We start from the raw sequence: 72,089 nt of genomic DNA, 5'->3' as shown, positions 1-72,089 counted from the left end.
TGCCCTGCCCAGCCCTGCCCTGCCCCCCTGCCCTGCCCTGCCTCCCAGTCTGAAACACTGAACCTGCCCTTGTTTCTGCATGCATCACTCCCCTGCCACAAAGCCAGCAAGCCTACACACAGCTGTCAGTCATTATGCACCGACAGACTGACATACAGACCTACAGAGAGACAGACCTACAGAGAGACAGACCTACAGAGGGACAGCTAACTATAGGAAAACATCGCCCACAGAGCCTAAACTATACTCAGCCCAGTGCCACGTGACAACATCAAAGCAAGAGACACTCGATTCGATGACACCATTTTTTCATATAATTTCTATGTGACGGAGAATGTTTTTTATGTTTGCCTTTGAATCTCTGTGAAACATCACTTGAACCTTCCATTACATTCATTCCTTTGTGATCATTTTAGACCATTTGAGGTCCCTCCTCCTCAGAGGGAGAATTAAACCTTAAATATTGATGCATGTTTGCTGTAGCCGTAGCTAAACAACCAAGATTTCTTTCTACATTTTATGAAAATGAAGAACTTTTGTTTTGAGTTTTGCTTCTATTATGTTGTTTTGTACTAGCCTTGCCCAATGTATGCACAAATGAATGTGCAATTACGTCTCTTTTTTAATTCCACGTCTAATTCCCAATGAGATAAGATAAATTCCTGATTGACTTGTTTGGTCTTGTGTAGCGTTCTCTTTGTTGGTTATGGACGCCCCCATCGGACAACAGTTATCAGCTAACAAGTCTTTCTCCCTTGAGATCGCTGCTGTCTGAAAACAAATGGTGGCAGGTTTTTCATTCTATACTGATGTATCACATTACAACTGTGTACCAAATTGCATCCTACATCCAATCTGGGACACAGCCTTTTCCTCTGCCACCTTTTGTCTACCTGCTGTCAGTGAGGATGGTAAACATTAGCACATGTTGCTTGACTGAGTTTGTTTTTCAACTTAAAAAGGTCACATGTATTTTTATATTAAAATGGAAAATGTCCCTTCCTTTGCTTTTAATGTACAATCTCACATCACGCTGTGCACATTAAACTTTAATATAATCAAATATCTCAGCCTTCTTGTATTGGTTGTTTGTTTGTTTAGTTACGGTTTGAATCAGCCTCTTGTTGAGGAGTGACGATTTGGTGTCATGTGGCTTTGATTTTGCTTTGGAGAATTTGTTGCTATGCTGCCATAATAAACAATTGGAAGATGGTTAATGACCAGCTGTGAACTGGTAAATGCAAATATGGGTCATTCGCATGCTTTTTACTTATTCAGAAAGGCTAACAGGCTAGTATCAAACAGTGTTTGACAATCATAGTAAATACAGTAATGATGCTGTATACTACACAAATATATGTTTTGGAGTTGCATACAACTGCCAAGAATGCTGTTATCGAGGTAATTTCCTTGGTAGATGACTTCAGAGGTCGCCATGTGGGAAAAGTCTGAGCTTACCCGCTAGCAATTCCAAACACACCATTAGACAGCATTCTGGTGATTTGTGACGGACTCCGATCAACCAGGAACCCTCGGGGGGAATGTTGCCTTCTTTAAAGAGGGAGGATGATAATCCTCCATGTTAGTCTTCTGAGCACGTCCTCATCGGAGTTCTGATGTGGAGCTCAATCACATCCAGTGTTGGTACCTCCCAAAAGAACCGACACTGGAAGTGGAGGCCGCAAAATAGTACTTCATCTGCACCAACGCCTGAGTGGTGCTGTGTGGTCTGGGAATGTCCAGCGATCGAAGCCCCTGCCTTCGGTGCACATGTAATGCTGCATTGTGGGTTTGAGTCCGTTCAGGACCAACTCTAGTTGGCCATTTGACAGCCACTGTAGGGGGTCATTACAATCACATAGCCACCATTGGAAACAGGAGCGTCCGATATTAACGATAATGGCAAAGCGTTAACAGAGTACAGTACAGGGGGGACAGTTTCAGTTGCATACATCTTACAGCACCACTGACAGGAACCAGACCGTCAGTTCTATAAACTACACCACGCCAGTAGCTTTGCAGGAACGTAGAGGTGCAGAACTGCTCCTGCCCTCTTCTTGTAACGTGCCATCAATACTCACGGAGGGGTTTAGGAAGAAGAATGGACTGTAAGTCCGGGGGGCCTGGCGAGATTACGGAGGAGCCACAGTATTTGTTGGGAGTACTGTAACACAGAGGCCACACTGTCCACCCTGACTGGGATGTGGTGAACAGCCATTCACTACAGTCTCCGATGCCCGTCACTACAGTGTTGCTCATCACTTCAGTGTTTCAGTGTTGCTCATGGCACAACATCCCCATGGTAACATGACACAGGGGAAACAAACAGTTGAGTGATCCCCCACAATGTCTGAGAAAACATGTCTTTGGATTTGCGATGATAAGATACTTGGGTTTTGAAGTGCCGAAAATCAGCTTTAATTGGAGCGTTCACGGCAGTACAGCCTGTACCCAGACACTTCGAACTGGAAAGACTAGAACCGACAGGCATTTTAATTCAAATCAACATTCCATGATGCCATGACGTGTCCGGTCTGGTGGCTGTAATTCTATGGCAAGAACCTCCGTGGACCTTCCAGGGGATGTGGAACCACTGAGGCACACGTAGTATAAACACTCCCGGCCAGGTTGACTGGACCACGGCCCAGTAACTATAACAGCAGGCTTGACTGGACCATGGCCCATTAACTATAACAGCAGGCACTACGCCGAAGAGACGGGACTGAAACAGAGAGGGAATGCCCGTCAAATAAGAAATACTAATATTTTATTTTCCATTTTATTATATCTTGACCTAATGAATTCAAAACCCTGACGAGTACAACTATAAGGGCTGTAGGGTAAGGAGAAGGCTTTCCTTAGTCCCAGACGCCCAGGCATAGCTGTGTTAACAGTAGTAGGGGAATAAACCTTTATGACTCCAGGGGGATATTTCCATTCAGAGCTTCATAAAGCTTCACACAGCTTTGCATAGAACACAGCTTCACAATTCCTTCACACAGCTTCACACAACCTTAACCCAGTTTCACACATCCTTCACCCAGCTACACACCTCCTTCACCCAGCATCATACATCCTTCACCCAGCTTCACACATCATTCACACATCCTTCACACATCCTTCCCACATCCTTCACCCAGTATCACACATCCTTCACACATCCTTCCCCCAGCTACACACATCCTTCACCCAGCATCACACATCCTTCACCCAGCATCACACATCCTTCACCCAGCTGCACACATCCTTCACCCAGCTACAAACATCCTTCACCCAGCATCACACATCCTTCCCATATATTCACATCCTTCACACATCCTTCCCATAGGTTCGTATCCTTCACACATCCTTCACCCAGCTACACACATACTTCACCCAGCATCATACCTCCTTCACCCAGCTTCACACATCCTTCCCCCAGCTACAAACATCCTTCACCCAGCATCACACATCCTTCCCATAGATTCACATCCTTCAAACACCCTTCCCATAGATTCACATCCTTCACACACCCTTCCCATAGGTTCACATCCATCACACATCCTCCACAAACATTCACACATCCTTCACACAGCTCTCACACAGTTTCACATGGCTAGTGCAAAGTGTTTGTAATTTTGAAGTTGAGAGCTTAACTGGTAGTCCATCTGAATCATCAGCGGATGTACCACTTGTAGGATCACTGCCACCTGCCCTCCACCGCGGCAACATGACTCCATGGCAAGGGAATGAGGGAAAGGTCATTGCTGACCTCTCCCTTCCATTCATCTACCGTTCCCAAAAAGTATCTTTGTTGCGACCAAAACATGCTGCCATGTTCTTTGTAACGACACATTATTGTGTTAAACTATCTACTGACCCTATCTACAAACCATAACCTAAAACTCAATTTTATTCCGAACCTTAAACCTTTCTCAAACACTAACCCTAACACATATTGTAAACTAAACCTTAACAAGCATATTATTTTCTTTAAGGCTGTTTTTATAGAGAATATATGATCGTTGTTGAGAGAATATCTGTTGGTAAACTTGATTAGCCAAATAAATTGTAACCTATAATACTGCAGAATTGACCGTATAATCCTTTTTAAAATAATGACATTCTTCCATTTACCTTTTTTCCCGCTTATACACTGCGACCGAAAGCATACACAGAGTAATCAGATGCTCAAGATAACATCCCAGAACAATGACCCATTTCTGCAGAACCAAGCACAAATTCTACTTGCTTCAACTCAATTTGCAAATCCAGTTCACTCGTGCTGCAAAACACTACATACAACTCTCAATGTGTTAGCACAAATGTCATTGAGAAAACCCCTGTGCCATTTGTGATAATACATGAGTCACCAGACAAAATTCAAAGTGCCAACATATTACAACACACTTCACCTGCACAAACCCAATTAACCAAATTGTTCACTCAGTTCTCCTCTTTCTGTCAAGTATAAAAGAGGGCACACCAGGACTCATGATTGTACAGGGAAAATGGAGCAACAAAGAGCAGAAAGGGGAAGAGGTCGGGGATGGCATTGGACGAGGAAGGATTCAATCTGACCAAGAGGGGGCACCGGGGAAAGAACATCATTGGCCACTGAGTAAGGCTGGGGGTCTCTGGCCAAAGGGAAACATCACCATGTCACACCCAGCCCCCTTACAACACAGCACCACTTCTGGTGTTCCATGATACAGTGTATAACCTTTTTTCCCACCCCCAGAAAGACAACATAGGGCCCCAGGCTCACCAACCACCCCAGATCCAAATGATTCTTCTTCCACAACATTCCCCCTTCTTCAATCTAATTGAGGAATTTGGAATGTGTATGATCAGAAACGTCTTCAGCAAGTGAGTCTTCTACAGGGAATGGATGAGGTCTGAGGTGATATTACTGCAGAGGCATGACAAGGATGGATCCACCATGCTAGATGCTTTTTCCCTTGATGCTTGGCCAGGGAATACTTCAGTTGTGATGTGGATGAAAACATGAGACCAACTCAACATGACAGGCAGGACAATGCATGAGGTTTCAGTGTTTTATTTTTTCTCCATTCTTGTGTTCAGTAGGATACTTCAACTTTTTGTTGCTTGATGATACAAAATGTATGTGTTATATAGAAATACATTTACAATTTCTGGGTAGTCAAGATCAAACTTGAGATCTATTTTGTAAAATAAAGTTATTTTTACTGGCTGTGTTGGTGGATTAATTTTGTGTTCCTACATGAATCTTCCATTTTGATGAGTTAACATTTTCTACACCAAGTGTTTTCTTAATGCTCAGCGTGTGCAACAGACATGATGCCAGTGTGTGTGATTCTGACACGATTATTTGATTTTGAGGGCTGTGTATATTACTGTGTATATTACTGTGTATATTACTGTGTATATTACTGTGTATATTACTGTGTATAATTCTGTGTATATTACTGTGTATATTACTGTGTATATTACTGTGTATATTACTGTGTATATTACTGTGTATATTGTTTGATTTTATTCAAAATTGAATAATCGTGTCAGAATGGTTCTATTCAGGTCAGAATTTCATTTTCCCCTGTGTGTAAGGTTTTGGAGATGTGACTTTTTATAATGGGCATTGTGTTGACAGTTCAGAGGTATTTGTGTATTATTCAGAGAATAGTGTGTGTGCAACTGGAAAAAACTGTAATCAACCCATCCATGTTCTTCGTAATGACACAGTATAATACGGTAACACTTTATTTGGATAGTCAATCTGTAGATGCTTTACAGGGTTAGTCAATCTACTGACTATCAATATCATTGCGATTAACTATCTACTAACCCTAACCTTAAACTGCATCATATCCCAAACCCTAACCTTAAACTGCATCATCATATCCCTAACCCTAACCTTAAACTGCATCATATCCCTAACCCTAACCTTAAACTGCATCATATCCCTAACCCTAACCTTAAACTGTATCATCATATCCCTAACCCTAACCTTAAACTGCATCATATCCCTAACCCTAACCTTAAACTGCATCATATCCCTAACCTTAAACAGCATCATCGTAACACTAACACTAACCTTAAACTGCATTGTATCCCTAACCCTAACCTTAAACTGCATCATCGTAACCCTAACCTTAAACTGCATTGTATCCCTAACCCTAACACTAAACAGCATCATTGTATCCCTAACCTTAACCTTAAACTGCATCATATCCCTACACGTAACTGTAATCTTAACAAGCATTTACTATATGCTTTTTTGAGTGTATGAACAGTTTGTTGAGTGTATGAACATCTGATGGAAATCATTACTATCCAAATAAAGTGTAACCTATAATACTGAAGGATGAATAAATTAATTGCATGGAGAAAAGAGCTTTCTGTTCAACAGTTCATTTAACTAACGGCATTGATGCAAACAGGTAAACTGCTATGAGTTTACACATCAAAGCCTGTTCATTTGTGCTTGAAATTACCAAAATGACATGGCAAAATGCTTAACCCCTTAAGTTTTAAGAACTTTATCAACATTAAAGTCAAGTTGGAACAACATTCTTAGTTAAAATACACAACCATTTACACACTGGGGTTCAATGCACGCTGCAGCAAAATGCGTACTGTTGCTAAAACTGAGAGCTTCAGCATAAATTTGATTATCATCGCAGTGTGACAATGTAGCAGTGCAGTGGCGCCATCTAGTGAGAATAGATTGGCCCTGCATTACACAAAGCACACATTCTACTTGCTTCAACTCAATTTGCAAATCCAGTTCACTCATGCTGCAAAACACTACATACAACTCTCAATGTGTTAGCACAAATGTCATTGAGAAAACCCCTGTGCCATTTGTGATAATACATGAGTCACCAGACAAAATTCAAAGTGCCAACATATTACAACACACTTCACCTGCACAAACCCATTTAACCAAATTGTTCACTTAGTTCTCCCCATTCTGTCAAGTATAAAAGAGGGCACACAAGGACTCATGATTGTACAGGGAAAATGGAGCAACAAAGAGCAGAAAGGGGAAGAGGTTGGGGAAGACCTCTGACCAAGAGAAGGAACCAAGGCTACCAAGTAAGGCTGGAGGTCTCTGGCCAAAGGGGTAGAAACATCATCATGTGTGCTGCCATCAGTCAGCAGGGGTTGTCCATCACCATGTCACGCCCGGCCCCCTTACAACACAGCACCACTTCTGGTGTTCCATGATGAAGTGCGTGACCTTTTTCCCACCCCCAGAAAGACAACATAGGGCCCCAGGCTCACCAACCTCCCCAGATCCAAATGATCCTTCATGCTAGGTGTTTTTTCCCCAATGCTAGTCCAGGGAACACATCAGCTGTGATGTGGATAAAAACACCAACTCAACATGACAGGCAGGACAATGCCTGAGGTTTCAGTGTTTTCTTTTTTCTTCATTATTGTGTACGGTACGATACTTCAACTTTTTGTTGCTTGATGATATAGAATGTATAAGCGTTATTTATACAAGTTTATGTTTTTGGGTGGCCAGGATCAAACTTTATATAAGGTTCATTACTGGCTGTGTGTTGGTGGATTCTTTTTGTGTTTTAATGCTCAGTGAGTGAAACAGATAAGATGTCAGTGTGCAAGAGTTTTTAGTCCAGAATTTCATTTCTCCCTGTGTGTGTAAAGGTTAGGAGATGTAATTTTTGAACAGTTTAGGTATATTGGGGTATTATTCAGCGAATAGTGTGTACTCAATTGGGGAAAATTGTAACAAGCCTCTTTAGCCTGTGGAGGGTGGAGGACACGGGACCATGATTTCCCCCCCCCCCCCAATAATTCGTCAGACAGTCTTCCACTTCACCGCTTGGAACAAGAGAAGGCAGCGGCTTCTGGATCTGGTCTATATATGGTTTCTTCTTTGCATGGTAGACTTTTACAGTTTTTTTCAATTGCTTAAGCACAATTTTGAAAACAGGGCCCAGTTTCTCAAACCCCTTCACACAATTAGCACAACACTACACCAAAGCAGCACAACACCTCAGATCATTTGCAAAATGGATCACTTTTCTCAAAACTATACAATGTCTTCTAAGAACGTTATTTTGTGGTCATGACATAAACCCAACCATCATATGGTCGGATTCTGTTTGAATCGGTCAAACGCTCCTGTGCTCATCCTAAAATACTTTTAGCATTTACACAGAGAAAGTGGAAAAATAAATTCACCAACACCACATGACACCAATTGTGCAGACAAATGAAAATATGTATTTACTTTCATGTACTCAAGTCAGTCAATACTGAACATTTCAACAAAACATTCATAACACAACCAGTTTTCATACAGTATTACTGAACGTACCATTGTACTGTAAGCCTACAGTAATACTGTAACACTAATTACATATCCAGTTCAGTACCGAAAAAATTTATAATAACCTAAACATCTCTCCGCCTAGCTGGATCTGGCCACAGGGCCTCGTCAACATCACAGGCTATATTTTCATTTGCAAGGGAACGTGGGAAGAATCTTTTGGAATGATGAATACACCCTTGGATGCTGTTTCAATTTGATCACATGCTTCCTCCATAGATTGAATGAGGGCCATCTGGACATAGGGCCCGGAGATCATAAACCTTCCACCGCCATGCTGTGAAGAATTCCTCGATGGGGTTTAGGAAGGGGGAGTATGTTGGAAGGTATTGAACTGTAAATGTGGGTGTTGATGGAACCAGTTTTGGACCAGATTAGAACGATGGAAAACTACATTGTCCCAGACAACAATGTATTGCATCTGGTCCCTATGGTTTGCTGCTGTGATAATATTGTGTAATCTGTCTAAAAATGTAAGAATGAGGTCAGTGTTGTAAGGACCCAAGTTGGCATGGCGGTGGAGGACCCCATTCTGTGTAATGGCAGCACAAAGGGTAATGTTACCCCCACATTGCCCGGGGACATTGACAACAGCCCTGGGGCCAATTATGTTTCTTACCCTTCTTGTCACTGTTGTCAGGTTAAATCCAACCTCATCGATGTATAGAAACACATGCGGGACTTCCTCCGCATCCATTTGCAAAACTCTCTGAAATACAGCAAAAGATCACATGGTGCAGATCAATTTATTGTGTAGATCCATGTTACATGTACAGTGACAAGGTTATGTGTGCAGTACACAATACTACAGTCAGTGAACAGGACCTCCCACCACGTATTCACACCACAGGACTTCCACCCTGTTTAAAGTTCTTTAAGTTGTTTCATCAGAACTGGATGTTTTTTAAGGATACTGGCTATTGTTGACAGAGAGACCTGTTGGACATGATTGAAACTTGGGTGATCATTGACAATATGGGCTTGAATTTCTCTAAGTCTGATTGCATTATTGGCCAAAACGAGGTTTATGATTTCTCTCTCTTGCTCCTGTGTGAATCTTACAGTGTTGCACTATTTGCCTGCACGGTCTTTTACAGAGTGGTGAACCCCGCCTTATCTTTACTTTACCTCATCCTCTCTGGGATGCTCTTTTTATACTCAATTATGTTACTGACCTGTTGCATAATTTACCAATTTCTTTTTGATATGTTCCACCAGGATATCTTTTGCATTACACAACTTTTCCAGTCTTTTGTTGCCTCCGTCCCAGCTTTTTTAAAATGTGTTGCTGGCATCAAATTCAAAGTGGGCATATATATTTAAAGAAACAATAACATGTCTCAGTTTCAACATCTGATATGTTTCTTTCTACTATTTTCTATTGAATATAGGGTTTAAATGATTTGCACATCATTGCATTCATTTTAGGAATAAAACTTCACATAGTCATATAACTGAAAGTATTAGGTGTCCTTCCTTCTCCACCAGATGACACATCCAGGTATGAATTAGTCATCCATGTACAACAGAAAGAGGCTAAGGTGACATTCTCGCTCTATACAAATGCTCCTTCAAGGAGGAGCTTAACATGAAGGTAAAGAATTACAGTGAAGATGACAATGAGGGTAAAGACTGTGACGATGGTGAAGATGAGGACGGTGAATATTATGACTGTGGTGAAGAGGATGGTGGAGACGAACATGGTGAATGATCTCCACTAAGTTCTCCTTCTCCACTATAAATCCTTGTTGATATGAGAAATGCATTTTCTGAATTTTCCCAGTCTCCAGGTTGTGTTGCAGATCGAGACGATGCCTGACGATTTCAGCTGCCACTGTGCTGACACCTCCCCCTCCCCCATGTTGTCCCTGTCCTTGTCCATCTGGTCATGCATCCGACCTGGACTAAGTTTAAATAGACTCTGGACTCAGCCCACACGCATTTATTAATTATAACAATTGGACTCTTAATATTTCACCCAGCACAGCCAGAAGAGGACTGGTCACACCTCCGAGCCTGGGTCCTCTCTAGGTTTCTTCCTAAATTTTGGCATTCTTAGGGAGTTTTTCCTAGCCACTGAAATTCAACACTACTGTTGTTTGCTCCTTGGGGTTTGAGGCCAGGTGTTTTGTAAAAGCACTTTGTGACAACTGCTGATGTAAAAAGGGCTTTATAAATACATTTGATTGATTGATTGAATTATGAAAATAATGATGACAATAATTACAAAACATCATGCAGTAAGACACACAGGGTTGGAAACTCATAACAAAGAGGACGTCATCGCCCACCCAGGTGGCACAGTCTAAGGCTCTCTTGTAGCACCAAGCGGACCACCACAGTTTAGATTCGAGCCTCGGCTACGGCCAATATCTAAAAAAAACTGTTTACGAAACGCTATGGGCGCTGCAAATTGGACAGCATCGCCTTGAGTGGCATCATCAGCTGGGATTATCAGGCCTCATTGTCATCTAGCGACCCCCACTGGGTTGCCCAGTAGGCAGCAGAGCTGAGGTCGGCGAGTGAGTGAGCCTGCCCTCGCACGCATTGAGCCCTGTGACTCGGCGGTGGGATGAGCAGTGCGGAAGACAGCAGAGCAGCTTGGCCCGAATGCCTAGGAGGAAGGCACGGCACGATCTTCAACTCTTCATCACTCTCCCCACTCGCCTCCTCCAATGACATCATCCACCCCCTCCAGCCCCAATGTCTATGAACCACGCCCCTCACAGATGTTGCTCCTGCCCTGGATTACACCTGGTTCCTCCTCCCACCGACAGTCATCCTTTCCTCTGGCTGTCTGTCTACAAGCAGTTTTTCTTTTGGCTATGCAATTTGTACTGCCTGCTGGAAAATTCCGAGAACAGGTCAGCCTATTGATCGCTACATATTTAATTGACATCTAAATTTCTGTTTTAATGGTGGGCCCTGAATTGTTAGGGAAAAGCCCAGCCCCCTCTAGGAAAAAGACTGAGACCCCACCCATAACCAAACCATGACCTGGCTTCTCCCAGATGAGTGCTAGAGTGGGCTCTCTGTCTGGGTTACACTCACTTGGTCCTGCTTGGCCCCACTTGGGAACGGTTTGTTTTGTGACCGTTTCCTCTGGTATACAAGCCGACGGGGGTTTTAAAGGGATCTTGAAGACGTCCTGTAAACATTTTAACAAGACCTGAGAGCATCCCTCCAGAGAAGAGCGAAGGAGAGTGTAATAGCGGGGAAGGGAAATGTACAATTCGACATATTGTAGTAAATGTTTTATGTTGACTTGTTTTAATGGAAAACTGTCTCCATTGTTCCCTGGCCTGAAACAAATAGCAGAGAAGGCAATTTCCTTGCATAAATGTCAAGAACTTGGGACCAGTGAATTAAGGCTGATCTAACAACAGAAAAAACTGTCTGCAGTTTTACAGAATCTGGATTTGGTTCATGTTTTTAACATTCCAGTGATGACGCCATTGAGTTTCCTGACTGTTATTACAGATTCTGTGCCATGTGAGCGGCTGACAGGAACAATGAGACTTTATCAGATGACCGCAGCGCACAGCAGGGTATTACTTAGGTGCCACGGTATTACTGAATGCCACTGTTTTCCACACGAATGTGGTTATCTCTCGTTGCAACTCAGATTGGGATCGTTTGATTTCCTACTTCATTACAGGCATGCTTGTAGAATTACAAGGAGAAAGAGTGGATGAGTACATTCACCTGATCCTCATCTTGAAACAATGTACTTTTGCCTCTGACCTCCATTTTGTGACGGGGTTTGCTCATGTCTGAAGTTTAAAAACAACCAACCAAACAGAGTTTCATAACCCGGCCATCCCCTGCTCAGCAGAGTTGTTAATTAAGTTATGCGGTTGAGTGATTGATTGAGACGGAACCACTAGATAAATCACTGTCAGTTACAGTCATTGACTCAAGGAGGTGGCTAGGGATCTCTCACGCACACAACACACAACACACACATACAACACACACACAAAGAATACGTAGACAAGCCGACAGAACCACACAAACACATTAACACACACTCACTCACTACGCCCAGAGTGAACCAGTCATGCTGTAGCAGGGCCAGGGCGATTAATGGGCCAAGCGTCAGTCAGGGTTTACAGTGGCAGGACGGATCATGGATCTCCCTGGTCAGCAGTTAACCCAGGTTTCTATTGAACTGCCAGGTGATGAACACCCTGAATGGACTGACAGAGGACTCTGCGACAGCCGGATTGAGGCGAGGACTTTTACAAATGCTCCTGATCTGTAGCCCCCGATCCCTCTTCCCAGTGGTGATCTACTAGAGGTCAAATCCTCTGTAAAGAGTCACGTGTGAATCCATGGAAACCCAATTCTACCACGGAGCCCAAGAAGACTAAGTGAAGCAATTATCCCTCTCTGTCCCTCTCCAACTATCTATCTTCCTCTGCTCACTTCTTCTCCATGCTTTCCCGTTCTCTTGTCAGACCTCATCACAGTGCCAGCCTGTCATTAATTCCACTCAGTTTGATCTCTCTTTCAGCATTGTTTATACTCGGGTCTTGATTTACAGACCGCAGTGCTGCATAGTCCAAAATCCCTACCAGCAGGTGGCGACGAGCATTATAGAAGATGTCTAGGACAGCCTAATGCCCGAGTTTGGACAGCATTTGGGAGACATTATATCCTACCCATAAAATCAATAGAGCTATACTACTTTGCCGGGAATTGTTGTACATACACAGAACATGTACACACACACACACACACACACATACACGGTGTCAGAAATATCTTAGTTTTTTCCCGCCCGCGGTCTGGTAGTGGATGCTGATCGTTCTTCCGGCACGAGTCATATGGAGGGATTTCCAGAATCCACATTCCAACAGAAAGTGATTACAGAGTGCCAAGACGTGAGGTTGGCCCCTGACTGCCACCCAAATGACCACCGCCCACCTTTTCCTCCTCAGCTGCTGCCACCCCCACTGTCACCACAGGAGCCACCACCAGTCAACACCACCTTCAAACACACACACACACACACACACACACGGTTCACAGAGTGCACACACCCCTGGGTTTCAGCATCAGACATAAAACAGCCTGAGGTATAACAAAGCACAGCAGACAGACATGAGATGCCTCGTAACAAACCATCAACGGGCTGGATAGTCTTACATTAAATAACATGTGACATCATGTCCTGAGCAACATATCTGATACCTTTGTTATTACACTGGCAGTCAATTGAATATGTCATCTCAAATCTAATGTTATTTGACACATGCTTAGATAAACCATAGGTGTGGATTCAGTGAAGGGCCCTTTTCTTAAGAAAATGCAGATTTAGCCTTCGTATGGATATTCAGACTTGTTTAACAGTGTTATGACTTCGGGGTAGAAGCTGTGTGTGCTTGGTTCAGTTGGTTACAGAGCACGAATTGCTTGTCATGCCTGCCATGTGAGAGTACAGTGAACAGTCAATGGCTTGGGTGTCTTGGGAAGCTGTACAATTCACAGAGGATCTGACTCTGAAGCCTCTGAAAGGTAAAAAGGCCCAGATGTTTTTTTCTTAATAACTGTCTGGTTGGAGCTCTCTGCCTGCTCCTCTTCCGCATCAGCGTGTTGCCGACGTTGAGGCAAAGACCGTTTTCCGTGAATCACTCTGCCGGGTCTCAAACGTTCTCCGTTTACAGCATGGCTTGTCATCGCTGGCGATCAAGCAGCTGCTGTAGTCGCCACCAAACATAATGATGGTGAGTGCTCCAGCGTATGGTTCACACTGTATCACTTGCCATTTAGGCAGGTCGCCTTTGCAGGTCACTCGGCCACTTACATAGCCGGGTTTCATCTGCACAGGGTCAACCGTGATCTGTTTGGTGTTTCGAATCGGGCGGGACCGGGTCATGCAAAGTTGAAGTTGCCCATGAAGACACCTGTCAGCGGACCAGCGCCCTGGCTTTATGTCTCGCTGTACTACAAATTTTAACCTGTTTAAACATCGGAATCGCATCCATGTCATCTGGGACATCGAGGTGACATGTTCGTCCGGGACAGCTTGGGCTCTCAAGGCATTGCATCGGTGTCGCTTGACTCAAATCAAGCACATCAGGCATTTAGCTCATCTGGTTAGGCTTGCATTGATAGGCACCTTGTGTTTAGGTATCCCTTTGTAAAAGCTTACCAAGCCCTGCCACATCAACAATAGCCTCAATGCTTGGATGACTACTTAGACCATTAAGTAAAATAATGAACTCTCCCTACATCAATAAAAAGTCACATGTTCCTCCCTGTCATTGTGTAAAGCGAATATACCTGTGAATTCTAACATATGTGTGCTGACTATGTCATCCAAATTGCAATTATCTACAGTACTTTTCCAACTCCCTTTCATTCGAAGTCGAACAAATGGATTATTGTGTTGCCAACTGTGATTCATTGGTGACTCACCCAGTTGGGTTATTGTTGAAAAGTTCAAAATGTACCTCTATTGATGACGGAGTGAATCTGTGGTCTTTCTTGGGAGTAGAAAGTCAGGTGGAATGGTTTTTGCTTCGCGCTCCTGTCTAAAAAGTTGCTTCAATGGCAACTTATGTGCGATGTACACACTGTAGGGACAAAATACTATTCGAAATAATCGAAGGTTTAGCGCTGCAAATGATAAAACCTCCGTTAATTACCTGAGCAAACTCCCGCGCCTTCCGAAATCGCGAAAAGCACACGGTGATAGAGAGGAGGAGCGCTGCGAGAGGGGCCACAAAACGGAGGGGGGCTGAATGCCAGTGTGTGACCTACACATCCCACTCCTGAATCACACAGGTCCGCATCTTGTGGAACAGATTAAGAAACAATCCTTTGGAGAAAAGGCAGCATATTGGAGTTACTTGCGATAAGAAGGCGAAAAGAACGGACTATTCAAAGTTACACGTAGCTTATACGCATCAATTTGTTCTTCAGCAGTCAAAAAGTCGATATACGCGCGGGTCTCTTGTGAAGAATCGAGTTTTGTAGGCTACTATGATTTAAAATAAACCCCCAGATAACTGAGACAGTTGGCAAACTGACAGGTAAGTTCAGTTTTTAGCTATTTCTTATTTTATAGCCTCATTTGTATAATTATGTCTGTTTCTGTTTGCTTTATTGTGAATAACCTTGCACGAGGCATCCTCGGAACGCTAGTCTATGTCCCGATGCGTCGATGAGCATCAGAAAGACATTCAATAACCTACTGAAAAGCCTACTTTCGATGACTGATTAAAATATGATATTGTGGAATTGCATCTTTTGTAAGATAATTATGTCTTAAAAATGTCTGGCTTCTCCAGAATAGCTTCACATAAAGTTCTACGTGTTTCTACCAGTTTTGGTCATGAGTCATTTCCTCACAATATATCCTCAAAGGTTCAGTTTCTCCAAAGCGGTAGGCTGTTTACTTAGGCAAAGTCATTGTTCCTTGCAAAAAAAAAAACCCACCTCTTAGGGAAGAATTGTATCTGCGCGGCACAGGGTAGCAGGTGCGACGAACAACAATACTGAGTCAAGAAAATGTGTTGTCGTTGCTCACTGTTACTCATCATATTAAATAAATCAAAAACAAACTGGTTACGTTGCTAGTATGTGCACCTGCCACTTGGACTTCCACCCATCCTTGCACATTTTTTTGGCATGAGGGGCCCCCATTTCCTCTCAGTCCTTCCTATGACACGGTTTGTTCTGTGTACGCACTGTATTTTTGTGTTACCCCGGACCCAAGTGACATGAAACAGAAAACCAGAACTCTGGGTCCTTTGAAGTTATCTTACTTATTACTTATCTTATAACGAATTTGTGTTTTAGGGAAGTATCTCTCGTACAGGTAAAAGAAGGTTTCAGAAGGATTAGTAAATGACTATTTAAAAGTAGCATCATATCAATAGGAACATAATTTCATAGGCCGTTATGGCATCTTGGATATATTGGCTGTGGAATGTTTTTTTATATGACAATGAATGTGATGAAATAAACAGAAAACTCCAAGTACATAGCTTTAAGTGAAAACCAATAGCAGCCATTCTGACAAACAAGAAGATGGTGAAATACTCTAATCATGGATTTTAGCTTAACCGTGTGTTAAGGGGTTGTTCTTTCTCTTCTGGCTGACCTTCCTGCTGTTTTTCTTGACTTCCCACCACTCGTACAAAATGTGGTAACCACCATCTCTTATTGTCCTGATACGGGTTTTAGCAGGCAAGTCTTGCAAATGACCTGATTAACTATCATGCATGGGGATCTCTCCCCCCCTCTCTCTTTCTGTTCTCCCTGCCTCTCATCTTTGTGCTCCATTTGTCTCTCCCATGTAGCCCGGGTCTCCCTTTCTCCCTCTCCGTGACACTGTAGACAGACCCTAAAAGCGTTCCCCGGTGTATTGCCATGTGAGCGGCCTGCGCCCAACTATTTATAATGTTGCACAGCTCCCAGAGCTCATGCCTTGATTTCATCTAGTTCTATCTACCACTCCCTTGGGCACGTTGTCTAAACTTAGCCGCTGCGGTTGGTTGGCTTCATCCTCCTGCCGGCCGGAGAGAGTTGCTGTGTCCCCGGTGATTCACCCTGCTGGGTCCCACTGTGGCCGGAGTGGAACCGGAGAAAGGGGGGTGCACTGCGCTGCAGTCAGCCCTGAGGCGCGCCTCTTCAATGCCACCTTGTTGTCCCGCGGTCGGCGGAGGCTGTTACTCCAGCTCCCTGTGAGTGTCCCTGCTGACCGGCTCCGACGCAGCGATGACGAGTCACAGAACTGCTGATGTGGTTCATATTGAAGTGGAGCTCCGTAATGTTCGCCGAGTCATATCCTCATTCAGTAACCGTGGTGATTTCGCTAACGTGGTGCTGTAGATGACGGCTTTAGACCACAGCACACGTTCCGTTTGTGCCAAGCCAGCAAGCGCCTGTGTCCCTTGCTTTCTCTTGTTTTGAAATGCTCTTGGTTTTCCGCAAAGGCAAGCTTCCTTTTCTACACGTGGCTCCATCTGTTGGCGCTATGTGTAGAGCCTTTTTACTCTTTCAGCTCAGGGGTCAGAACCAGTGACCTTTCATTTACTGCCCCAACACTCTTGATGACTGGGCTGCCCGGCCACGCTGATTGATTGTGTTTTCTTTGTTATAGGTATGAAGTCACTTCTCCTTGGAGAACATTTCTAATCTTTTGTCGAATGCTCTGCCTGAAAGTCACTGTGAAAAAGCTCATCTGCTGAATGACTGTAACAGATTGTGGTATTTAACTCCTCTTTCTGTGGCTTATTTTACAGTATGAAGAATTTCTGCTTGCTGGACGCCATTCACGTGGCACCTTTACTCTGGTTGACACTCTGTTCCTCGGGAGTCAGGAGTCAGTGTGATGAGCCGGCGGAAAACTCCAAACTCAACCTCTCCGTGACCTATGACCTGCCCAGCTTTGTGGCCGAATCCACCATACAGAACCTGGTGACCTTTGAGGGCACCGTCTACATTGGTGCAGTGAACCGAATCTATGCGCTGTCTGAGAATCTTACCAAGTTGTCGGAATACTGGACTGGGCCGGTGCTTGAGAATGGTATCGGGATGAGTTGTGGCCCCGCGAGATCGGACGGTGCTGCGAAGACCAACAACTACAACATGGCCCTGCTAGTGGAGCGCTACTATGATAAGGAGCTGTTCAGCTGCGGCTCCCTGGACTCTGGCGTCTGCCGTCGCCACCTGCTGGAGGACGGGAATGTGACCAGCGAGGTGAAGTGCATGTCCTCCCTCAAGGCGGACAGTGGAGGACGTCAGGGCTGCCCCGACTGTGTGACCAGCTCCCAGGGGTCCCGTGTGCTCAGCGTGGTGAGCGGGGGCGTGGTGCGGTTCTTCGTGGGGAACTCTGCGGTCCCTGGTGTCGGAACTGGAAGCCCGTCCCGACTGACCTCCAGCCCCCAGGCCTGGCAGCCCAAGCACCACACCATCTCGGTGCGTCAAATGAAGGAGACGCAAGACGGCTTCCGCTTCTTCTCCGACCGGTCCTACATGGACCTGACGCCGGCCCTGCACGGCCGACAGCACCTCCGCTACGTCTACTCCTTCCAGAGCGGCAGCCACGCCTACTTCCTCACTGTGCAGCGCGAGGGCCGCAACTCGCAGGTCTACCACACGCGCATTGTTCGCATGTGCGGCACGGAGCCCGAGCTGCGGCGCTACGTGGAAATGCCCTTCGAGTGCATCCTGACGGAGAGACGGCGCCGACGGCGCTCCGCCAGCATTGAAGTCTTCAACGTCCTCCAGGCCGCCCACGTGGCCAAGGCGGGCCGCGAGCTGAGGCAGGAGATGGGTCTGAAGGATGGGGAGGACGTGCTGTTCGCGGCCTTCGCCCGGTCCAAGCCGGACTCCCCGGAGCCCACGGCCAGCTCGGCCGTCTGCGTCATCTCCCTATCGGACGTCAACAACTTCTTCAAGGATTTCATCCAGAAATGTCAAACCAAGCAGCCCTACCACTTCACCGGCTCCGACGAGAAGCAGTGCTACAACGGGGTAAGCGCTGCCGATTGTAACGCGCCGCACGAGCACCACAGAGTCAGTATGGACGCGTGGAATGTGCCGGACGGCGCTGTGAATTAAGCGGAGGTATCGTTTAAAGGCTGTGTGGTTTTAAATTGTGTTTAGCGGTCTCAGAATTTGATTTAGCTCAGTGGAGTTGAATTGGAGCTGTATTGTGAAGTGTTCGTATGGCAAGGATGAGCTGTTATGGCAGGGAGTTAACTGTCTCCTTCCACCTGACCCATCCTACTGCCTTTGTATCTGCTGCCCTGGTATTTACTTGACTTAGCCTGGTGTCTCCCCTCTCTTCAGCCCTCTGTTCTTCATCCCTCCATCAGCATGATGGGGTCAATCGGTTAAATCATCTAATCAATAGGGACATAAATCTAACTGCTGACGACCCTTCTAGAGTCCCTTGTCAATAGGCTTGTCAATATTTTTTGCCAGCCGCACAAAGAACCCCTTCTTGGACTTCATCAAGACCCGGCTTCAAATGCTACTGGAAATCAATGCTAAAGCAAACACTCAATGTTTTGGGATGATTTCTAGTAGCATTTGAAGCCTTGCGGGTGTGACCTCATCCTGACCTTACCTGCCCAAAGAGACAGACGCGAGCCGAGGCGGTTACTACCACAACACAGCCACTCTCTGAGGATGACATTGTTAAGAGGTATTAACCATTATGTAGAGATAGACAAGAGATGGGAGAGGAGGGGGGCGACAGGGAGGAATGCAGAGAGGCTGGGGGGGGGGGGGGGGAGAAAATGGAATGCGTTTGTGACTCTCAGCGGTCCGTGATGAATGTGTGGTAGAATAACAGGACCTGGCAGCTGCTGGGAGGACGAGGATCCTGTCCCTCAGGCAGTCATAGTACAGGCATCTGATGAGTCTCTGTAACTCCCTGTGTCTCCATTTTTCTTTGCAGCTTTCTTTTTCTCTCCATACATCTTCTCTATCCATCTCTCCCTCTCTGTCTACATCCCTCTCAGTACAACACCCTCTCTCTGTGTCTCCTTCTCTCTGTTTCCATCTCGGCTGTCGCTCCTGTTGCCCGCCTGCGTGGCTGTATCAGTCGGATGTAGCTTTAAGTCAATCAAAAAACAGTCCCACCACGTGTCGTTGAAATTAACACCGGTCTTCAAAGGCTGTTCGTGTATGCAAACAGGTTGGCGAGCATGTGAAAAATCACAGATTATTTTCGCTGATTAATTATAGGACTAGACAGCGAGAGAAGAGAGTGACATCAGATGGCTCAGGACGCTGGGGACTCTATACTTATAACAGTCTAATAACTGAATGACATCGTTTAATAGGTCCACAGTCAGATGTAAATAGGCTACACTTTTATGGCCTGCATCACTCTTCCTGGCAGCTGTTTCGTGCCAGAAACCCCGTTATTATTGTTTTGGGATTAGTGGTGCTCACTCTCTCCTGCTCTCCTTCTCAGTCCTTCTTTCACCGTCTCTGAAAGCTCTGAAACACGCGTCCCACTGACAGGGCGGCAGTAAAACCTTTTACTTCAAATATTTTGGATCCGTGGTTGTATCGGCTTTAGATGGTGTCACTCGGTCAGATCAGTCTAGTCGATTATCAAATGTCATTTGTTGATTTGCGGAAGCCAAAAGAGCTTTTAGCATAATGAGACAAGGTGAATGCTAAGAGTTTTACTGTTTCTGGATGACTTTAACAGTCGATAAAACAAATCCTTTGTGAGTAAAAAAATTAAATAAACAGCTCTCATACTTGAAACCCCCGAAGGCCAGCAGGTGATTTTTAAACTTGGGAAAGGCAGTGAATAACTTTGCGGTAGTGATTATATTCATTCCAACTGATTGAGCGTCCCAGTCATTTACCCAGGTTGTTTTGTAAGCCGGGAGAAGACACGTGATCATATCCTGGTAGTAGCCTCATGGGTTTATGGTTCATATTCAGTGGCATATGGCAAGCAGGGACTCTCTGTTATCACGCTGCAAGATGACCTGACAGGCCAGCCATAAAAAGGTAAAAACTTGTAAACGTACGAAAAGAGGCTTGCTTAACTTTGCTTGCCATCTTTTTTATTGTTTAGTCAACCAAACTGCGGTTCTGAAAAAGACGTGGGACAGGAATTTTAAGGAGGTTTGGAGAAGCAAGCCAATGCAAGGGCATGTTTGATGATTTAAGTGGTGGTTGTCAGGTCCTCCGCCGAGCCTCTTGACTTCTGTGCAACAGGCCTGGTCCCAAACGGCTTCGCGTTCCCTTTACTCTGGACTCAAAAGTAGCGCAGTCACTTGGGAGGAAACCCTGGTGTAGGGAGTTGGATTTGATTAATTATTTAATGATAAGTGTCTCTGTCATCTTGTATGTATGTTACAGGGCTGCAGTAAGTCTGTTTTCACTGGCTGCTTATTGTCTCTCTCACTGCAGGCTGATAGTTGACCTCAGGGGGGGTTCTGGTTATAACTTACCAGAAACATAAATCATCCCGAATGCTAATGGAAGACCAATGACTTGTCCCTTCAAAGGACACATCCATACAAGCTGCAAAGAGTTTCAAAAAGCCTCTTAAAACTATCGATCGGATTAAACAGCAGACCTCCGCTTTACACTGGTATTTGTTTTTATTTAAAAAGCACTACAGATTTTACAGTAATGGAAATGATGAGAGATGGTAAGGGATTCAACTTTCATCAAGAGGCTTTGTGGCCACTCTCATGAGGCAAAAAAGAGAGAAAGAGGACTGGGAGAACGAGAGAGAGATTGGGAGAGAAAGTATAAGGGGGGACACTTAGGTCTAAAAATAACAAACGGCCACATTTAAGGTCAAAATTATTATTAGGTTTCCATTGATCTGTGAAAAACCTCCCGACGCTGATTGCTTTTAAATTGAATCTGAAGCCTGACTGATTGTACGTGTGTAATATAATCCCAAGGGGAGAGCGTTTTGATCGACAGTCCTTTTAATTAGCAGGACTGTTTAAATGAACATGTTTTAATCGTGGCTTTAAGAACCTATTTTTTCTTTATTGATTTTATGTTAATTTGTAAGAAAGAAAACATAATAATTTCTGATTATGAAATGCAACAAGGTCTGTATATACCAACCATGTGACTCATTAATAAATATAGAAGATATAACATTTAACAGACACACACACACACACACACACACACACACTGTGTATATAAACTAAGGAACATATTGGACCAGGGTTTTAAGGAATATACAGTACATGTGAGCTAGGGAATATATTGGACCAGGGTTTTCAGGGAATATACAGTATATGTGAACTAGGGAATATATTGGACCAGGGTTTTCAGGGAATATACAGTATATGTGAACTAGGGAATATATTGGACCAGGGTTTTCAGGGAATATACAGTATATGTGAACTAGGGAATATATTGGACCAGGGTTTTCAGGGAATATACAGTATATGTGAACTAGGGAATATATTGGACCAGGGTTTTCGGGGAATATACAGTACATGTGAACTAGGGAATATATTGGACCAGGGTTTTCAGGGAATATACAGTATATGTGAACTAGGGAATATATTGGACCAGGGTTTTCAGGGAATATACAGTATATGTGAACTAGGGAATATATTGGACCAGGGTTTTCAGGGAATATACAGTATATGTGAACTAGGGAATATATTGGACCAGGGTTTTCAGGGAATATACAGTATATGTGAACTAGGGAATATATTGGACCAGGGTTTTCGGGGAATATACAGTACATGTGAACTAGGGAATATATTGGACCAGGGTTTTCAGGGAATATACAGTATATGTGAACTAGGGAATATATTGGACCAGGGTTTTCGGGGAATATACAGTATATGTGAACTAGGGAATATATTGGACCAGGGTTTTCGGGGAATATACAGTATATGTGAACTAGGGAACAGGATGTCATTGTGGTCCCATTTGGTATAACTCCCCTGAGATGTTCAGGTAATAGGTCAACTGATGGAATGAGAGGCTCTCTGGATGGAGGAGAAATCAACGAAAGAATGAAAATACACGTACGGTCCTGCCCTGTCCTGTCCTGATGAAATCCATGACAATCTCCCAATCTGGGGTTTCTCAGAGGTAGGGTGGGTGCGTGCTTTGAAAGTGAGCGTGAGCTTTGGTAATGGGGACAGAGATTTTGTGGTTGTTTTCCTTAACCTGCATCTGTTTCCCAAATCCCCACACCCACGCACACACATGTACACACATGTACACACACACTCATACGCAGTCACAAGCACACACACGCACCAGCCTCTCTGTTGTGAGAGCTGGATAAGTGATGACCCCAGTGCATCAGAAGGCCCCCACCCCGCTCACTGAGTCCAACCGCGTGTGAGTACCACCCACCACACGTGTGTCACAGGCCGGCCGTGTCCAGACAGGTTACATACGGCAGGAGGTGGAGGTGGAGCAGCTGGAGAGGCTGGTAGGCTGACACAATGGCCACCTGGTACTGACTGACTGCCTTAACTGACTAACTGAACTGAATGACTGGACTGACTGAAAGAACTGACAGAACTGACTTACCTAACCACCTGGCACCCAGACTGACTGACTGACCTGATTGACAGAACTGACTTACCTGACCACCTGGCACCCAGACTGACTGACTGACCTGATTGACAGAACTGACAGAACTGACTTACCTGACCACCTGGCACCCAGACTGACTGACTGACCTGATTGACAGAACTGACAGAACTGACTTACCTGACCACCTGGCACCCAGACTGACTGACTGACCTGATTGACAGAACTGACAGAACTGACTTACCTGACCACCTGGCACCCAGACTGACTGACTGACCTGATTGACAGAACTGACAGAACTGACTTACCTGACCACCTGGCACCCAGACTGACTGACTGACCTGATTGACAGAACTGACTTACCTGACCACCTGGCACCCAGACTGACTGACTGACCTGATTGACAGAACTGACAGAACTGACTTACCTGACCACCTGGCACCCAGACTGACTGACTGACCTGATTGACAGAACTGACAGAACTGACTTACCTGACCACCTGGCACCCAGACTGACTGACTGACCTGATTGACAGAACTGACAGAACTGACTTACCTGACCACCTGGCACCCAGACTGACTGACTGACCTGATTGACAGAACTGACTTACCTGACCACCTGGCACCCAGACTGACTGACTGAACTGATTGAATTTCTTTAACTGACTGAATTAACTCCAACACCTGCATTATGGGGCACAACAGGAATACTTGCAAACAAAAAGGTTGTGCAAACAAAATGTTTTTTTAATCGTGTAGTTATGCCACTGTTCCCTATTGAGTGCTTTAGCCATAGAGAGTAATGGGAGACCTTTCCTTACCTGGCTGTAGGCTTAACTGTTAGATTACAGAGACGAGTGCTGGGTCAATACTTTGAGACACTGTCCTGATTACATAAAATTGTCCTTTTGGTCGATCGATGATGACATTATCAAACTAGACTTTGATTACCAATGAATGAAAACAGATATGGTTAGAATGATGTTTATTTTGTAAATTCTTCAGTGTTGCTCTGCTTGCTCATTTCACATCCGCTAGTATATCCTGGTAATTATCCGCTTTTTTTCCGGTTAATGTCAGTTTATTTTTTGCGTTACGTTAATCATTAGTGCAACGTCCCGATTCCCTGTTCTCCGTGACTTGTTTGGAAAAAACCACATTGCGTGGGGTGGTGCGTGCCTGTGGGCTGTTTGTCAGTTTGTGAGGTTGGTTTTGTATGCACATCTTATCTTCATAAACCAGATAAAGACAGAGCAGTAACTAGTAACTCGCCTGCAACCTGGCAGCCTCCCAGTGGGAGAACACGCTAGAATGACCCACCTATCACACAGTGTTGTTGAATACCTCTCCTCCTTCCTCCCTCCCCTCCCTTCCCCTCTAAATCCTCTCTCCTCTCTCCTTCTCTCCTCTCCTCACCCCTTCTATCTCCTCTCCTCCTCTCTGCTCCTTTACACCGGAAGCCAACTTCCCTTTTCAACATGCCGTTACAAATGACATACATTCTCTTCACAGCCCACATCTTCCGTTTTTTCCTCCGCACAACCAAGTACCTGACGACTTCAGAGGTCTTTGCCAGCAGTTCCCGAGGCTCCACATGACACACTTGGTTTGTGTCTGTTGTGAAGTGAAGGAGATTTGCTGTGTGACTCTGAGCCAAGGCCCCAGGGCTGTTGTTCTAATCAGTCACTTGCCATTCTTCCTCCTCCTCTACGTCTTCTCCTCCACGCGGTGGTTTCCTGCTCCCGTGCTCTGCATTGTGGATACACTTGTCTGTCAGCCGTCCACACCCCCGTTTCTGCATGAGGGACCAAAGTCAATCTCCCCTCCACGGCCACAGGACACCCTCCTGCCCAGTGGCCTCATGTCGACCTCTACCTCACTCCACCAGTGCCCTTTCATTTCCTTACACCCCCTTGAAGCATTGTGTCCCAGGCCGTCTGAGCTGGCTTCATGAAGGGGTTTTAATCACCAAGTCCAGTGGAGCGGTGGAGCGGTTAACTGAACTGTGTTAGACCAGCCGGTCTGCTCCACCTTATATTATACCAGCCGGTCTGCTCCACTTTATATTATACCAGCCGGTCTGCTCCACCTTATATTATACCAGCCGGTCTGCTCCACTTTATATTATACCAGCCGGTCTGCTCCACCTTATATTATACCAGCCGGTCTGCTCCACCTTATATTATACCAGCCGGTCTGCTCCACTTTATATTATACCAGCCGGTCTGCTCCACCTTATATTATACCAGCCGGTCTGCTCCACTTTATATTATACCAGCCGGTCTGCTCCACCTTATATTATACCAGCCGGTCTGCTCCACTTTATATTATACCAGCCGGTCTGCTCCACTTTACATTATACCAGCCGGTCTGCTCCACCTTATATTATACCAGCCGGTCTGCTCCACTTTATATTATACCAGCCGGTCTGCTCCACCTTATATTATACCAGCCGGTCTGCTCCACCTTATATTATACCAGCCGGTCTGCTCCACTTTATATTATACCAGCCGGTCTGCTCCACCTTATATTATACCAGTCGGTCTGCTCCACTTTATATTATACCAGCCGGTCTGCTCCACTTTATATTATACCAGCCGGTCTGCTCCACCTTATATTATACCAGTCGGTCTGCTCCACTTTATATTATACCAGCCGGTCTGCTCCACTTTATATTATACCAGTCGGTCTGCTCCACTTTATATTATACCAGCCGGTCTGCTCCACTTTATATTATACCAGCCGGTCTGCTCCACCTTATATTATACCAGTCGGTCTGCTCCACTTTATATTATACCAGCCGGTCTGCTCCACTTTATATTATACCAGCCGGTCTGCTCCACCTTATATTATACCAGTCGGTCTGCTCCACTTTATATTATACCAGCCGGTCTGCTCCACTTTATATTATACCAGCCGGTCTGCTCCACCTTATATTATACCAGTCGGTCTGCTCCACTTTATATTATACCAGCCGGTCTGCTCCACTTTATATTATACCAGCCGGTCTGCTCCACCTTATATTATACCAGCCGGTCTGCTCCACCTTATATTATACCAGCCGGTCTGCTCCACCTTATATTATACCAGCCGGTCTGCTCCACCTTATATTATACCAGCCGGTCTGCTCCACTTTATATTATACCAGCCGGTCTGCTCCACCTTATATTATAACAGCCGGTCTGCTCCACCTTATATTATACCAGCCGGTCTGCTCCACCTTATAGTATACCAGCCGGTCTGCTCCACCTTATAGTATACCAGCCGGTCTGCTCCACATTTCTCATCATTCTCATCATCTTCATGGCCACTAAATCATCAGCAGCTTCCAGTTGGCTTATTCATCACCTCTCCCTCCTCCTGTAACAAAGAATTCAAAGAAATATATAGATTTTATTTACTGTATGTATATATATGTGTTCTATAATGTAAAGTGCTATTCTGCAGTCAATAATGTATACAGTCTTTATAAGAGCGTCAGATATATTACTAAAATGTAAGGCCTGATGAAATGGAAAGAGACACAAAGTAATCAGGGCCAAGGCATGTTTGTCCTGTGGCCCCAGTGGAGGCAGCCCAACCTCCCCGTCATTCCAAGAGCTATAGTAATCCCCACACAATGGAGCCAAGGGATTCTGTCTGAATGTGTACTCAAGTAATGGAGGGATAGGACAGAAAGACACCGCCGGCCCGCTCCCCCAGCCTCCACATCTCCTCAACGCCTCTGTGCTCTTTATCACCCTGTTGTGCGCCCATACAATGGCCCGACAAACAGAGGCGCAATTCACTTCCCAAGGACTCCAATCAGACTGTGGCTGGAGGCTTTGATGCTACACCCCCACTGGTGATATGATTCAGGGTGAATCCTGTTGCATCAGAAGGCGATCCTAATAAATACTGAAGGGAGGGCATGCTCACACCTGAGTGGGCCCAGGCGGTTTTTCCTGGAATTCAATGGATTCTTTTGGGGTTTAGGAACTTTTCCTATTTGTCCAGCTAATGGATTTGGCCAGCTTACTGCTAAGATAACTTTCTCTTTGTTGTTAAGGGATTATGATATAGGAGAATGATTTTCAGAAAAGCCTGGGGCAGTTGTATTTCGTTTTTTTAGAGGAGGACTGAATGTTTCTTCTTTCATGTAGTTTACTAACTAAGCCAGCAATAACTGTGAAATTTTATTAATCTGACAATACTGTCTGAGAGTGAACTCTTAAATCTTCATGTAGTTCAAGTACAATAATCACCACCAAACTGTGATAATAAACATGCATTGCTATTTTAATGTTGCTCAAAATTCTACACATTCCTACCAGGTAGCAATTAGTCAGATATTCCTTTGTTGTTTGAGCTGTAGCATCTCTCCATCTAACTACCCTGGCAACAGGATCCGCGGGTCAGCAGAGCCTGACTGTACATGAATGTGTGCTAATCGCAAAGCTTTTTCAGCACATTTCTTTGTCTTTTTGCATTGGTGACTAGTAATGTGAATTTAAGTCCTAAGAGCTAGCTGTTTAAAGTTACTGTGACCAGCTACACAAGCAGAGAACATTTAAATTGCATTAGCTAAAATATGGCTACCTACTGTAAACAGTCAACTACAATTTTGGCTGTATGAAAACTGGTTTGCCAGTACAGCTCTGGGGAAAAAAGTTCATTAACCCTTCTGAACAGGAATTAACTGCTGTTTTGACCCTCTGTGGCAAGTTTTTTTGACCGTTGCCGTGTGCGATGGTTAATGTTTGACATTGAAGTCTTGCATATTAACGAGGATAAGGTGAAGTGCACAATCATGTCATTGACTAAACCTTCTGAAGAGGCAGGAAAGCAAAAGAAAATAATCTGCATGTTGGTAGATTGACCGATGGCCATATCTAGGTGGCTGATTAAGAAGATGCTTAATTATATTTCACATGAACGTTACTGAAATCTAAAGCTGAGTTTACAGGCACTTGAATCTTGGTTTGGCATTCCTCATACCAGGACTGCTGAGGACAGTGACGAGACGATGACTTTCTGTTTAGGTTGCAACAATACAGCCACTAGTGAACAAAGACGAACAGTATTCCTGTTTAAAAATGTGTCCACTGGCATTATCCATAGTGATTCACCAAGCTTTCCAGAAGAGTGCTGATCTATGATCACGTTCCTTCTTATTCATCGTGATTTAAAACTGATCTCAGATCATAATTAACTGTTTCTGGCGCATTCATCTGGCTCTTGGTATGACAAATTCACCAGATTTAGATCATATGTTATTTTGAAATGAATCACAGAAGAGCTGGCATGTGTGTGTGTGTGCGTGTCTGTGTGTGTGCGTGTCCGTGTGTGATAAATAGCATGAAGAGGGATGCCAACTTCCAGGAGTTTATGTGTGTGAAAAAGCAGTACAATGATGTATTGTCGCCCTGCCTTCCATTCCTCTGTGAACTGGGACTATGCTTATTGTTAGTGTGTTGTGCATTTGACTGTGATTGGTGTAGAAATACCACCACCTGCTAGCTGCCGTGAACTATGTCTTCATGTCTGTGGTGTTTCTGCGGTTCGCTCGGACTGTTGGTGTTTCCACAAGGCCTTGACTTTTACTCCCGTTTGAATGTGTTTTGTGTGTTTTCACCCTGGACATTGATGTGTGTAGAGGGATGTTTTGCATGTTCTTGTTGTTCACAGTGGTTGTCGCTGGGGTCTTTGTAACTTGTTGTTCACAGTGGTTGTCGCTGGGGTCTTTGTAACTTGTGGTTCACAGTGGTTGTTGCTGGGGTCTTTGTAACTTGTGGTTCACAGTGGTTGTCGCTGGGGTCTGTGTAACTTTACAATCATGTGACCCATCGCGGTGCTCGTTGTTGACTGTACCCGGAGTGGCATCCTTGACGAAGAGGAGTGTAAGAATGGAGAAAAGCCTGGCACTGAGACCAATGTTAGGTTGGCTAAATGTCAGTTATTTAAGGCATGTTTAATTAACATACAATACTACTCCCATGTATATAAAACATGTACAGAGGCTGTTGTCTTCAGCATAAATCAGTTGTCTCTGTCATTTGAAATGCTATACAGATTAACACTTCATATTATTATTCTGTATTGTTACAGTGTACAGTACCTCACTGTACACTGTAACTTCTATTAGCCTAGCAGTGTAAACTCAATGTTTAGACCTTAGTTGGACCCGTCCTCATGTGGTTGGACCTCTTCTCTCTGTGAAGAATCATGAACTTGTGAAGAAACTGCGTGATCTGGCTCCTTAGAGGGCTCTATGTTGGGCAGGGCCTTCGGGGGCCGTGTCCTCACCTGGTCTCATATGCTGGAAGCTCCTAGTGATGTAGAGAAAACCTCCACACCGGGCATCTAATGCAAGAAATTAGAAGCCGAGCGAAAGAGAAACCAGAAACACACACATATAGATACCGTTGATGGAGGGGTGGTAGCGTGGTGACCCAGAGGAAGAAGCTTCACATGAGGTAATCACTGAGAAGACTCTGCCAAGCATTCCACTTTACTCCGGCAGGGTGGAACTGATTATTCCAGAGTACCTCTGACTGAGAACCAGGAATTCAGGAATTATATTGTCAGCTTGGATCTTTGTTCCTCTGAAAAGGAATTAGGATCTCTTGGAATCGTGAGTGTTCCCCCAACCCTTATTGGATCTGATCCTTCTTCTAAATCAATCAGTACAAAGTATTTATGAAGTCCTGTTTTACATCAGCAGTTGTTACAAAGTCAGCAGACTGGCAGCTTGGATCGTCAGGTTTCGTCTTGATCTGTAACAGGAGGACTAAATGACTGATACTCCTCATGGAGTGTAGGCCGCTGCCCCTGACCACTCATGTCCAGGTCTGGGCAGTTTGCACTTCTTATTCCAGAGTTGCTGTACGATTGGAGAGGTGTGGTTTATGGTGGAAAGGATTCCCCCGAAGTCAAAGCCCCTTCCGTCTGCCTGGAATTGGTAATCAATGGAAGTGGGTTAGCGCCAAAGCTAATAATGCATGATGGCGGGTAGATGACGGCCGCTAACTCGGAGCGGCCCACGGCCCCGGCACTAAATTATCCTCCATTTGTGTTGGTCTGTATTTGTTCTGATTGAGTTAACATGCTATGATGGTCGCTGCCGGCCGTGCCACAGTGAGTATGTGGGATGGACTGTTCTGGGCAGTCTGTCACAGAGAGACGCTCTCCAGCTATTGGGAATGTTCTCCAGGGGAACGGGTCTTTTGAAGGCATTGATGCACTATGACTAATGGATTTTTGGAATTACTGTATAATTCAGGAATTTTTTTTTTTTTTTTACTAAGGATTAGTACAAATATCTTCTGGCACATTCGATGGTGTGTGTAACAGTGTTTGTCTGGCCACGATTTTCCCTGTTCCTTCCGATCATCAGATATCAGTCATGGTTCAGGTGATGGAGCGTAGCTGAATGGCAAAAGAACTGCTGTGAGGATAGACCTTCATCCCAGTACAACTATGTATATACTCTATCTCTGGCCCAAACTCCTTACTCTACATCTGGCCTTGTTTTTCCAACTTTCTGAGAACCCATAAATTCCATTCAAAACCACAAAACTCCCTTGATATAAGATACCAAAAGTAGCTGTGTCAAGCTTAGGGGACAGAACATTAGAAAGTGCATTCTTACAGATAATGTTAGCTTCTCCATGGCGAGCCAGAGAGAGAAAACGAGAGAGGGGGGGGGGGTATAGTGAGAGCATGATGGCCAGCCATTCACTCACCATTCATTCAGCGAGGGGTTTATGAAGTGTGTGCGCATGTATTACTTTGTGTGTGTGTGTGCGTTACACAGGGGGCGGCTCAATTGTTCCTCAGGAGTCACAAAGACCCCCCCAGCCCCCGGTCTGTGCTGACAGGTCATTTGGCTGTTTCAACAGTGGGACCAAGCAGGGCCTCAGAAAGAGAGGGATGAGAGATGTGTGGAGGAAAGGTACTAGGAAAGGACAAGTGGAAGGAAGGAAGGAAAGGAAGGAAGGTTGAATGGAAGGAATGGTAAGGCAGGTTAAGAGTGGGGCCTCTCGACAACAGGTGCTTGTGGACCCTGCTTTTCTCCCTCGGTCACCAGCAGCCCTTGGGGTATACTGTATATTGTTCAGCCTGACGGAGTTCTTCCTCTGGCGTTCGTTTGTGACGTGCGAGGCTGTTCTGTGTGCATGCCCGACACCCCCATGCCAGCTAGGCCCGCTGCGCCTTACCAACACATACACACGCGCGCTAACCCCTAACCCTGCCTGGCATCTAGGGGCATGTGGCGCCTCTGACCAGCTGCCCTCAGAGTGCTGGGGTGTAATCCAACCGTATTGTCAGCTTAAAAGCCCTTGGCAAAAACAAACACATGCACGCACATACAGACACACACTAATAGACACATACACCACATACGCACGCACACATAGAGCAGCCAGTAGTGATTACAGCCAGCAGAGTCAGGTTGCAGTGCCATGCCTCTGCTTAGGCCAGGTGACCCTTGATCCAGGACCATGTGCCCAGTGGAAACTACACATGAAACTACGCATGCAACTATGCATGCAACTACGCATGAAACTACGCATGCAACTACGCATGAAACTACGCATGAAACTACGCATGCAACTATGCATGCAACTACGCATGAAACTACGCATGAAACTACACATGAGACTATGCATGAAACTACACATGAGACTATGCATGCAACTACACATGAGACTATGCATGCAACTACGCATGAAACTATGCATGCAACTATGCATGAAACTATGCATGAAACTACGCATGAAACACACAATTATCTGCTGATTTTTGAAATCCCTCAAGTCAATATTCCTGGCCCAGAGGTATGACGTTGAAATCACTTTTCCATCTCACTGCACAAGTCAACAACACCCTCCCCGACTCTATAAACAGACACACACACACACACACATAAACAACAGTCAGTGGAGGCAGTCAGGGGCAGAGGGTGTGTTATTCTAGTGAACGGGCAGCTGACTTTGTGGACACCATGGCTCCGGCACTCTAGACAGATTAGCAACAACAAAAGCCTGTGTGTGTGTGTGTATGTGTGTGTGTGTGTGTGCGCAGGCATGTTGGTAAACGTAGTACATGTATGTATAATGTCCACCACCCTGCCTGACCCCCTGTGTGTGGCTGATATGGAGCGGTGTCTGCTGGTAGAATGAGACACAAGTACAGCACTGTATGGAGACACAAGTACAGCACTGTATGGAGACACAAGTACAGCACTGTATGGAGACACAAGTACAGCACTGTATGGAGACACAAGTACAGCACTGTATGGAGATACAAGTACAGCACTGCATGGAGACACAAGTACAGCACTGTATGGAGACACAAGTACAGCACTGTATGGAGACACAAGTACAGCACTGTATGGAGACACAAGTACAGCGCTGTATGGAGACACAAGTACAGCACTGTATGGAGACACAAGTACAGCACTCCAGGCCCAGATCTGTACCTCTCCATCTCTCTCTAAATCTCCCCCTATAACTCTCCCTAACTCTACCTCCATCTCTCTCTGCCACTGTCTCATTCTACACCTTTCTCTCTCTCTCTATCTGTGGGGTTCTTCATACAAAACACTCTTCATTCACATACATTCACTAACTAAAACACACTCACATACAAGCTTACACATTCGCACACAAACACAGGAGTTTCCATACACACTCACGCTCTCTCTCTCACACACACACACACACACACACACACACACACAGTGGTTACCAGCAGGCCCTGCGGAGTGGCTCCACACAGTAGTGAGCTGGTTCAGCCCGAGTAACCGTAGTAACACAATCGCCTGGCGGTTGTGTTTCAGACAATAGGCGGTGGTTAAGTGTTGGGTAAAAGGTGTACAGTGTCTCACATATCCCTCCTCCAACACCCCCAGGCTCTTGTTTTACTGCACGAAAACACCTTCAGAAAAACTCGGTAAGGATCATGTATAAGCAGAAAGCTGTTTGGAGCTGTTATAATGTTGCCGTATAATTTTTATATGCGTTTTTTAAATAATAAAAAAAAAGACGGCAACCTCACTGAAGAGAATAATTTACCATGACAACCTGGCTGTTGTCTTTAAGCGGGTCCAACTTTGCGCTAAAGCCAAGCCCTAAGTCTCTAGGATAATAGCAACCAACCTTCAAACAGCTTTGTCAAAACACTCTACCGCTGTCCAATTAGGTTTCCTGGATTGTCAACAATACCTTCAGAGTCCCATGGAATGCTCCAGAACCCATTCTCTGTCTTCTGCTCTCCCTCCTATGGGCCTGGGCTACTTTGGTTTGTTTTCTATCAAAATAATGGTGTCTGGTACTGTTTATGAAGCGGGTTATGTTGTAATCTCCATAGTGTCCTGGCGGGATGAAGACTCTCTGGGAGTGTAGAGGGAGGACCCAGGCTGGTTCCCGAGGGCTGTATCTTATGTGGGGTTCTGACGTAAGGCCGGCATCTTGCGGAGCGGACATAGGGTGTTATTGTGGGTCAGACTTGCTACCCTGGGGTATCTGTGCTGTAGGATCGGGAACACACGCCCAAACTGTATACACATTGAAGACATATCATCCATCATCTGTCACACACACACTCACAGACACACACAGACACACAGACTCATCTGTCCAGTTCACCTCAGGTGTTACAATCATCTTGATCTGAGAAAAAGACGCGGTTCTCCCAGAAGAGTTCCAGCCGGACCGCTCAGCACCACTGGCCCTCGGCAGTATGGCTGTGGTTTTTGGCTCTGTGTCATTTTTTGCTGAGGTTTTTTTCATGCATCACATCCAGATAATCTGAAAGTAGCTAAAATGTTGTGTAATTCTCAAGTCATTTTAACAGTGAGTTTTGGTACTGACTTGAACAATGACTTGGATTGAATTTGTTTCTCACAAGTGCTACGTAGTCGTGGGATTGATAGAATCCCAATCCCAAGGTGACTTTGGTAAGTTTCAGAATAAAAGCCTGATTCATTTCAATTATAATATGGGTATGACAGGACTCACTTTTGTGAGATACTGTACATGAAATGCTTATATTGCAAGGACACCATGTAATTTTAAGTGACATTTCAGTGAATTTTCCCTTGAAGCATTGGAGCTGGTTATGTCTAATATTGTAACTCTTTTGGGTTCTGGGTCAGAGATGTGTTGTTTACTGATTGTTGTGTCTGGAGCCTTTGGAGTGTACAGTCAAACAGCCACAGCCCCACCATTGCCTTTGTTCCTTCTAGTACTGACTTCACTAAAAAGCATTGCGAAAATATTTTTTACTGGGTTGTGCGGTTGTCCCACCAGGCTATCACATCTCAGGATGTATACACTAACTGTAAGTAGCTCTGGATACACGGGTCCTAACGACTACAGTGTAAAGTTTAACTGGAGTTCGTTTGTAAATGGGCCGTGTCTGACTGGTAGTCTCGGTTTTCAGCCTTCTCAGGCCTCTGCATGGTGACACTAACCCAGTCTGGTTAGTCATGGACCCTGCGTGCCAGCCTCAGGTTACATTCATTATTGATTAGCCAATGAAGCTGTAACGGTAGGGCCCTTTGACCAGCCAGGTGAAGCGGTCTCTGTTTCATTGGATGGTGACCTCTGCTGGCTCTTCAGTGGGTCAGACTTGTGGTTTAATGGTGATGACTAAGGTGATTGAAAGAGGATTGGATTCGAAGCAGGGTGTGGCAACCTGCATGAGGCTGGCTGTGCCAAACAGGTTGTAGTTGAACAAACCCATATACAGCTGCTGGAGAAAGAAACGGGCTGAAGAACAACCAAGAAAAGCACAAATACAAGGAACACAGTTAATCTCCTTAGTAGGTAGAGATCCCTATTGGTAGTAAGAGATCCCTGTTGGTAGTAAGAGATCCCTGTTGGTAGTGAGAGATCCCTGTTGGTAGTAAGAGATCCCTGTTGGTAGTAAGAGATCCCTATTGGTAGTGAGAGATCCCTGTTGGTAGTGAGAGATCCCTGTTGGTAGTAAGAGATCCCTGTTGGTAGTAAGAGATCCCTATTGGTAGTAAGAGATCCCTGTTGGCGGTAAGAGATCCCTATTGGTAGTGAGAGATCCCTGTTGGTAGTAAGAGATCGCTGTTGGTGGTAAGAGATCCCTACTGGTAGTGAGAGATCCCTGTTGGTAGTGAGAGATCCCTGTTGATAGTGAGAGATCCCTGTTGATAGTGAGAGATCCCTGTTGATAGTGAGAGATCCCTGTTGGTAGTGAGAGATCCCTGTTGGTAATGAGAGATCCCTGTTGATAGTGAGAGATCCCTGTTGATAGTGAGAGATCCCTGTTGATAGTGAGAGATCCCTGTTGGTAGTGAGAGATCCCTGTTGATAGTGAGAGATCCCTGTTGATAGTGAGAGATCCCTGTTGATAGTGAGAGATCCCTGTTGGTAGTAAGAGATCCCTGTTGGTAGTAAGAGATCCCTGTTGGTAATGAGAGATCCCTGTTGGTAATGAGAGATCCCTGTTTGTAGTGAGAAATCCCTGTTGGTAGTGAGAGATCCCTGGTGGTAATACGAGAATTGGTAGAATACCTGCCCACTGTGAATGAACCCAAAATGTAGAAAAACCTTGATTTAGTGGGCAGAGGCCAACCTCGTCCTCTCCCTCCATCCCTGTCCCTCAGGTTCACGCTCACCCGGAAATTACTCAGAGACCCACATGGCTGTCTTTAGGGGATGCAAAGTGGATCCAAGAAACGCCCATGTGTGACATCCTACCAGCAGCAGGTTCTGACCCACTCGTGTTCTGTGCTGGTTCTTTTTAGAGTTCGTCGGACGACTCCTTCGGCTGTGGGAAGCACGAGGAAGGGTACCGCCTGGAGGTGATCAGCACCATGGCCAGACTGGACTACTTCAGCGGTCAGTTCAGGAACGTCCTGCTCACCTCCATCGCTGTGGCAACTGCCCAGGAACAGACCGTGGCCAGCCTAGGTACTGAAGACGGACGCCTCATACAGGTAGGATGGAGAACAAGGTCCACCAGGGTTTTATACAGGTAGGATGGAGAACAAGGTCCACCAGGGTTTCATACAGGTAGGATGGAGAACAAGGTCCACCAGGGTTTCATACAGGTAGGATGGAGAACAGGGTCCACCAGGGTTTCATACAGGTAGGATGGAGAACAGGGTCCACCAGGGTTTCATACAGGTAGGATGGAGAACAGGGTCTGCCAGGGTTTCCAGAAACACTTCACCTATAGACATTTTAACAGGCCTTAGAACTCGCAGGTGCAAATGAACAAGCCCTTACATCCATCCCAGTATAACCTATGTAATATTTTAAATTGCCCTTTGAGCACTTGGATTCCCTGTCAGTTAACCAGGTTGAGCTTCTCCTAACCTGGTCTCTCAGGAAGATGAGAGGATATGACACAAAACCATATTCATCCCTTATTCAGAAAGGAAAGCATTAAGCCCCTGAGGCCCCATATAAACCTGCATGGCCCACAATGGCAACCGGGCAGAACAGCTTCCACTGGTCATTGTGTGTGTAAATGTGCAGGATGCTGGTACGGGACCGGTGAGACCGGCCATTTTGGGTCCATGAGGAGCCGAGACACAGGTGCCCAGCTAGTACACGGTGGAGTTGGGAAACGGCCACACAGCCTTGAGAAGGAAGGGGTTGCTCCTTCCTGTTTGTTCAGTGCGTGACCTCTGACCTCTGGCTTCCATAGACCTGACAGGCTGCGTTCCGCCACCATGACTTTTGAGCAAAACATGGAGGGTTTCTCCCTGTCAATGACAAGTACAGCCGACTCTGGCTTTTGCTTTGCCCTTCCCATGTGTGTTTCCAGACAGTCAGTCTCACTGTATCCTGTATGTACAGGCTTTACTCTGGAAGATGGCTCAGTCAAGCCTGGGCTCGGAACAGCCAACACCCTGCCCCATTTACACGCACAATGGATTGGTGGGACAAAGACCAGAGAAGTCAGTAAAACCACTCAAACTGATCTGGGACCGGGCTAGGTTTAGTCTTTTCAGTTGAGAGTAGATGTATGCCTGATAAGGGCTGTTAGTGTGCCACTCTGTTTACCGTTCTGTGGCTGTTACTGAATTGTTTGGGTGTCAGGAAATTTTTTGCATACACAGATCTAATAGGTTGGCCTAGAGCCCACAACCCTGTAGCCAGATTAACACTGATTGGTCTATTATATTCGAATCAGCCTTGAGAAATCAAGCAGTTAGCCAAAGTAACGACCTATACTAATAGCTTCAAATTCCAGGCTTTTTCCCATACTGCTCTTTCATATTTAAATCAGTCTAATCACCAGCAAATATTTATTCATGAACAAGGCATAAAATACTTAACCCTTGCTTGAGGTGTTGTTTTATTAGTGTGAAGAAAATATGCTGTGTTTGCATGTTTCCAGCATGTCTTTGAAGTGAATGTGTAAGATACCCACCTCTTACTGTTAAGGACAATGTATAATAAGAATAATACATTTCATTTCCTAAAGCCTTTGCCAAGCGACTGCCTAAGTGAATAATAAATGCTAAATACTTTATGACCGCAAATTGCACGTTTCATTAAGTTTTGAGTTGTTCCTTCTATGTTCCTTCTGTGTTCTGACAATCCTGGGCTAGTCAGACCTGCAAGTCAAAATATAGCCTAGGCCATCTTTATGTAGAGCAACAATTCTTTTTTTCAGATCCTCAGAGAGTTCTTTACCATGAGGTGCCATGTTGAACTTCCAGTGACCAGTATGAGGGAGCGATTACACCAAATTGAACACACCTGCTCCCCATTCACACCTGAGACCTTGTAACACTAACGAGTCACATGACACCAGGGAGGGAAAATGGCTAATTGGGCCCAATTTGGACATTTTCACTTAGGGATGTACTCACTTTTGTTGCCAGCGATTTAGACATTAATGGCTGTGTGTTGAGTTATTTTGAGGGGACAGCAAATTTACAGTGTTATACAAGCTGTACACTCACTACTTTACATTGTAGCAAAGTGTCATTTCTTCAGTGTTGTCACATGAAAAGATATATTTAAATATTTACAAAGTTGTGAGGGGTGTACTCACTTTTGTGAGATCCTGTACGTCCCTTGTTTCATGGTTTTTACAGTGCACGCAAAAAACAAGCATAATTATAAGGTAACGTCTATTATTTAAAGCTTGTCGTGAGGAAATGTCAGAAGAAATTCGTATACATATTGTTTTCAGGTTTTTAACTTCACCAGGCCTTTAAAACCCACGGCTGTTTCATGAATACGGTCCGAAAAAGCATTTGAGGAGTAATGCAGGAACAGGAGGAACGGTGGCGACAGCTGCGCGGAAGCAGGGTTATGAGCTGAACGGGCCGTTAATGGCAAACGCCAAGCTTCAGTGACACGTTCCCTCGCGCAGCATTTCTCTCTCTCTCTCTCTCTTTCTGTATCTCGGTACGAGTGCCCGCAGCTGTTGGCTGTTGGGGTTTTTTCTCTCCATTTTTTGTTGCCGGTGAAATTTCTAACTTCATTGTCTCGGGACAGGGGTCTGGGAAGGAGAGAGCTGGAGACCAGCTGTCCTGAGAGAGGAGTACAAGGGACTCCACGAGGGGAGAGAGGGAGGGAGAGAGGGAGGGAGAGAGGGAGGGAGGTGGAGATTGGACCGGGGAGAAAGAGCCTGAGAGAGGAAGAGAGGTTGAAAAACGAGGGGATTGGTGGAGTGGAAGAGTGAAGTAGCGCGACAGAGAGAAAACGGCGCAGAGTGCAGGAGTAAGAGACAGGGATGGAGAGAAAGATTGAGCGAGAAAAAGGAGGGTGAGAGGTTTAACGATTGCTCCTAGCTTTTTGGAATCCTAGGTGAGGCCTCTGTGAACTGTTTTTCTTTCTGTTCATCATTTGTTCCCAGAAAAAAAAGCACCATGCGAGGGAAAAAGAGTGCTGAGGGAAAGAGAGAGCTGTGTTGTTCTGGGTCCCCATGGTCTCTCCGTTGAGAATCAGGAAGTCTCTCCCCGTGGTTCAATATCAATGTGAGAATACCACTGGGGCTGTGTTTATAGGCTAACTTCCCCTGGATAATACAATAAGCTGTAATTCACACCACTATTACCTCCAGAGAGAGACTAGGCCTGTTGTGCGGGGGACGTCCCAAGTGGAAGGACTACAATACACATACACATTATTCCCACTGTTACAGAGCACGGAGGGACGAGTTGCTAACTCAGTCTGATGATTGGAGCAGGAAATACAAGTCCCTGAGAAGCAGGAGAAATGGCATTTACTGACTGGCCCCAGTCTTTTAAAGAGATCTGCCATTTACTGACTGGGCCCAGTCTTTTAGAGAGATCTGCCATTTACTGACTGACCCCAGTCTTTTAAAGAGATCTGCCATTCACTGGCTGGGCCCAGTCTTTTAGAGAGATCTGCCATTTACTGACTGGGCCCAGTCTTTTAGAGAGACCTGCCATTTACTGACTGGCCCCAGTCTTTTAGAGAGACCTGCCATTTACTGACTGACCCCAGTCTTTTAGAGAGACCTGCTATTTACTGACTGGCCCCAGTCTTTTAGAGAGACCTGTCATTTACTGATTGGCCCCAGTCTTTTAAAGAGACCTGCTATTTACTGACTGGTCCCAGTCTTTTAGAGAGACCTGTCATTTACTGACTGGTCCCAGTCTTTTAGAGAGACATGATCTCCATTGACTGGCCCCAGTCTTTTAGAGAGACATGATCTTCATTTACTGGCCCCAGTCTTTTAGAGAGACATGGTCTCCATTGACTGGCCCCAGTCTTTTAGAGAGACATGATCTCCATTGACTGGCCCCAGTCTTTTAGAGAGACATGAAATTTGTTAGACGCATTTCCAAACACTGTAATTAGCTTGCAGGCACACAAACAAGGCTGAATCTCTCACACACAAAGAGACACATACACACACACACAGTCTTTCCTGTCCCACCCGACTTAGGGCCATAGTGGATGAAGGAGGCGCGATAGAAGGAGTCGGTGATTGGTGTAACCAGAGTGCTCTTTAGTCAAGCAGGACATAACCACACTCCATTAGAGCCTGTTGTTAGCGGTGTTTTTCCACCAGCCCACCGCCTGCCAGCTCCTAGGCTGTAATTGCAGCACAACCACACATGATGAATGGTACTCCAGGTGGGTTGATGTACCTGTGTGGAGGAGTGTGGATGTGTGTGCTTCTGTGTGTGCGTGCCTGCCTGCAACACCTCCAAACATGTCCAGGTACACACAGCTCCCTTGCTTTTCTCGGTGCCTGCGGGCGACGTCTTTTGTCCCCCTGTCAGCCTGCAGTTCCCTCCACCTCCAAGCTGGTTGGCTTTAATCTCTCCATCTGTCATCTCACGCTCTATAAAGCGACATTACTTGTTCCACGAGTAGCGGGAGTGGTCCGTTCAACGCCAGTGGAAAAACACTCCCGAAAGCGCCCTCTTTCAGCGGCCTCAAGCAGGCTCATTTCTCTACATAGGAAAGTAAAATGGAACTGTGTGACACTGTGTGATGAACTCCCTCCTCTGTGACGACCACATTCCCAGTCTCCTGGTCTCCACCACAACACCGTAATGACGCAGCCCTTTTGTTTCCCGGTTCTGCATTCTAATGCACCCTGGGTAACATGCACAGCATCCGTTAGAAGCAACAGCAGCGGAGTCGCCCTGCTCCACAGGGGTCCCACTAAATCCCCGCGCCCTCTTCATCCTGACTCTGGCAAACAAACACGCCGTCGACAACAATGAAACGGTGAACCTGATTGGCCTTTTCTGAACCAGCGAGGCTTACTGGGCATCTCCGGTAGACGGGGTTGTTTTTTCCATTAGATGGTGTAACCGTGTGTTTTCCTGTGTTCCGTGTGTTTCTCCGTCTTCCGCAGGTGGTGGTGTCTCGTTCCAAACGCAGCATGCCCCATGTAGACCTCCGACTGGACACCAAGTGGCCCGTGTCCCCCGAGTTTGGGCTCCTGTCGCCCCGGGACCACTTCGGCTCCCTATTGTTGGTTACAGGAAACAAGGTAGACAAAAACACACACAGACAGTACTGACACACACACACATACTGTATTACATTCCTAGTAACTCTTCACATTGTTCAACATGGACCAGAGCCAACAGGTTATTGGAAACAATGTTTTGAGAGCTTTACGCAATGTCCTACTATGACCCAGCCGACAATTCAAAGTTAACTCTTTGCCCTGGCTGATCTGAGAAAAACCTACCCCAGTCATACTGACAAGAAGATCATTTAACAGCAGAGTATGCCTTTACTTCAGTATTGTACAACTATAGCTGCTAACATACTGCTGACAGTGTTATTTAGTAGATTATTTTATGCACAGTACCTTTGCAGTTATGTGAAAGTAATAAAACCCAAAACCTTCTTCTTTCAGAATGTTTTTTTTTGTTGTTTGATTTGATTCATTCATGTTAAGTGTATTGTAATTGCCTGTTGTTTGTTTCAATATTTTGATTGGCTGTTGTGTGTTCTCAGATCACCAAGGTCCCACTGATTGGTCCTGGCTGTGAGCAGCAGTGGTCGTGTAGTTCCTGCCTGCTGGCGCCGGGGTTTATGGGATGTGGTTGGTGTCACGGCCGTTGCACCAGGTCGGCCCAGTGTCACCCAGCCTCCACCTGGACACAGGACTCCTGCCCTCCCGTTATCACCACGGTAAACCAGCCAAAGTTCACCACCGACATCACTTCCTGTGACCTGAACACTGAGACACTGCTGTTGTTTTGATCGTCATAAGGTTACTGCTCCATACTGTGTCAGTGTTCGAAATGGACCAAAAGAGGCAGGGGTCATGTCAGGTCATAGGTGATAGATTTTTAGACCATTTTGGCACGTACCCCAACAAAGGTCAAACTGGTAACCTTGGATACATGACACTCAGGCAGGGTTTGGCTGTGAACAAGACAGTCACATTTTTACTGGAGTTGTTTACTTGTAAGAGTCTTGTCTTTGGTTCTTTAAAGACTGTTTGAGGATAGTTTGAACATTGTCTGTCTGCTTGCCTGTCTTTGTAGACGGTTGTCACTCTTACTGGCTAGCTGCTGGACCTAGACATACAGGGTTTTGTCTTTCTGTGTCTGTTTGTCTCTCTGTATCAATCAGTTGTTTGATGGTTGTTTGAAGGGTTTTCTTGTGTCTGGGTAGATCTTTCCATTCAGCGGCCCCCTGGGAGGGCACACCAAGGTGACCGTGTGTGGGAGGAACTTTGGCTTCAACAAGACAGAGCGGTTTGACCACACATTGATCAGACTGGAGGTGGCCGGAGGCCCATGTAAACTACTGAAACGAGAGAGCAACAGTAACAGGTGAGAGTGACATGCAAGATAGACAGGTGTTGGGCATGTTGTGTGTGGGTGCGGGGTGGGGGTTGTGTTGGGTATGTTGTGTGTGTGTGGTGCTGAGTTGGGGGTTGTGTTGTGTAGGTTGTGTGTGTGTGGTGGCGGGGTGGGGGTTGTGTTGTGTTGGGTAGGTTGTGTGTTTGGTGTGGTGGTGGGGTTGTGTTGTGTTGGGTAGGTTATTTGTGGTGGCGGGGTGGGGGTTGTGTTGTGTTGTGTAGGTTGTGTGTGGTGTGGTGGCGGGGTGGGGGTTGTGTTGTGTTGGGTAGGTTGTGTGTGTGGTAGTGGCGTGGGGGTTGTGTTGTGTTGGGTAGGTTGTGTGTGTGGTAGTGGGGTGGGGGTTGTGTTGTGTTGGCTAGGTTGTGTGTGTGGTAGTGGGGTGGGGGTTGTTTTGTGTTGGGTAGGTTGTGTGTGTGGTAGTGGGGTGGGGGTTGTGTTGTGTAGGTTGTGTGTGGGGATGAGGGTCACAGGGTCAGCCAGTCGAAGAATGTTAAGGCACTGGAGCCATAGAATGAGTTCTCGAGCCACAGCAGGAACGTAGCCAAACTACATTCTACTCATGACTTCACTAAGTGGTAAATTGGTGAGAGAACGAGTGCGTACAGAACTTCCCTCTTGCCGGTCCAAGAGACCTTGCCAGATAGCAGCATTCAGCTCAAAGGCCCTAGTGCCCAAACATCCCCCGTGACATAAACAAGTCATTGTATGGAAGAATGAACAGCACCCCCCTGAAAGATGGGCCCTTTGTGCTTTTCTGCTGCATAGTAAAGTTGTCATCCAATTAAGTTAACTGCTTGCTTACTCCAACTGGGGTCAGCACACCATGTCCGTTGTCAGTCTTGTGCACTCGTGTGGATAAATAATGTTTTGTTGAATTGTGTGTGTGTGTGTGTGTAAATATTTGTCCATGTGTGTCTAGGTTGGTGTGTTCCCCAGCATCCCCAGAGAGTGTGTACCCTCCTAGCAGTGTGGTGAAGGTCCACAGTGGCAAGGAGATGGCCCAGCAGCCGGGCTTCACCTTCGTGGTAAGACTGTATTGACGCTGACCAACCTCAGACGTTATGTTGTTAGTGTGTGTGTGTGTGTGTGTGTGTGTGTGGGTCGTGCAGTCTGTTCCCAGGCCTAACCCCTCCTCTCTCCCTTAGAACCCAGTGATCAGGGAGATCTTTCCCGAGTTTGGTCCAAAGTCCGGAGGGACCAAGCTCACTATCACAGGGTCTTTCTTAGACAGCGGAAACATCAGGCAGGTCACTGTGGGAAACACCACCTGTGAGATCATGAGGTGAATGACAAATGTTTCTGCGAAAGGAAGATAGGAATATTTGTGTAATACTTAGAAATACTTAGAAACGATGTAATAGTTATATGGCTAGTTTATTTAAGGTATTGAAGTTATTGGATCGTTTGAAATACAATAGTTATTTTGGGCTAAGTGGTGGTCAGTTTGCAGTGTACTGAAATGTATTGGAGACCAAACTCTTCCCCAAAATCTTTTGGCCTTTCCCTGTTATACACTGTACTGACAGGCTTTGAGTTACTATCCATGTGAGAGGAATTGTGTGGATGTTGGTATGGACTCTCTGACACAGATGTAGGCCCTGCTGGAGACCCAGTGTCTGACTGCAGGGACAAAACCTACAAGAAGTGTCATTTATTATGTGTAAAATAATGAATTCTTCAGGACAACAGAGTGGTCACGCTAAGAAAGAACACCTGCATGCCTGTGTGTGTGTGTGTGTGTGTGTGTGTGTGTGTGTCTGTGTGAGTGTGTGTGTGTGTGTGTGTAGTCCAATATTCAGATGTGTATTCTGTGTCTTTGTCCAGTGTGTCCAGCTCTATGCTGGTGTGTAGGACTCCTCCCCAGCCATCACCCTCCCCCCAGGTGGTCTGTGTTAAGGTGGACTCAGTGGTCCGGGAGGCTCCTCTGCCCTTTACATATAATGAAGACCCTCTCATCTCCTCCATCCAGCCCACACGCTCCTTCATCAGGTACTTTACAGGAGTTAGACAAGCCATCTGTCTGTCAGTTAGTGGCTCTGTTACTCAGCGTGGTGCTGAATCCCAACATCCAGACTCCAGGCCTTATGGAAGTAACAGGAGTGGAAAGGGCACATGTTGAATGAGCCAGAGGGAACGGGATTAAGCATTATTATCCATAGGAAGAGTTTCCACACATTACAAGTGTCAGAAATGAGACAGAGAGAGCAGGAGACTGTATTAACACACAGAAGTCACAGAGACAGACAGAGAGAGCAGGAGACTGTATTAACACACAGAAGTCACAGAGAAAGACAGAGAGAGCAGGAGACTGTATTAACACACAGAAGTCACAGAGGCAGACAGAGAGAGCAGGAGACTGTATTAACACACAGAAATCACAGAGACAGACAGAGAGAGCAGGAGACTGTATTAACACACAGAAGTCACAGAGGCAGACAGAGAGAGCAGGAGACTGTATTAACACACAGAAGTCACAGAGACAGACAGAGAGAGCAGGAGACTTTATTAACACAAAGAAGTCACAGAGACAGACAGAGAGAGCAGGAGACTTTATTAACACACAGAAGTCACAGAGAAAGACAGAGAGAGCAGGAGACTTTATTAACACACAGAAGTCACAGAGAAAGACAGAGAGAGCAGGAGACTGTATTACAACACAGAAGTCACAGAGACAGACAGAGAGAGCAGGGGACTTTATAAACACACAGAAGTCACAGAGAAAGACAGAGAGAGCAGGAGACTGTATTACAACACAGAAGTCACAGAGACAGACAGAGAGAGGTACATTTTTTTATTATTGTGCAGAGAAGAGGGGAAGGGGAGAGAGACACTCGCCTAGATTAAGTGGGCGAAGAGGGACACATTATCTCCGGGCTTTTTGACAGGAAGTATGTGGGATGTGAGTACATGAGTCCCTCACGGCTGACACTTCAAGCAGGTTTCCCCATTAAGTTCACAATGTATCTTCATGCATTGTTCTTGTGGGCAGCTAGTGGCTAATCGCAAACGCTTGTGACTGATTGCTAACAAGCATTCTCCCCATAGAGAACACACTGTGTCGTTATTCACGGGGCTACTCTTTTCGTGCGTCCAACAGCGGAGGCAGCACCATAGTGGCCCAGGGCTTCTACCTCGGCTCAGCTCTCCAGCCTCAGATGGTCCTCACCCTCACAGGCCAGGAGTGCAAAGTCTTCACCGTGGTGAGTGTCCTATTGAGCCTTTATCGAATTAGACTGGCCGTCTGTCTGGCCGTCTGTCGGTCGGTCAGGGCGACAGGACCGGAGGTCTGCTTGCCTGCGTGAAAACAAAACCCCTCCGGGCCGTCGTCCATGTGGCTGGTATTGTCGTTAAGGGCCTGTGAAATGTGAACGGTGTTGAAACAATAGGGAGAACCGTGCTGGATAGATTTGTATGTATGGTGGGGGGGGGGGAAGGAAATGGAAAGTCCATGCTTGATGTGTTTCAGAGTCATCACCTCTGAGTCACACAGCAATGTTTCAGTAGCTGACTTGGCTGTATTATCTGGCCTCAGTGGGTTGATTCGCCTTTTGTTGTACCAATCCACACCCTTTCCGCTACATAGTCCTTCCCTTTTGACCTGAGTCTGTGGTGAAACGGAGGGCACTCTGTAGGGCCCGGGGCCAGAGCTAGTGCACAGGGTGATGTGGTGTCATTTGGGATGCACATCATTATTGGGCCCCAGTCTGTACAAGCTGGGTTGAATCTTGTGGTTCTGAGAAGCTGTGATATGCACACGTCTGTTCAGGCCCTAGCACGGCTTCACCTCAAAGCTGCTGACCTGACTCTCTGTTCGTTCCACTTTTATAAGGCACCTTGATAAATATCTAGGAGATCAGCTTACACTTAAGTTGTTTTTGAAATGTTACCCTGCCCTGAAAAAAAGGGTCTGGTGGGGGGGGGGGGTAGATGTAATTGTTGGGGGTTGCTGGTTGGTCGGTCCACATTTTGACAATTATTAATTTACATCGCTTGTTTCTTTTGTTGTGTGGCGGTTTTTTGGGCCGAGCACCAGGGGGGAGGATCCGGAGGACAGGCAGAGATTTGTTAAGATGTTATCATACATCGTGATAGCAAAGTACACTGGCAGGTTTAGTCTTGACCCTCTTACAAGAAACACACATTCAAATAAACACGCGCACACACACACACACAAACACACACTGCGCTAGCACTGTATCTAAAAACCTTTTCCCTGAACCCCCCCCCCTCCCACCAGACCTGTGTATCTGTATTAGCTAAACTATACCCCAGACGTCAAGACACACGCAGCTCACCTTTCAGTTTCCCTTTCACTGACCCCCTCCTGGTGTGACCTAACCTGTGATGAGGTTAGTGCTCTATAGGGCCCCAGGGAAGGGCTGGGGTCACCACTCAGACAGCACCGCTGAGGAGGGGTTGGGGGGGGGAGCAGGTGTCCTAGTAATACAGTCACTATGTCCCCATATTATTTCAACTCCCAGTTTTCATGTTTGCAATTTTGAAAAGGTCCTAATCATTGTCCTAGAACTATTCAGAATGTACCACAATTTTGAATGATTGGCCATTTTTCTGTGTCTTTTTTTCATGTGAGAGAATTTGACAACTGTGCCATACTGGACACCGTATGGCTGTGAATGAACTTCCTGGCCCAGGAACCGGTACTATCCACATGGGTTATAATGTGTAATGATTTAAGATGGTTGGCAATGCCATAGCGACCACAAGGATTATCTCTAAGGGTTATGGATAATGTGCAATGATTTAGAATGGGCATGATGCCCTAGCACCATAGCAGGATGTCGAATAATGTCTAATGATTTAGGATGGGGATAATACTCTACCAGCATAATCTGTAATGATTTAGGAAGGTGGATAATGCCCTAGTGGGTTAGTGTCTTAATGGTTTCGAAAGGGGGATAATGCCTTAGCCAGATAATATCTTAATGATTTATGATTTGGGAATAATGCTCTAGCAGGATAATGTCTTTGTGATTTAGGATGGGGATAATGCCTTAGCAGGATAATATCCTAATGATTTATGATTTGGCAATAATGCACTAGCAGTATAATGTCTTTGTGATTTAGGATGGGGATAATGCCTTAGCAGGATCATCTCTAATGATTTCGGATTAGGGATAATGTCTTAGCAGGATAATGTAATTATGGTATAGGATGGGTGGTAATGCCGTAGGATGATATTGCTCTAAACCCTTGAACCGCTACAGCTGTCGCCTCTCAGATTTTCCACAGTAACCAGGCTGAGCTGAGCCAGGATAGGGCACAGTATTGTTTTGACCCTCAGCATGATAGGGGCAGGAAAGTGTGTGAGAGAGAGGGGGATAGAGTCCTTCTGTTTCCAAAAAGGGGGTCAGGGACACCCCTGGACATCTGAATGCCAGAGCGGTAATTTGAGCAGACCTGGTCATCACCCAGCACTATTGCAGCCCTGTGATTGTTTGGTGGTAAAGAAATGGAAATTAGGGATTAAATTAAACTGTTGTACATGTTGAGTTCCATTTCCTGTGTAGCCTGACTGCACAGACCACTGGAATATGGGACTGTTGGTTGGAATCTGAGTCCATAATCTCATCTTCAGGTGGAGTACTGTACAAACACACATGCAGACCCCCCCCCCCCCCACACACACACACACACACACACACACTACTTATCCACTTCCCATGGATTTCATTGCAACAAGATCTGGAGAAAAGACAAAGAAACTATCCAAATTACAACACTGATATGTGGTTTGTCCACCACAGCATGGGAGAGACGGGTCAGAGTAAGAAGAAAACCTTCAGCATCGGCTTGATATCTGTTTCTCAGATCTGGAGTCATTCCGAGGCACAGGCAATCTCAGCTTTCCCACAAACATCAAAGTCTGTGTTTTTAAGCCACAGGGAAAATCTGCCATGTCCAAAAAGCCAAAGGGGCCACGCAAAAAAATATATAGAGCCATATATCTGAGTGAGTGTGATTTTTCACAGTACCAGTCAGGGGCGTACCACTTCAATTACGGAGGGGGGGGGGCAAGGAACAGTCAGATAAATGCCAGGGGTTTTGGTTGCGGTCTGTTGGAGAATTCGTTTTAATAGACACAGTGTTTTAACCGACTCGCAAGACACCTGTTGTAAGGATTCTTACATGACAGGTTTCCTGTCCGCTGAACACAAGACACAGGTCTGCTTTTCCCATACTTTATGTTATAATGCGCTGCAGTGCTCTATAACTGCAATATAACACTTTGACGGGTCCGGCTCACTCTGCGAAAAAGAAAATCCTGTTTGTTTCACTCTGTGCAGTTCTACATTTCCCCGGATGGACGGACACCTTTTGGCAGCGTTCTTAATAGCATGGTTGTTCACTGTCGACATAAGACCTAGGTCTGGCCAGCCGTTCCGATCTCCTCCTTCACTGTCTGCAGCATGACCAATGCCCAGCCCAGCGGAGGCCTAAGGGGGTCAAGCGTGAGGCCCCTTTCCCATCCTTCTGTTTGCTCCCATGCCAGGTTCAGGTAATTTAGTGACTGGCTGTGTGTCTGTCTTAGCTAATTTAAGGTCCCATTTAGCTGGGTTGGTAGAACATTCCCACAGGGGCCCACTGTGAAAAATATGGAAAATGAATGTACTGTCAGTTGCTGTGGATTAAGAGCCTGTGGGTGCTTCAATCTAAATCATGTTATGTATGTATCGGTGTGCGTCCTAAGCATCCTGTCAGAACTTGGCATCTTTTCGGGAAAACAGTTTTTGGCCTGTTTTGCCTTGGTGAGGATGCTATATATGTTCCATTGAGTTTAACTATTGTTTTTTCTCCACACTGTATGTCCAGGGTTGCTGGTTCAGCAACCCCCTTTTTCCGATGCACTCTTAACTAAGTCATTGTTTTAGAGTGGCTCCCAGCCCACACAAAGCCTGCAGGGGCAGTTTCTGTGCGTGTGTGTGTGTGTCTGTTTGTGCTTGTTCATGTGTGTGTGAGTAAACAAGGGCCTGTGTGTGTTTTTATCTGGGTTATTGCTCAACAGGGACCTGGGGTTGGAAGTCTGTCCAGGGGAACTGAATTGTTAACAGGAAGTTTCTGAAACACATAAAACCACCCCTGCTTTTCTACCACTGGCTTGATTGCCTGTTCTACTGATTGATTGATTGAGTGATAGATGTTCTACTGGTGGCAAATATTTGTTTTTTTAAATGTAACCAGTTAGTTACCAGACCTAAATTATAATCAGTGGGGCAATCTGAGTAAACACAGTTATATAAATGCAACATTACTTTCTTATTAAGGCAAGATATTGGTTTTGATTTTGTATATTTTCTTGGGGGTTCTGAATTTGAATTAAGAGAGAGTTGCAAAACATTTGCCAGCCAAACTTTTCACGAGGAGTGAATTGATTTTGGAAATCAGTCAACAGCAAATGAACACTGAACATGAGCTTCAGTATATACAGTGGCAGTAAACGTTACCATGGCAATTTAAACTTGAGGCTATGCCAATTTGTAGTGACATTAAAGGGTGTAAAAGAGGCAAACATTTTTATGGTGGCTTAAATGAAATAACTGTTTTCGCCCTATCGAACTAACAAAAGATAAAACAATTAAGGTCTTAGACCATTTACATTAATGGATATGAAATATACCTAATAGTATTGAATTCAGTATTTTACAGCTTTATAATTACTGTAATTTCTTTAGGACTTGAAAGAATTTCCCAAGAAATTCACCATATAAGAATAAATATCCATAGTCATTCAATAACTCACCAACCAAAAACATTGTATCTCAAGCCAACCGGCAGGTAGATGACATCCAATGATCCCATCTTTTGTCCACTAAACTATAGTACAGTAGCATTCTGTGTCCATGCAACATATGGCGCTTAAAATGGAGAACAATTTTTTTTTCATAAATGGTTTTTGCCAACATCATTCAATTGGCAAAAACACTATATTCAAGGATCTTTTATTCTCCCAGAGTTTGCAGCAACAAACTATAGCAGATATTTTGCCTAAAATGTGACCAAAATGGACAAACAAACTTTATTTTTTGGATCAAGATGATGGCCACGATGGGCCATCCTGATTTTGTCTACAATTCATGAACAACATGTGCTGTGTCAGAAGCTGCCAGTGGGATGCAGGGTGCTATGCTGCTGGTGTAAGCAGGAGGGACATGTGATATTTGTGCACATTGACCACAAGAAACATGATTCTGGTGCCATGTGGTACTTTTTGTGTGATGTCTGTCTGTGCAGGTTATCTTTCCACCCAAGGACATGTTTGTTTTAGTGGCGCACTAGATAAAAATACAATATCAACGGCCCCTAACCACACAGCAAACATTTACTGGTGGCTGTGTCAGAAAGATGACCTGGATTTAACCATGCCATGTTTCTCTGGACTGGAGGCTACAGAGGATCTGCCCATGACGCTTTCAGGGGTTCTTCACTGAAAATACGAAAGCTCAAGTTTTAAATAAAAAGATTTCAGTCAAATCGACAATTTATGTCTTATGTATGTTAGGACACCTCGGGGTACTGATAAAACCTACTTCGTCACACCGTGGGCCTCCCCAAGACCACATTATGTGTAGAAAATGGAAGGGTGAGGAAATAGCTGAAATTGGAAAGTTGAATTCAGAATTAGCCTTTAAGGCAGAGGTTGGCAACATGCATGCATGGGCCAAAAACAAACAAACATTTTTTACTCACAAACATTTGGTTAAAAATAAATGCGATTTGGTGGATTGTACTTTTTTAACAGAGGAAAAAACACAAAGAAATCTCCAGGGATTAAGCCAAAACCACGTTAGCCACATTAGATCAGATGTCTTAACCAATGACTGTTAGGTTCTGTTTGGTTCCTTTTCGTTCCTTCCGTTTTTGTACGTTTTGTTTGGTTTTTGTCTTTTCTTTCTGAACGTGCTCTCACCCTTTTTGTTCCGATTGTATTCACCTGTTTGTCGTTTAGTTCTTGTTAGCTCCCTATATAGTTTGCCCTCTTCTGTTGGCCCTTTTTTCGGCCATTGTGTTGTGTGCTTCACTTATGTCCGTCCACGCCATCAGTACTTGTTTTTGCCTGCCTGCTTTTCTGCCGCTGTTTTGTTTGCCTGCCTCTGTTCCACCACTAAAACCTTTATTTGTCCATCAAGTTCGCGCTTGGGTCCTGCTTCTCCGTAAACGTGACAATGACAGCTTCTATCCTTCATGGTCCGTGTTTAATTTACCTGTTTTTATCATGCAACTGAGCAACTGTTTCATGGATTATGTTGGATGGATGGATGCATTCCTGCACTTATTTATTCAAGCATCATGTTGAGATTTGCCCCTGTGAAATCAGGCTCAACTTAAACATGCCTACGGTTTGTGTTGAGTCATAGTGACGCCGTACAAAGAAGTCGGATCAAGAAGATTGGGTGCAAAGTCCAGACATACATTCCTTAAAGAAAGTCTACACCCTCTGTAGTGTCAGTGTCCTGAATTTAAATTTGGATTTATCCACACCCCATACTCAACATTTCTGTTCCAAATATCATTTTATTTAACCCCTGTGGCCTTGGATGGGGTAAAACTTTGCATCGACATGTTAAAAGGTCAACTTCATCCCAGTTTCGACTGTCTTGCAGAGGTCAGCGAGTTGCCTTTAAGGAATTTTCCGTGCTCTTCTCAGTTCATTTTCTCTTCTACTCTGATCCCAGTCACTGAGTACGTTTTTGTTCAGTCCAATGTATTGCTGAATGGTTACAGAATATTCAAATTGGATTAAAATGGGATTCAAGACGGGTATTCTGGAGTCATGGCTTCCTTCTTGCCACCCTACCATGATGGCCATATTTGTGAAGTGTTTGGGATATTGCTGTTACATGCACTCTTTGGCCAGTCTTGGCAAAAATCCCTGTAGCTCTGTCAAGGTTACCAGTGGTCTCTTGGTAGCCTTTCCCATCAGTCTTCTATTTGATTGGTCATCCAGTTGGAGTTGGAGAGCTTTTGAAAAATGTTCATACCCATCCCCTGTTGCCCCTTAGTATTTGAGCTCCTTGATGCTTGTGGTTGAGCGTTTGTGTGGTTGGATTTTCATAATTATAGTAAGAAATGTGTTTGAAACATAAAGTATAAGCTCTTCTTTCATTTCACTTGGTAATGAGTAGAATGCAATGCTCAGGTATATTTTTTATATAGATATATAAGAAGTAAAGAATGAAGTCCATTCTGTGTAGCATCATATCTTTGTAGATGGGACATGTACTTTTTGGGGTTCTATTGTTTTTATTTTCTTTCACTAGGATGGTGCTTTCAGAGGCTTAATAATGGCCAGGTTAAAAGAGATAATGAACTATATATAATACATATATAGTACCCATTAAGTACAAGTATTCCTGAAAATAAACTTTGAATTGAATTAATCAGTGAGATTAATTCAGGCCCATTGAGCGTCCTCTAATACAAAGTTTCTGGCTGAATCTGATCTCCCACACCTGCTTCTAAGAGGTGCCGGTGCAGCTGGGTGACATCACATCCATTTCTGTCATACAAACAAATGGAGGTGGGAACGTTAAGGTGGGAACGGCATGGGGTGTTGCACCTGACCCTGCCTTTTTAAAAAGAAATTCCACGCAGTTTGAACTCTAATGAGTTTGGCCTGGCCTACAAATGTGTAGCCACCTATCAGTTTTGAGTGGTGTGAAGGATTCCATGGAAATTCACGCTTGACATCCTGGCATCACTTAATCCTTATTATGACCTGGTGGGACTGTGATCAGCATCACTGGAAGGAATGTTCCACTGGAGCACTACTGTTGCCTGGGGCGATATCCGTAATTCGTAATGATATTGTGGCGATGTCGAAGCAGCATATGTAACTGTAAAAACTGACGGGCGTTTTAAATTACATTTCATATCTGACAGAATGATACAGAGTATCTACGCAGCTCTCACTGTTTTGATCGTGAGCCACATAAGTAGAGAAACAAAGCAACTGTCAGATATGCTTAGCATCTTTGCGTCTGTTTAGAATCCATTGCCTGGGGGGGGGGGGGGGGGGACGGCAACTGATACTGCTTTCTCTCATACATATAGACACACACACATTCATGTCTAGGAGCAAGTGTGCTGTACACATGCATTTTTAAATAGGTGGAAAGAGACAATGTTTCTCCAGTCTAGCACATGGTAAAGCTCTAGTGATGGCAATCATTTTAGATTCGATCCAGACTGTTGTTTATTCCTAATGTGCCCCGGAGCAAGGCTCTTAAATCCCATGCAGTAAGTATGGAGCTGTAAATGGATGGAATGAACAATTAGTGTGTAATTCTCCCGGGGATGAAGTCTTCCATGTGAAGCATGACTGTGGGCACTTGGCATGTGATGATAGGGAAAATGTTCTAGGTATTCATACACATATTTTAATGTTGGTGTGTCTGCACATTGTAACCTCCATTACACACACTGCATGTTTGTGTTTGTGTGTGTGTGTGTGATGTTCACAGTGGTGTGTGTGTCTGTTCCCTTCCTTCAGGACTGTACTCAGGGTGAAGACAGGCTGGCCATCTTGTGTACCACTCCGTCCCTGAAGGACCTTGGCCTGCAGCCTCCTGTGGTCACAAAGGGGGCGTTTCTACTCGACGGTTTCTCCACGCCGCAGTTTGATCTGCTGTACGTTGAGGACCCTCGCTTTGAGGACTTCCAGAGACCCACCGTCACATCCAAGGGCAACAAGAGCATCCTGGAGATTAAGGTGAGACTGTTCTCCAAACCAATTGGATTTTTGCAGCGTTGATGAAGAGGCGTTGGAGCAGGTGAGCCTTCCGCCTCTTTCATGTCAAGGTTGAACTCGGGGTGGCGGTGCCGACGTCCAGCCACAGATGTCAGCCAGGCGTGTAGAGATGTCTCTCCGCCTGGTTGTCATAGGAAGGAAGGGGGAAGAAATGTCGAGTGTCATCTGCATAGCCGTGACAAAACAGACCATGAGGATCTGACGGAGCCAAGTGACACGCTGTACAGAGAGAAGAGGACCTAGAACCGACCAGTGAGAGCCTGCAGAGCAGACACAGATCCGGATAGGATGTCGAGACATCCGGCCCTGAAAGGGTGGAGAGGAGGATCTAATGGACAGAGTTGTGGACCGTTGAGAAGGCATAGGATGGATATAAGATGTTGAGAACACAAGGGATAGAGTCAGAAAGCGCCTCTGTGACACCGAGGAGGGCGGACTCGGTTAAGTGTGAACCGTCTTGAAGCCAGTGGGTCATGGAGAGCGCTCTGAGTTGGTCGGAGACAGTGTTTCGGAAAGACAGAAGGGATATTGTTTTGTAGTTTTTAAACGTCAGAGGGGTCACGCGTGGGCCTGTTAAGGATGGGGAGCGACTCAGGCCGTCCTCCACCACCACCATCTATCCATGATAACGGCGACTAGGATTGGCGTTCAAAGCGCTTTATATGCATTGAAAAAAGTCACATTTAAAACTAATAGCGCTTGTGCATTATGGAAGAGAGGTTCGTTGTATCTCCTGAATGGGCAGAATGGTAATGGACGTGCACCCTGACACTAGCTAGCAGCACCTTGCTCCACATCTCCTGACTCTCCCCCTGAAGTGGGAAGGAAACAATACTAAAACAAAACAGGAAAGCAAGTCAGTTTCCCATCGCCCCCCCCCCCACACACACACACACAAAAACACACTTCCCTCACCCACCCGTCCAATCCCTATTTTCTCCTTGATCCTGCATTGTTCTAGGTTCCCGAGGTCAAAGCCCATGACATATTAACTGTGGGTGTCGAAACATGTACACCCGTTTCTCTGGGTAGAAAAAAAGGGCAGTTTTCAGACAGACAATGAAAAAAATTTGGCTTTTAAAAAAAGAAAAAAAAATGTACGGCTGCCCGACGTTTAGTGACAGCTGTGCGGAACAAGTTGCACAGGATTCTGGGTCTGCTTTTTTCCCAGGCATGACCTTGGCCCCACAGCCTAAACCCCCCCCCCCCCCAAATAACCTCCCACCAACCTCCTTCCCTGTCCCAGACGAGCCCCCACTACACTTGGTCCTGGGTTGCCCTGTTATAGGACACATTTGGGGCCATCTGATATCTTTACCCCAAAAGGCTGCTGGTCAGTAAAGGTCCCTGGTAATGTTATTAGTCTTGGCCGATGTGGAGCTCTTATCACTGCAGATCTCTCCATGGGAGGGTAACAAGCATCTCAGTCGAGATTAGCACCACACACTCTGTTTGTTTGGATTGACTGTTGAGGCCAGGCAGACTTTAATAGTTATTCTCTAAGGGGCATGTTGCTCTCAACAGCGCATAAACAGACGAGAAATGCTACAATGCAATCTCAGAAAGCTGACATCAGAGGAGGACACATTTGTTTAGAGGAGATTTGTGTTTCCAAGACTGTGCACATGCAAAATGCTTTGTTCAAGTACTGTCTATTATAGATGGCTTTTATATCAGTGGCCCCTAGTGGCTTCATATGTGTGCTTGTGTGTGCGTGTGGTTTGGGAACAGGTGTGTTCCTCTACCCTGTATCAAATCAGAAAATCCCAGACTGTCACGCGAGGAATGTGATCATTCTCTTTATTGCCTTCTGTTGCGCTCATACAGCACCAACAGGCAAAACGAGGAGCAACAGAGCTGTGTGTGTGTGTGTGTGTGTGTGTGTGTGTGTGTGTGTGTGTGTGTGTGTGTGTGTGTGTGTGTGTGTGTGTGTGTGTGTGTGTGTGTGTGTGTGTGTGTGTGTGTGTGTGTGTGTGTGTGTGTGTGTGTGTGTGTGTGTGTGTGTGTGTGTGTGTGTGTGTGTGTGTGTGTGTGTGTGTGTGTGTGTGTGTGTCGACCAAGGAGTTTGAGGATAGACCATCCGGCGAAAGGGTTGTATTCAATGTACTAACTGAGAAGACCATCGTAAAGGCAGGCAAAGTGTACGAATATGAGTCCTCATGGACAATGGGGTTGGTTTGTAAAGCAGTCACAGACGGCCTCTGGCGTCTTTTCCTCCGGAGACAGAGGTCACGAGAACATAGGCAAGTCCACAACCACAAGCGTTCACTGGAACCGGGGCATGTATGTCTCTGTGTGGGAACTGCCCCATCAGCGGGGTCTTGCCATTGGCTGATTAGCCTGTTTTGTCATGGATCTCATTCTGGAAGCAGATGTGCCCATAAGCAGGGTATTATGTTATTATTTGACTCCATGATGAGAGCGGGGCTTATGTCCTAACTCTGAAGTCACCCCCTTTGAAGCTCAGATTTTAAACCGTTAAAGGAAGGGTTAAGGACAGGAACAGGGTTATGGTTGAGTTTAGGGTCAGGGTAGCAGTTAGGTTACATTTGTGTTTTAGGAAAGAGACAAACTCTAACCGTGGTCAAATGTCTTCTCAAAGCGTGTAGGAATGACTCAGCCCTTTAGAAATGTGTTCTCCAGGGGTTCCTGAAATCACATAGTGTAACAGTCAGCATGGCAACCCTGTCCAAGTCCAGGTTGGCATTCACATAATGCCAGATTGGCCCGCCCTACTGCTCAAGGTTGGTGGGGTGGATGTCAGACAGGTTTGCCTCGCGGTGTCGTGTTCTAGCGACTCCTGGTGGAAGTTTAATCATGGTTGTCAGCGAGTGCTCTGTCCTCTTGCTGTTTACATTTTTCTCTGGGCTTCAGCAAATACTTCCTTGACACGTCTTCGTGGTTTTTGACCCCCTCAAATCCGCAGCCAAGGGTTGTGATGAAGCAAGGCCACAGTAGTGAAGTGGACGTCACAGTATTAGAAAGGGGGCACAACAACATATTACAAGAACAAAAAAACGTGCAAAGGTCAAACCTCCGTTAACAGGCTTCCTTCTCCCCTAAGAAGCAGATGTCGAAACTGTGCTCAGGTGTTTCTTTCACACCCGCCGTCAGGATAGGATACGGGAACATTGTAACACACGTTTCCCCCTCTCTGTCCAGGTACCAGGCCGTGTGGACGCGGAGGCCATGAAGGGAGAGGTGTTGATGGTGTCTAACAGGACCTGTGAGAGTGTGACTGTGGTTGGAAACACTCTGGAGTGCATTGTTCCCATGGAGCTTCGGGACGCCACCAACGAACTGGAGGTGGAGGTAAGCACACAGAGACGGAGAGAAAGCGGTCCTCCACGCACTGACCCAGACTAAGGGACAAGCAAGGGAACACCATGACGTTCTCCCGGAGTCCCCTGTCACCTCCGCACAGACATTAGAACCCCCTGTGGTTCTCTGAGTCCGAAACACTCCAGCCCCCCCCCCCCCACTTGAGACCACAGAGATCACACAAGACCGCGGCAGAACCCCCAGTCTAGCTGGCCCACTCCACATCTCAATGAAGGCCTTGTTGGGCTGCCAATGTATCTATACAGAGGGTTGTGTGTGTGTGTGTGTGTGTGTGCTTGTGCGCTCGTCCTGGATGCTGGGTGCTCGTCCAAATGTGTCATTTGTATCCGTGGGTGCGATTGTGTGTGTGTGTGTCATCTAGTAACCAATCTAGGAATATCGGCGTGTTGTAGCATGTTGATGTTAGGAAACACCTATACTGCGATGTGCGCTTGTGCGATATTAGTTCAAATCGGCCTGCACTCCTTCTAAAAATCTCCTCTTGTCTTAACTTTGGCAGAGGGCGACGTTTAAATTTTGTCTGTAACATAATCTACTTTTTGGAACAGCAAACTAAATTGAGATCAGATGTTTCATTGATAAAACAAAAAATAGGCTGAATGTCAGCACAGTCCCACCTCCCTCCATAGGATTCTGCTCACTGGCTACTGATGCTTCAGATCTGTTTGTCTGCTGGGTTATCTGGCTACATACCCACGACAATATCTGGCCTTTTATTTCCAGCATGTTGTCCCGGTGTGTTTATGAGCTGCGTGTGTTTCATCACTCTATGTACAGCCAGTGATTATCAGTAGGTTTGATTAAATTAGCCCTTATTTTACCAAGTATACTGGTACAAAAGAGGTGCCTTACCCTTTCTTTACTCTAAAGTCATAGTGAATGTGTCGGGTTGCATATTCAAAATCAAGCAAAAATGACTAGCTTGGGGGGATAAAAACATTTTTTTTGGCTAAATGTTTCTCATGTCTGAAAAGGTTGAAGACCCTAGCTTAAACTTAAATCTCATGGAAGATGCTCTATATCTAAATACTGATTTCAAAGTTTTTCTAGTATGAATTCCCAAAGACCGTTGTCCCAGAGTGGGGCAGGAGTTTGTGAGTCACTGAGTTTTAGTCCTGTATATCAATCACTGTGGGTGGAACTCAAAAAACACAATGATGTACCATTAGGGAAGCTCAGAGATTAGTAACCCAGTTATTCACTAACCCAGTTTTCCTCTACATTTTCTATACAAGTTAAGTCATGTTGTATTAGAAACCATGACAGGTGTGATGGAAATGATCAAATATGTCAACAACCAGTTTCTTTAGTTTGACATGGTGGGGTATTTTCGTGTCAATAAAATAAAACCACAATAAATGTTCATAGGAAATGGCTTATATTTATGCCAAAATATTACAGGACAACCATCCTAGCTGAGTGTCTGGCAAATGAATAAAGTGTAAATCACATCACAGTGAACTTGGAGTCTGGCAGGGATTGTGTGACCACGGTTCTGTGACCTGGAAGCGCATGCAGTTTATAACCAGGCTACAGATGAAGTGAGTAATAAACAACTGAACAACTTCACTGGGTAGTGACTGGTGCAAGTGCCCAGGGAGGAGTGTGAGGGGCCCCTTCACTGGAAATACCAAGGGTCTTATTATGGTGACATTCTGGTTGATGCAGGGCTGCCGTTTGACAGTGTTGCTCTGTTCCACGGCTGTCATGTACTGTAGTATGAGGACGCCCTCCTGCACAGTCAGTTAAAGCACCGGTGCCTAAAACACAAAAGACGTGTTTTTTATTTTACGTAGACATTCTCTGGGGGAGGGCTGGGCCAACAACTATTGGTAGAGATTAACAAAAAAAAAAAAGGTCATGGAAACAACACCAGCGATTAGATTTTGATTGGGTCCGTGAACACACGTTAACTGATGACAGAGAGCCGAAGCAAGTAGGCCACTGATGCATTTGATAGATTAAACAGTAGTTTATTTTGTTCCACTGTCTGCTGTTTTATTACCTCCATCACACTAGCCAGGAGAAATCCAGGACAACACTGCATTCCTCCTGGTGTCCCATCATCACCTCTCAAATTTTCTGGAACATTCCACTCATGCTTCCACCAACTCCTACTCAGTCAACCGTACACCTTACTGTAGTATGTATTTAATATATAAACGGCTTATAAATGACAACCCAATACACTGTGAAGCATTAACGGTTAACTTTCCACATTGTCTTTAATGGACACGATTCAGCCCCACAACATTAGAGGAGTGTCGACCTGCAGACCTGATGATATTAGAACTATGATTGTGATGTGCTTATCTTCAGCTAGGGGTCAGGCAATATACCTACTCCTCCATCCGCACATACCCCCCCACCCCCACCCCCAAGACCGAGCCAGACAGCTTCCCTGACCCTGGCTTATTAATCTGGACACACACACATACCATCTCCAGATCACCTCTCCCAAACCTCATAATGGAAGAAGTAATATCTCTGATCCAATCTGGCCTCCGTCTGTGCCTCACGCCACTCCGCAAATATGAGAGGGTGCTGGGCTGCATGCACATCACTGTTTACCCTGAATGGAACTGGCTGTCTCTCCACACACACACCCCATAGAGGAAAGCTAATCTAGAAGGTGAAGTTGAAAATTGTACATCTGACCATTGTCCTCTCTCTGTGTGTGCGTGTGTGTGTGTGTGTGTGTGTGTGCGTGCGTGTGTGCGTGCGTGTGTGCGTGTGTGCGTGCGTGTGTGCGTGCGTGTGTGCGTGCGTGCGTGCGTGCGTGCGTGCGTGTGCAGTGGCGTCAGGCAGCCTCCTCTGTGAGTCTGGGCCGTGTGATGCTGGCCCACGAGCAGGACTACAGAGGTCTGCTGGGAGGCTGCGTTTGTATTAGCCTCCTGCTATTGCTGCTCCTCGTCCTGTTCATCTGGAGGAGGAGAAACAAACACATCGACGGTACGTTCAGCTGCCACAGAGAGGACACACTGCACCTGGGTGGACTCTTTTGTAACGTGCGCGCGCATGTGGCTGTGGAGGGTTGCGGGGGTCGGGGCGGCTGTGGGCTTGGGAGGAGGTGTGGGGTCGAGGGGAGGTGCAAGGACTGGCTGCTGTATGATGGTGGAGCGCTCTATCCTACTCCTTCACTGACTGTGTTCTCTCCCTCCGTTGCACTCGTTCCCCTTCCACCCGCTCTCTCTCCCTTCTCGTTTCTCCCATTTCCTCGCTCCTCCCCACTCCTGCCCCTCCATCTCTCTGTCTCTGGTCTCCAGATCTGGCTGAGGGGAAGGTTTGGTATGACGGCCGGGCTCACATTCAGCACTTGGACATGTTGGCAAACGCCCGCAGCGTCAGTCCCACTAACGAAATGGTGTCCCATGAGTCGGTGGACTATAGAACCACCCTGCTGGAGGGTATGTTTGCTGACACCACACTAACCCCAGAAAAAACTAACCCCAGCCCCATACCACCAACGCACCTTGACCCCCCCCGAATGGCAGCTGTTTTTTACACCGATTCAGGTCCCCTGCGCTGTCCTTCCCCTTCAACACTGACATCATCTAAAGAACAAAGACAAAACCATGGAGTTACGACTGTTCCCTCTGCCTGTGGCTGGGAGGTCTCTGCCCCCCCCCCCCTTCCTCTTTGAAAAACCACAACTCGTTCTTTGTCCGATCTCTCTGTCAGGCATTGCTCTGTGATCTTGACCTACGCCGACCCCCTAACGCTGGCCCCTGTAGTACTTGACCTTTGACCTTTTGCTCTATTGTTTCAGACCAGGGCGTTGAGAGGCCAGAGTCATGTAGGGGGGCTCCGCCTGTCTACGGGGGGCTAGGGGAGCTCCTCTCCCCCAGACTGGGGCTGGGTTTCGGGGCAGAGGGGGAGCTGGGGTCTCCCCTCCTGTCGGCCCCGGTCCACATCGACCCGTCCCTGCTGCACCCTGACCTGGTGAAGGAGGTGCAACACGTGGTCATCGCCAGGGAGCATCTGCTGCTGCATCTCAACCAGGTGATCGGCAGAGGTGAGAGGTCATGTGACACACGCATGCAACGTACCACCACAGGCAGATGCATCATTTACACACACACCTAACATGCTCAAACACACACTCAAACATTCACTCTACCTCACACACACCTAACATAAACACACACTCAATCATTCACTCTACCTCAAACACACCTAACATAAACACACACTCAAACATTCACTACCTCAAACACACCTAACACGCTCAAACACACACTCAAATATTCACTCTACCTCACACACACCTAACATAAACACACACTCAAACATTCACTCTACCTCACACACACCTAACATAAACACACACACAATCATTCACTCTACCTCAAACACACCTAACATAAACACACACTCAATCATTCACTCTACCTCAAACACACCTAACATAAACACACACTCAAACATTCACTACCTCAAACACACCTAACACGCTCAAACACACACTCAAATATTCACTCTACCTCACACACACCTAACATAAACACACACTCAAACATTCACTCTACCTCACACACACCTAACATAAACACACACTCAATCATTCACTCTACCTCAAACACACCTAACATAAACACACACTCAATCATTCACTCTACCTCAAACACACCTAACACGCTCAAACACACACTCAAACATTCACTCTACCTCACACATACCTAACACGCTCAAACACACACTCAAATATTCACTCTACCTCACACACACCTAACATAAACACACACTCAAACATTCACTCTACCTCACACACACCTAACATAAACACACACTCAAACATTCACTCTACCTCACACACACCTAACATAAACACACAGTGCCAGAGACCAACTTTCGAGGCCTACAGATCTCAACCATGGAAACATTAGAATCTGGCACAAACCTTAACTATTCACCTTGTTAGGACTTAATGACCGATATGGACGTCCAGACGTAGGAAATCACCAGACATTATATTGTGGTTACCAAGTGGGCTATTTTCTACATCACTTTGCTGTATCAGATTCAGTACTGAGCCTGGGAGAAAGCAGAGGGGCCTGTCACTGTTATTAACGTCCCCACCATGTTAGGGGACAATGCTGCCATAAAGCACCCCCTCCCCCCCGACTCAACCCCCAGGGAAGCCCGGGGATTCCGGGGCAGGATTATGGGCTGGCGTGGGATGATTTGTACCCGGGTAGAGTTGCGAGCTCCATTGTTGATCAGTGTGCTGTAATCTGAGCCCTCCGTGCATCTGCAGGATTCGTGATGGGAGAACGCCTCAGAGAGTTCTTTACGCTCCCCAGATGAAATACCTCGACACCCCTGCAAAGTTGCCCTGAGCCCCCCCCCACCCCCCAGACCTCATAGACTTCAGTAATGACCACTATAACAGAGATACAGGGACATGCAGTATACTTTACTGCTGAACCCAGTGCCTGTGAATGGGCCAAAAACTAGCTGGTCTAAAGCAGCCAAGCCTCGAAAGGGGGTATTTGCGCATCAGAGTTTGCTTGTTTTTCACCTACCCTGAGCTCGTTTTGTTTTTCTCTCTTTCATCACAGGGCACTTTGGTTGTGTGTTCCATGGGACCCTGTTGGAGGCTGATGGTCAGAAACAGCACTGTGCCATTAAGTCCCTCAACCGTGAGTACAGACCACAGAGTATGATTACCCAGCATGCACTTCCAGCGACTTCTGTCTAAACACATACAGGCTTATAAATGTAGAAAGGAAGACCAAACAGGTCAAAAATTACTAACAGCTCTACTGTTAGAACAGGGTGCTTTGTAACAATAAATCTAGTGACAACCGAGCTGCCACCAACTACAAAGAGATGACACTAACTTACAGAAGCGTGGGTTTTAAAACAGATTGTCGTGAGATGTTTGAAACAGTATTGATTGCTTTGGTTGAGCACCGTGTTCAATCCACCACAGTAACTAGATTCTACAGTATTATGGGATACTGTAATTGGCGTCTTTATTTAAACAGTGAAAATGTGAGATTGGGTTGTTTTATTATTACACCTTATGATACAACAAGCCACTTAATACTAATACAGAAATACTCTGTCTGTACGCATACTTAAAATATAATTGCAAAACAGCACAAAGAAAGTGTTGTATTACCCACAATCAAAACAGGGCCAAATGGCCAGATGTGGGAGGTGAATGAGTTCCCTTTGGCCAGATGCGGGAGGTGAATGAGTTCCCTCAGTCAAATCTCTTCATCTGTAGTTACTGTCAGAACAGATACTTAATTTAATTCTTCTTTAAACAATCGTCGTGGGTGTTTTCTGATTCTACAATGTGTAGTAGCAAGGCCCCGCATTCCATTTGAAGCTCACCCCTGGCAAACCACAGTCACATCCCGGGGTGTGTTCATTCCAATCTCATTTCTCAGATATGATATCATCGCACAAAGAATTGCCCCAATAACATTAGGAGCCTTATCTCATCCTGGATGCCCCGTGGCGGGTCGCAGCGGTGTGGCCTGTGGAAGGGTGATTGAGATGAATGGGCTCCTGGTGGCGAGGATGACATTAGGGTCCCCCTGTCTCTAATCGTGTAACCTGTCACTTTACCCTGAGAGATTGATTGTCCGAGATAAGGCTTCCGTTTGCTCTGTCTGCTTGGCTGGTGGTAACCAATAGCAATGGGGGGCACTGGTTAGGTAACCCATAGCGATACAGGGTTACCCGTGACGTTTTCCGAGCCGTCTTGCTGATGCCACAGCGACCTACAGTTCCGTGGGGAACCTTGAAGACAAAGTCGGTTCCCCTGGGAACTTTGTCAATGCCATGACGCAGGGTTTGGTGAATGTGCTGGGTGACGTCACCATGTTCTTGGACGTAATTCTAGTTCTGTCATCTTAACAGCCCTACAGTCCCCTTTTATTAAGCTAAGCATTAAACGGGGAGACGTCCTGGTACTGTAGTTACAGCGAAAGGGCAATCAGCTGTTTTATCTTAGCTAAATGAGATTCTTTTTGAAACGAGGTTAGAGCAAAGGGGGAGGGGAAGAGCAGTGACACCAGGAGCACTGATTCAATTGGGTAATGGCAGTGTTGTGTAGTGGTAGCCTATAAGTTCAGCTTTGGGTCACGGCCCCTACCCTCAGACTGTCTGGAGACGGCAGCCTCATAAGCTCTTAACAGTAACATATAACTGAGGTTTAGACGGTTCAACGGTAAAAAGATGAAGGTTTATGGCTTGATGGTCTTTTTTTCGTTGGTGGCCCAATTTAATTGCCTCTAACAGTGTATGACTACGATACACTGTTTCCTTTGTACAACTTGCTTCGAAAAATAGATACAAAGATGACGCTGTAATTTATTGAGATGTGTTTCGCTCCAGGTATCACTGACCTGGAGGAGGTGTCTCAGTTCCTGAAGGAGGGGATCATCATGAAGGACTTCAGCCACCCCAACGTGTTGTCTCTACTGGGGATATGTCTGCCTCCTGAGGGATCTCCTCTGGTCGTTCTGCCGTACATGAAACACGGAGATCTCAGGAACTTCATACGAGATGAGACACATGTAAGACACACACACGCCTTAATCAGACCGGGGAAATGTTTTGGGCGCAGCAGTGACTGATGAAGGCCGTCGCAGCTGAAACTCTGTCTGTGTCAGTACCAGCAGAGATCGCAGAGGCAACGGGTCTCATCTCCACATCATCCTTGTTTCCTCAGAACCCGACCGTGAAGGACCTGATGGGCTTCGGACTGCAGGTGGCGCGGGGCATGGAGTACCTGGCCAGCAAGAAGTTTGTCCACAGGGACCTCGCCGCCAGGAACTGCATGTAAGACCTTTAAACAACCTGAAACACCCCAGCTAGCGTCCATTACAGATCAATAGCAATCTAGAAACACCGGTTGGATCCAAAATGGCCGTCAGTTTCCATTGACGCGTGTAGCGCGTCCAGTGTGGCTGTGGCTGAACTGTCCCTCCTCCCCAGGCTGGATGAGAGCTACACAGTGAAGGTGGCAGACTTCGGCCTGGCCAGGGATGTCTATGAGAAGGAGTACTACAGTGTGCACAATAAGAGTGGAGTCAAACTGCCGGTCAAGTGGATGGCTCTGGAGAGCCTGCAGACACACAAGTTCACCCCCAAGTCCGACGTGGTAAGATCCGAGACGTACGCCGCGTCTCACGCGCACTCCCCACACCACACAGGCACTCCCACGCCAGTTAACACACACCAATACACATTCACTAGTACACACACACATCAGTACACGATCCTTTGTCTCTCACTCTCTGCATCTCTTTATACGTATAAATATGTAAGCAACAAGGCACGGGAGGGTGTGATATATGACCAACATGCCACGACTAAGGGCTCTTCTTAGGCACAGCGCATCACTGAGTGCATGGACACAATATATCACAAACCCCGGAGGTTCCTTATTGCCTGTTGTAAATCTCTTACCAACACAATTATACCATTAAAAAGTGATATGATGTCATACCCATGCTATACGTTTTCATATAGCAAGGCTATCAGCCAATCAGCATTCAGGATTCAACCACCCGGTTTATATGTATATATATATATAGGTATATGTACATACTTTCTCTGTGTCTATCTCTTTCTAAAATGTCTTACTGTCTATCACTAAATTATTTCTCTCTGTAATCTTTTCAATCTGTCTCTTTATCTCCCACTGTCTATTTCTTTATCTTCCACTTTCTCTATCTCAAGCACGCACATGCACGCACACACACACACACACAGCATTTGTGATAAATCAGCAGCTTGCCCGATTCTTTGGAGCTTCATCAGGACTGCTTTACCTCAACTCCACTCCCTATTAACAACCCTGCTCTGGGCGGTTCAGCCTCCGGGTCATTTTCAGGGTTAGCCTGTCTCCCTCTCTCTGCTCCAGCATCTCCAGGAGCCAACTACAGTGTCCACCTCTATAACTCACTCTGTTATCTCAGGTCAACTGCTTTTAACACTCCTATGGCTGACTTCATCCTGGATGACACTGGGAAATATGTGCATGAGAACTGTCTGTTGTCTAAATGGCACCCTGTGGCCGGTAAAGAGTGTGCTTCTTGTGACCAGGGCCCCCTTAATGTCCAGGTTAAATAGTGGTCCTTGTGAGATAAAGGGCGCTATTATAGACACAGTTACAGTATGGAGATCGTTGATGTCATCCGTGTGTTTCAGTGGTCGTTTGGCGTGTTGTTATGGGAACTGATGACCCGAGGAGCTCCGCCCTACTCGGACGTCAACTCTTTCGACATCACCGTGTTCCTACTACAAGGCAGGCGGTTGCTACAGCCGGAGTTCTGCCCGGATGCACTGTGAGTACCACAACCACACACATTGTGCTGTGAGTACCACGCACGCACGTTACACTGTGAGTACCACAACCACACGCAAGCACATTGTGTTGTGAGTACCACAACCACACGCACACACGTTGCACTGTGAGTAACGCACGCACGTTACGCTGTGAGTACCGCAACCACACGCACGCACGTTACACTGTGAGTACCACAACCACACGCACACACGTTACGCTGTGAGTAACGCACGCACGTTACGCTGTGAGTACCGCAACCACACGCACGCACGTTACACTGTGAGTACCGCAACCCCACGCACGCATGTTACACTCTGCTGTGCTTCACCTTGACCAGGGTACATAAAGGCATGGCTCAGTGTTTTTCTTGGCAAAGACTTTCAAATGAACAGAGGCCTATTGTTATCCTTAGCTACTGCATGGTCCATTGGTGATAGAGACTGAAACCGAGGGAGAGACAGACATGCAGGCAGAGATGGAGGGCAGACAGACAGGGGAGGAGAGAGAAACATGAGTTACACATATTTTTTTAAATACACTATCTGAAGCCTATCATCCGTTTCCACTGGATGTGGAAACCCCGTTCAGGGGTTTCTTTTAAGTCTGTTATGTAACAAACACTGTCACGATTTAGGGAAACAGGACGCCAGGCGCAGAGTTAATGGAGAACGAAGGGTTTAATAACGAAACTTAGATGGGTAAAAACAACAAAAATTGCAGGAACACAGGAAGAAGGCCGGCAGATAACAGCAGGCAAGTAACACAAAATGACTTAACAACGGCTGAACAGAACTGGGCAGACTAAAAAGGGAGCTAACGAGACACAGGTAAAAACAATGAAAAAAGGAAACACTACGTTCAAGAACAAAGAAAACCAAAACAGAACAGGCTTCATTCAAGAACAAAGGCAAAAACCAAACAGAACAAAAACAGAACCTAATACACAGAGACAGACAGACAGAAAGGGAGAGCTTTATAAACTGTCAAATACTAAAACTGGAACGTGTGGAAAAGCCATCAGGCACTGTTGAGGTGAAATATTCCTTAACCCCTTCAGTCTATAAATCAACACAATGTTTCCAAATGCAAACTAAGACTAACTAGGTGATATATACTGTCTCCTTATTCCTCGTCGTAAATTAGGAGGGGATTTCAGGTGATGAGTATTTCATAATGTGGACTCAGCCAAACAGAAATGCCATACTGTACCTCCATTATCAACATCACCCTGACATGAGTAAAAGAGTTCAAGTCCTGTAGCAAAACTCAAAACAAAGTATGTCCAGGGGCTACTAAATATCTAAGTGAGCCAAATATATATAGATAGCACTGTATTTCACCGGCATGTAACCCTATTATCCTTCCCCATTCATCGTCCCCCCTCTCAGGTATAACGTGATGGTGGAGTGCTGGCACCCTAAGGCGGAGAGGAGGCCCACCTTCTCAGAGCTGGTGTCCCGTATCAACTCCATCTTCTCCAGCTTCAGCGGGGAGCACTACATCCTCCTCAATACCACCTACGTCAACATTGACAAGATGAGCCCCTACCCGTCCCTCATCTCCTCCACCTCCACTCCTCAGGGCCACACCCTGGAGAGAGACTGCTGCACCTGAGAACGCGAAAGGGAGGAGAGTGAGAGTTAAGGAGAACAGGAGGGAGTTCTGGTGTGACTGTCGTTTCGTGTGGCTAGCTCAGGCAGAGGTGTGAAGTTAATGGACCAAAGTTTGTGTAACTAACTTGGTCAAATGTCCGTAACGTTACCGATTCAGGCACTAAACTCGATGACTAAATGTGAATAGTACAACTAAGACCTCAACAAAATGGTTAAAAAAATTGAGGGCTAACTATTTTCATTGCTAGTTAACACGCTGAAATATGAATGTGGTGAAAAGACACAATTTGCTAAACCTGAATGTCAAATACTTTAGTAAATAGGCCATTCCTTCAGAATTATATGGTCACTCATATTAAGTGAGTGAGCCAAACTAGAAAGACTGATATCCAAGGCTTTTGTGGGCTGTGCGTAACAGTTGAGGGACGTGGTTACAGACAGACACTTGACTGACTCTGTACGCTGACTGTAAAGGACTGTTTAAGGACACTGACTTGCGCTGCGCTTTCGACGCGTCTCTAACACATACATATATTGGCTAAACAAGCAAGAGTCACCGTATGCCCGAGAAATGATTAAACAGGAGGTCAACCATGGCCTTCCTCTGGTCCAGAGCCTAGATCTGCATGTCCTGTGACTGTTTCCTGAGTTCGGGAAGTCAGACCTCTTGCCTCCATCCAACACAGTCGATGTGAAGACCTGTTCAGTGACAGAAGCCTTTAGGAGTCCAAAAGGCACACGATGTGTGTCAAGTACAAGTGAATCGCCCATCAAACCAAACCACCCCCCTCCCCCAAAGAGGGAACGGGATCACTTCACAGACACTTCCGCTTGTTACTGGGTGGCATGTGCTTCGAGATATGGCAGAGGGCCAAGCTCCAGTGTTTTGTTCCTAATGTGAGTGCTGGGTATCAATGAAGAGGTGTATTGTAAAGAACCATTTTACACCTTTATCCTCCAGACGGCCACTGAATCTCCCCGCCTGTCCTCGCACACCTCCCTACTAACTCCCTACAGCACCAGGACTGAACGAAGACCAGGGGCCGGCTTTGTTATGAGCGCTGGTTCCTCTAGCCTCCAGGGGATCTTTTCACTGAGGCGGAGAGGACTTGGTAAGAGGAACAATCTGGAGCGATCTGCTCCCCGGCCCGCACGGCGATGTGCAGTACACTGGATACTTCTTTATGTGTGTAATTATCTTTGACGATTCCCTTTTGATGTGCTTCGTTCGAAACGTCTCGCTGCTTCATCGCCGTGAGTGACTCACCTGTTAGGAATCTGCAGATGTTTTAAGAGTTGAAAGGTGTTTTTTTTTTGGGTCTTTCGGTTGGTAACACTTTGGCTTGAAACGGCCTGTCATAGTGTCTTGTATAGCGTGTGTCAGAACAGTTCGTGCCAGCTCAGACTGAAAACAACAGACATAATCATGTTTGAGACCTCAGAGTCAAAAGGGGGGTAGAAGGAGACACGTTAGAACATTTGATGGTTTTGGGCGTCATGGGGCAGTAGTTGCATACTGCTAAGACATCCTTTTGAAAGACTACTTCCAAGTTTGATTGCCATTTTGCCTTTCCTTTGTCTTTTTCTCTTTTACCACAGCTGCTGTGATGTTATGAGTGATCAGGCCGGCAACGGACTGATGTGAATGTTTGTGCTAAAATGTTTAAAGTGCTGTGCTATATTTTTTATGCCTATACGAAAATGAGCCTCAATTAGTATTGGTAAGATGCCAGAACACATTGAGGTTTCAGAAACATGGCCGCTAAACCTGAATGAACCACTGCCTTTTGTACAAAATGATACCGAATAGCAACTCTGGGCACATCTTTCATGTAGGACTACCTGTGGTAGAACGTGTGTACATTACATACAGTCTGATATGCAACCATTGAAGGTACAGCACAGTGCAAGACATAATACTGTCATTGAACAACTGGAGCTAGCAAAAACACTTCCTTCGCTATCGACTAATACTTTTTCTATTGACAACTAAATGGCTTGTAAAATGTCTATGTTTCTTACTGCCGGTGTAAAGTGTTCATTATGAGCATGACAACGGATCTATGACTATGGTACATATACTGTATATTGTTACTATGCTATGTCGTCTGTCTTATTTCAGTGTAATAAAGCTATACCGTGGAAAACTGGACGGCATCAGTATCTGTCTGCACATCCTTTCCAATCTGTTTATAGCAGAAACCTGACGGTGAGGCAGAGAAATAAACTGTGATAAGGTTCTCTTTACCTCAGCAACCTAGTGACACCCACAAAGTATCCATGTGGTGGGATTGTCAGCTGAAAGATGGAAGAGCTAAAACCCTGGAGAGTTTGGCTAAGAGCTGGGGGAAACATCCGTATATACAGTAGGTGCTCATACTACTGAATGTTTATTTGGGTTAAATAACCCTGTGGTAACCCTGTGTTGAGGGTTGAGCACTTTCCATTGACAGATTGGAGGTCTTCTTTACATTACACCTTAGCAGGTCATAGCTTTTGTCTCTGGCCTGTTTGCTTTGTCCTAACTCCTTCAGCCTTCTCTGCTATCATTAGGGAGTACTGACCTCCGACCCCTCACCTTTTCATACCCTTTTCTCTTTCCAACCCTTTGTTTTGTTGTCTAGACGAGCCAGCATCTTCCTCTGTTTTGCTAGGCCGTGACCTGAGATTTTACTGCAGGCTGTCCTTCAGTTGCTTTGTGAACCTGGAAAGGTTTATTAGAACACACCATAGTGACGGAAAAACCAAAAACCAAGCTGATTACACATATGGAGCTGCCTTGTTTCACTCCGCTTCTTCCTGCTGAACACAACAGTTTAAAAAGGCACTCACTCTCCTTAAAGGTTTTTCCCCCAAGGGTTTTGTTACTGAACAGTGGGAATTAGAGGGAGACAAGGTGACGGGTAGAGACGGTTACTGAACCCTGGTCTCCAGCAGGGAGACGTACATGAGCATGGAGGCAGGAATGTTACCACTCGACCACAGATCCACATATCTTTTTAAGAGCAGCCTGTCATTACCTATAGCTTAATTTTTCCACACTGGTCTTAGCTAGAGTACCTTAGATAAGGAGAGAGATTGAGTGGAGGCCCTCTGAGTGCTAATCTGTTGCTCTGGAATGGATGAAGCTTCCCGCCCGTGACCCCTCCCGTATTCTGCTTTGTCGTTGCCTTTGCCTCTTTTTCTGACACCCTAACACACACACACACATGCCCATAGAATGAGCAGGTGGGCAGACCCCATGTGTGTGTGACAATGGGTTAGTCAACATCTTTTGGAAGAAGCAGTTGCCAGTTCAATTAACCGCTACTGTACACTGCAATCTTCTCCAACTTTAATGCCATATGCCAACTGATAATGAAACTATTCCAACCTCTCCCCATCACCCATTCTGACCCCCAGTCA

General features: G+C 45.7%; 2 protein-coding genes across 3 annotated transcripts in view; both read left to right on the top strand.

Moving 5' to 3' along the window:
- Positions 1-1,063, top strand: part of cav1 (caveolin 1) — a 7,726-nt gene extending 6,663 nt beyond the window's left edge. For both annotated transcript variants that reach the window (XM_010883597.5, XM_013138842.4), the window contains one exon: positions 1-1,063. This exon is cut by the window's left edge and continues 1,094 nt beyond it. The gene's annotated coding sequence lies outside the window, so the exon portion shown is untranslated.
- Positions 1,064-14,907: 13,844 nt separating this feature from the next.
- On the top strand, positions 14,908-70,834 carry met (MET proto-oncogene, receptor tyrosine kinase). Its single transcript, XM_020040528.2, has 21 exons — positions 14,908-15,366; positions 17,584-18,817; positions 36,119-36,310; positions 41,179-41,316; positions 41,793-41,969; positions 42,459-42,619; positions 43,569-43,674; positions 43,795-43,931; positions 44,474-44,638; positions 45,747-45,849; positions 54,159-54,377; positions 57,579-57,728; positions 60,554-60,710; positions 61,025-61,165; positions 61,528-61,773; positions 63,320-63,400; positions 65,112-65,293; positions 65,449-65,558; positions 65,715-65,880; positions 66,933-67,069; positions 68,460-70,834. The coding sequence occupies exons 2-21, from the start codon at positions 17,585-17,587 to the stop codon at positions 68,683-68,685; spliced, it is 4,227 nt and encodes a 1,408-aa protein (XP_019896087.2). The 5' UTR covers positions 14,908-15,366; position 17,584; the 3' UTR covers positions 68,686-70,834.
- Positions 70,835-72,089: the final 1,255 nt, after the last annotated feature.

The sequence above is a fragment of the Esox lucius genome, chromosome 19 (assembly GCF_011004845.1).
Source record: "Esox lucius isolate fEsoLuc1 chromosome 19, fEsoLuc1.pri, whole genome shotgun sequence".
NCBI lineage: Eukaryota > Metazoa > Chordata > Actinopteri > Esociformes > Esocidae > Esox > Esox lucius.
The sequence above is the reverse complement of the archived record's forward strand: the minus strand, read 5'-3'. Positions and strand labels throughout refer to the sequence as shown.

Bases quoted from the DNA above. Each gene is read 5' to 3' on its own strand.
- met (XM_020040528.2), top strand. From the start codon at position 17,585: ATGAAGAATTTCTGCTTGCTGGACGCCATTCACGTGGCACCTTTACTC. The intron at 41,970-42,458 runs GTAAACCAGCCA...GTGTCTGGGTAG, and splicing joins GCCCTCCCGTTATCACCACG to ATCTTTCCATTCAGCGGCCC. The intron at 61,166-61,527 runs GTATGTTTGCTG...CTATTGTTTCAG, and splicing joins TAGAACCACCCTGCTGGAGG to ACCAGGGCGTTGAGAGGCCA.